Consider the following 71,694-nt stretch of genomic DNA (forward strand, 5'->3'; position numbering starts at 1 on the left):
AGCATGAGCCCAGTTCAACAGATTAGTCTTGAAAGCCTAGGAAATACACTTGTGTTCTGAGCTGGGTCCTTGAAACAGGTGTAAAGTTTTCCTTCTCCCAGGGAGCTTTTTCTTGGGTCCACTGAACATGTGACCTGCCCACATGTCCACTTGAGAACTCCACTAAGATGGGTGTGCATCACCTACAGACAACTTTGCTGCCTGATTTGTGGAGTGTTCCATTTACAGATACTCTGGTCTTCCCTTATTCCTTCTGAGTTCTGACAATAAACCTGAAAGGTTGATATCCTCACTCTGTGTTTTACTGAAGTTCAAAATGGTGAGGGACTCTCTGAAGGTCATGTAGCTAGCTGCTACTGGTGTGGCTTGACCTGCAAAAAATGTTTCTTTCACCTTTCAGCAAGGCCTTTTTCATTTGAAAATTCTAGCATGCCCAGCCCTGGAGTAGCAGAAACTCACTAGGTGGGCCTCCGTGTTTTGAGAGGTCACCAGACTAGAGAGCAACAAGGAGGCTGCTGGGTGGTGATTTTTAAGGGAACAGCCATCTTCTTTGGAGAGAAAAGCCCAGGTGAGGATATGGAAGTTCTGATATCCATTTCTTAAAGGATGGTGCTCCCAACTTGGTGTTTTGCAGGCAGAGAGCCAATACAAGAGGAGGTCTGAAATGTGGTAGGCCTTTAGCTTTTGAAAGTTCCATTTGGTTTAGTTGGTTTATATTAGGGAAATTACACTATAACTTCAGCACTCCCTTTGTCTCTTCCTCTATATCACACCCTCTCCCTTCATCTCCTCTTCTTATTTCCTTTCCTTGCTAAATCCTTTTCTTCCTAGAATTCCTCTCCTCTCTGTTCCTTGCCTTTCCTTTCTCTCTCTACCTCTGCCTCTGTCTCTCTCTGTCTCAGTTGCATGGTGATTGAGTTAGGAAGACATGGAATCCATTCTCCTGCCCCAGAATTGTGGTTTCAGACCGACAGAGAAACTTTGGGGGAAAGAGACCCAGAAGAGTTTAGCACTTATCAAAAGCACATCAGAGTCTGCAAAATAGACTTCCTGTTTATACAGTCCTTCTCCTCCCTGGAAGCTCAGCTGAGCCTGACCAGCTGTGGCCTGGGCAAGCCGCCTCACTCCAACAGCCCAGGATCTCACTGAATCTGTGTCAGGCCCCTGTCTTTTACCCTTGGCCACAGGCTGTCTAGGAACCCCGAGTGGTGCATCCCCAGGGTTCCCCACACCTGCATGCCGGCTTCTTCTGTGCACTTACTCCTTGTACCTCTCCAGTCTTTCTCCATTAGAGGAGTCCTGTGGGCATGTTTTTCTGGACAAAGGTGCTGGGACATCTCATAGTACCCCCTGTTGTGCAGCTAGTAACAGAGAGGCCGAGCTGACTGGGAGTCCCGATCCCCTGTCCTTGAGGCAGGTGTCTTTGTCTCTGACCTGGGACAGCACTTGAATTCACGCACCCACTAGCTCCCATGCATTTATTAAATACCTACTATGTTCTCCATGCCATTCCAGGGATCTAGTGACACAAATGGAAAACAACAAGGATTCCTTCCTTTACAACCTTATGAAACTCATAAGCTAAATGTGACTGTGGGCATGAAAACAAACTGTGAAGAAACTGTCACTTCGTGGTCAATTATGAAGGGGTGAGAGATCTGGGGCAGAGGCAGGCTGAGTACCAGTTGCTATCTGCCCAGGGCGACCAGGGCCTCTTGGAGGGGGTGTCATTGAGTGGAGACCTCACAGAGTGAGGAGGAGACAGTAATGGCAGATGTAGGGAGCTCTGGGAGGGAATTTGGAACTTATTCTAATGGTGTGAAAAGCCATTAGAGATTTTCTCTCAGGGGAAAGGAGAGGAACAAATTTATTTTTTAAAGACAAAATAAACTGTCAGAAGCTGTGAGATTCCTGGTAGAGTCCAGCACCACAAAAGACCCTGTTGCATGGCATGTACCATGCGGCTGGGAGCCCAGCTGTGTCACTGATGACCTTGGACCAAGCCCCAAGCTACTGGGAGTCACTCAAGTGAGCTCTTTGGTCCCCCCCCGGGATGGGGCCATTGCTGAGCTGAGAAGAGAGACTGTAGCACAGCTGTCTGAACAAGGAAGCAGCTTCGGTCTCTCAGCCTGGAGGCACAACTTGCTTCAGACGGACGCTCTGTACCCTGCCTGATGACTCCCTTATCAGGGCATCAAATGTGCTGTGTTGACCCACAAAGGAGTAAAGCCCTCGACAGTGGTCACAGAAGAGTTAGAGGAAAATAGGGTGGGCAGCAAGGAAAGGGCACAATCATAGGGGAATTGTCACCGTGTCCAACTCAGGGACTTCTGGGGGACTCAGGCTGACTTTCATTTAGGAAAAGACCCTTCTTGGGCAACAACAAATGTTCGAAACAGCTCCATGTTTAATGAGCCCAATCATGGGGCCCTCAGGTGATCCACAGGAGATGCTCATCTCACACCAACCACCTGGGATGGCAGTCAGCATTCTGGGGACCTTACTAGAGGAAACTTTCCTCCTTGGATATCAGGCAAGAAAGCCTCAGTGCACGAAGCGAACTGTGAATGATTGCAAATGCCAGACGGTGGACATTCTGTCACCCGTGATATAGATGTCGATAAGTGGACTTTTCTACCCTAACAGGAACCAACGTGAACCTTGGAGTCTTATAGCAGAGGACAAACAGAATACCATCTGAAAACAATGAAAGAAGTCCAGGCTAGGCTGAACTGAAAAGCAAACACCTTTTGCTGTCCTTGCTCCATTAAAAAGAAATTACAAGTTAATAGAAATAGAGTAGTCCCTCCTTATCCCAGGTTTCTCTTCCCATGGTTTCAGTTACCCACAGTCAACCATGGTTTGAAAACATTGAATGGAAAATTCCAGAAACAATTTACAAAATTTAGATTGTATTGGTAGCAATGTGATGAATTCTTGCACTGTCCTATTCCATCACTCCTGGAATGCGAATCATTCCTTTGTCCATTGTATTCTCACTGTATATGCTACACACCTATTAGTACCACATCTTGGTTATCAGTTTGATTGGTCACTGTACTGTAGTCCTTGTGTTCAAGTAACCCTTACATAATATCCTAATGCTACATCAAAATGCCTATGTCAGTCACCTCACTTCCTCTTATCACACAGGCATTACATCATTCTTACAGCATTCTAAAAAGGATGGTAAATACCATCCTGGGTTTGAAGCTCCCACTGTAGACTGTGAATTGAGTTGGTCTCAGCAAATTCTTTAGGTATCCTTACAACTCACAGAATTAAATTGTCCCCCTAGGAATTTTTTATACACAGATGCTAGAGCTGGGAGAGCTTATGTCCCTGTCAGGGTTGAAACCTGAACTCAGAGTGAACCAAGTGAACTCTGAAGGGGAGCGCTGAATTCTGCTATTCTATATCTCTGCTATTTATTTACTACAAGGATAGCACATACTTGTTACAAGAAATGCTAACATTGTGGAAAAAAATGTAATTTGAAAGTGGGACAGTCGATATCAATCAGGATCCCAACAGAAAACAGATGGAACACTCAAAAGTATCTTCTCAGAAAAGACTAGTAAAGGTACTCGGTGCAAGCAGATGCCAGGAGGGTAAGGGTAGCCCAGTGCAAAGTCAGTGTGTGCTGTGCCCAGGGCACCCCTAGACAGAGCTCCAACCTTCAACCATCAGAGACCTGAGTGACGTGGCCAGGAGGTTCCAGGAATAGATCTCCTAACCTCATCTCTTCCCACGGTGCCCATCATCTGCTGATAATACAGAGAACAGTGCCCGAGGGGTGGGGTTCCAGACAGAGGCCAGGACCAAGAGAGTGGGCGTTAGGTCCAAAGGGGACATCAGGTTTCCACACAGCCTCCTAGAATTCCATTCCATAAAGCAACCTCTGTTCACTGCAATGTCTCTAACACATGTGACCTGAGCAGGTCACTCAGGCCTCTGATGATTGAAGGTTGGAGCTTGGTCTAGGGGTGCCCTGGGCCCAGCACTCACTGACTTTGTACTGGGCTACCCTTACCCTCCTGGCATCTGCTTGCACCGAGTACCTTTATTAGTCTTTTCTGAGAAGATACTTTTGAGTGTGCCATCTGTTTTCTGTTGGGACCCTGATTGATATCGACTGTCCCACTTTCAAATTAAATTTTTTTCCACAATGTTAGCATTTCTTATAACAAGTATGTGCTACTCTTATAGTAAATAGCAGAGATATAGAATAGCAGAGAGACAGATTCTTGGATCACTCACCAAAGCTAGATTTTCCTCTCACCAAAGTTCCTGTGGCCAGCCTGCTGCCCATGACTTGTGCAGAGAATTGCTTGAGTAGAATGAAGTCTGCTGCATACACAGACTAATTGAGAGCCATGCAGACATAAAAGTGGGACTGAAAGGAGGCAGCAGCACAGAGGCTGGGCCTGAAGTAACAGCTGAGAGGTAGAAGGGAGGATGGGGCAGGCATGTTCACCCAGCTGCCAGGTGTGGCCCCCACACACGGCCCCTGGAAACTCTCCCCTCCACTTGCTCCCTCTCCCAGCTGAGCCTCCTCCTGCCATGCCCTGCAACCTCCTCTCCCCAGTACATGCACACACACACACACACTCAAACACATTGAAAGTTCCTTGCTCAGGAGAGAGCTCCTTTGTCCAGTGCAAAGACAGGTCAGAGAGAAGAAAAAATGGGAAGAGGAAAAAGGCTGGCATGATCAAGTGTGGAGGCCCTGAGGGCTCTGAGCAGCTATGAGTTTCACTTCATTTTTAAAAGGCCATATGGCTTTGCTGCTGCTGCTGCTGCTACTGGTGTGTGTGTGCGCGTGCACCCTCGTATGCATGTGTTAGTTGGAATAGTTGAGAATTGTGAGTGACTCTCGGTTTGGGGCTTGAACTGAATGATACGTGAGACTCAGAGGCTGGGACATGAACATGCGTACATGGAGTAAGGCCCATGCCAGTCATGATTTCCGTTTGTCTGTGTGAAGTTTGAGATGCCCTGACCTACAATCAGGTGATTGGATCTTTGCATTTGCAGCTTAGGTGAAAAGTCAGGAAGAAAGATACAAATGTGGGACTCTCCAGCAGCTGAACTCCAGAAGGTGCTGACCCTGAGGTGTTTAATGGGTTTGAGTAGGAACCTTAAGCACTGGGTGGGATCTCTCCCTCTCTCATTCCTTTTTTTCTTTTTTGTCTCTCTTCCTTTCTATTTCTATCTCTATCTCTTGCACCCCTCCTCTCTGTATCTCTGTTCCCCCCACACACACATACTTTCAATCTGTCTTTCTGACTTTCTCTGTCATCCTCTCTCTCACTAGCCCTGGACAAGTGGGATGGGAAGTCAGAAGAGAAGGACACACAGAATGACCCAGGGGGCCTTGTCTCTAGGACTGAGGGAGAATGAAGAAAATGGAAGAATCAGAGAAACAAGACCAGCAGCAGCTTCAGGGCTGAGGGCTGAGGCTGGTTCAGCACTCCCCACCCAACTCTAGGTCAGAGGAGACTGACTGGGGCCACTCTCCAGGACCTCTACGGCTTCCAAGAAATAGGGGCTTAGCTCCACCTGTCCCCAGGCCTTTTCATGAGAAAATGCTTCAAGGAGCCAACTAGTTTGCGATCGTGGGAACAGCAGCAGGAAGTTTCCATGCATGATGAAGGTGCTTGCCTAGAAACCAGCCAGTGAGAAAGGCTGTTGGAGGTCACTGGGCTCAGAGACAGAGTCCTTTGGGATTTCTAGAGACAGAAACAGGACCAAATCTTGAATGTCCTCGACTTCATATGGCCTCCCCCTACCATGCTGGCCACATCTTGTTTGTTTATGTGGAGGGCTAGTTGGGAATGGGCACAGGACAGGGTCTTCCCCCTTACAGGGTGAAAGCAGAGTTTGAGGAGACACCTGAACACAGGCAGCTGAGGACCGCCTGGCTTGTCTGTGTGGCAGGAACCAGGGAACAGCTTTGGGGGGCTTTCCCAGAGGCACTTGGGAAGACAATAACTCCCCTAGACCCTGTCACCTGTATAATACAAACATTACTGCCAGGGCACTGAGGCCAAGGAAGAGACAATAGGGCAGGGCAAACTCAACTCCATATAAGGGTGAATTTCAGAGTAGAGTGGTCACCCTTTATCCTTAGGGGCTACCTTCTAAGACCCCAGTAGATTCCTGAAACTGTGGGTAGTACCAAACCCTATGTATGCCAGTTTTTTTTTTTTCTGTACATGTATAACTTATGTTGCAGTCAAGAATTTTTACCTTGTCACTCAAAGGAAGCCATTAATTTCTCTTGGGCAAATTTGAATTGTCAGCATCACTTTTCTTGTGCCTTGGGGACATTATTAAGTAAAATAAGGGTCATTGGAACACAAGCTCTGCAACTGTCACAGCTGATTTGATAACTGAGATGGCTGCTAAGTAACTTCTGTGTGGGCAGCTCATACGGTGTGGATATGCTAACAAAGGGATGATTCCTTTAAGCAGCATGGAGAGGAGAAGTGAGAGATATCACAGTGGCACACAGTTTAAAACTTAGGAATTGTTCTGGAATTTTCCATCTGATATCTTCAGACCTTGGTTGAAAAGAAATGACTGAGACAAGATGACATAAAGCAAAACTGTTAATAAGAGAGGACTTATGTTATTAAACCTGGAAGAAGGGTTCCCTACTCCTCTAGAAGGAAGGGCTGCATATGGAAGGGGTGACCAAGAGACAGATTAATACCCCAGAGGTCCAGCAGTCTCATGGTTCTCTGGCTATATGGCCCCAGAATCCTACACACCAACACAGTCCCATACCTCAGAACAAGGCAGATGCCCAGGGTCCAGAGCACATGCTGTCTCCCTGTGGTATGAATCTGCAGCATCATGTCACCTGTGACCTGATAGAAACATGCATGCTGAGGTCCCACCCAGACCCCGTGGAATCAGAAAATGTGGGGTACAAACAACAAACTATGCTTTAAAAAGCCTCTGGATAAATTCTGATGTTCCCTCAGGTTTATGAACCATTGACCCAGAGCAGTGACTTCCCACCTGGCTGAGCATTGACATTGCTATAGAGTTTTAAAAAGTCCTCCTTTTCCATGTCTGACTCGTTTCCATTGGTTTTATGGTATTCCAGTCTGAATCTTACATATCCCCCAGAGGAGACTGTGGCGCATCTCTCTCTCTCTCTCTCTCTCTCTCTCTCTCTTTCTCTCTCCTCTCCCCCCTCTTTTTGCCTCCTGGCCATGAGTTGAGCAACTTTGTTCCACCATGATGGCTGCCCTGCCCCTGGCCCAAAGCAATGGTGCCAATGGAGCATGGACTGAAATCTACAAAACTGTGAGTCAAATGATCCTTTCTCTTTGTAAATTAGTTGCCTCAGATATTTTGCTATTTTTATATCTGTTAAGTTTTGTTATGGGGAATAACACACAGGTCCTGGAATTCTGGATCCTGATGCCAGCCCAGGCTGAAAGCGCTGGTTGTGACCTATCTCGCCATCCCACCAGGAGGGCCCTGTGATTTCCAGACACATCTCGTTGCTTTTCTGTATTTCTCTACTAAGCCTTCCTCTTGGAATTTCCTTTTTCTCTTTTCATACACTGAAAGTAGGTTAAGGGAGTAATTCTCCTTTTTAAAGATCTGTGGGGTGAAAGTGAGCAAAGTAAGAAACTTTTGAGTACGTCTTTTGTCTGGAAATTCTGCACATGTACAGTGAAAATAGGGTATTCTATTTTTACCAGTGTCACCGTCTATCATGCTGGGAATTATAGTGTTCTATATTAAACTGGCTAAACTATATTATTTTTAGATAAACATTTACTTTATGTATGTATGTATAACTATAGTTTGTGTCAATGAAATATTTTCCTTGCAAATGTACCACATGAAAGTCTTCAGAGAAATATTAGCTTGCTATGTTTATCACATCATTTAATTTTACCAATGAAAAGTCTTCAGGGCCTAGGGATGATTTCACCAGCAAAAGCAGGACACCATTTGTAAAGATCCAACATACTAGGATTTTGCTGCCTGCCTTCTTAGCGATTCAGGCTTTGGCCAATGAGAAGGCCAACAAATTGAGAGTTGCCTGAGATGTGGAAGACTTCCAGGAAGTGAGGCTGTGTAAGTGACAGCTGGCCTCAGGTGGCCTCCTGGCAGGATTGTCTGCGGGTGTAACATGTAGGAAGGTGTTTACCTGATATAGCTCACATCCAGGAGGGGGACAAACCATAGATACACAACCAAATAGAAATGAAGCAGAGACCTGGGGTGGTGAAGGGAGTGGAATGCAGGAGAAAACATAGCCTCTTATTACAGGGGAGGGTCCAGCTGCAGGACAAGCCAGGCTGAAAAGAGGTCTTGGGCAGAGGAAGAATGCATGAGAGGACCCTGGGGGAGGCAGGAATGAGAGGTGTGATTGAGGACGAGGAGCTGTGGACAGGCTGGAGATGAGTACTGTGGGATGTTCAAATAAAGTTCTCATGTTCTGTGGCAGAGCAAAGCGGGTATAGTTAATAATGATAATGCTCAAAATAGTTACAAGAAAGGATTTTGAATATATGCATCATAAAGAAATTATACAAGTTTAAGAATATGTTAATGACCCAGAATAGATCATTACCCTATGCACGCAGAATCAGAACATCATCTTATACTTGATAAATACGTGCAAACATTCTGTGTCAACCAAAAATTTGAATAAATAAACAATGTAGAACATTTTCTTAATTTAATGCCTATAATGAGTATCTACTGCATTGGGCACCAGTGGAAAAGCCAAAAGCAGAATAGATATATCTTTTTGCTCCAGAATCTAACATGTGACCACCTTTGAGGGGATTTTCAATCTTCCCGAAGAAAGAAATAGTGCAAGACGGTTATTAAGACCTACCTCATATTGTTTAAAATTAAATGTTTAATATCATTTAATAAGTTCTATTTTCCATCCTTTTGGAACATTTCCATGTTTGGCTTTTCTCCCTCCAGACTCTTCTCAAATCTCTGCATATTTTTCACACTATAGCTGACCTCTAAAAGATATGTCAAGGGAATCGGACAGCTTGTGCTTCTGTTTCTGGTTGCTGCAAAATGCAAAGTCCCTGAACCTGCTTTCATTACACTGAGCATCAGGAACAAACCCAGAGAATTGTCATTCAAAGTCAGAGCTCTCCCTCAGGCTCTTCTGAGGGTTTGGATCTAGCTGTGCCCTTGAGATGGAGTCTCTCATAGCGTCTTTAGATTTTTGCCTCGATTCCTAGCCTAAACCTAACAAAGATGCTGTTTCCTGTTGCCATGGTTTGAATGTAGTTTGTCCTCTCCAAAACTTAGGTGAAAATTTGATTGTCATGTGGCAGTTTTCAGAGGTGGGGGCCTTTAAGAGGTGACTGTGTCATTAGAAGAGAGAATGCCTTTCTCACAGGACTGGCTTAGTCACCTTGAGGGTAGGTCATTACAACAGGAGCCAAACCCTTCTTGCTTTCTCTCTTCTGTATATACCCACCTGCCTTTCCACTTTTCTTCCATGTTATGACAAAGCACAAAGTCCTCCCCGGACGTCACTGCTAATCATGGACTTTTAGCCTCCAGAACTGTGAGGTTGATCAATTTGTTTTTCCTTTACAAATTATCCAGTCTCAGGTATTCTATTACAGCAGCGGAAAACAGATGAAAACATCTGTCCCATTTTTGCTTATATTTGATGCTAAATGGTGGGAGTACATGAACAGAAATAATAGGGTAGAAATATTTTAGTGCTGGGAACTTCTAAACTTTGCTCCACTTGGATCTGATTCCTATAAAACAGCTCATGGTGTGTGTTGGGGGAAAAGGCAATTAATTTCAAACTGCACAAAATATTTTCCTTATCATTCTAAGCAAATTCTGAGTGGCAGCCAGGTTGAGAGGTGAATGGGGAGGGACTCTGGTGGAGAGGTCTGTCTGTCATTTTACTTAGGATCTTTTTGTTTTCATGGTTGGGAGACCATCTGGCTCTGCTGTCATTGTACACTGGCATGAGGTGGTATGGGGCCGCCTGGCAGGACAGCTGTGGAATGAACTTGCTGAGTCTGGAACAACTGGGAGTGAAGAATGGAATATGGAAATCTAAACTCCCAAGAACACATGTGTTCAAAACAGTGGAGATTTGTGGTTTGTGATTTTGTCAGCAAAATTAAGAAAGGGTAAAATGCACAGGAAAGATTTTCTGTTCACAGGTGAAAGAACTAAAATGATTTCCAACCACATCTTTGACAACAGACTTATAATTAGGCATGTTTTCCCCTTTAGATTGCTATAGAGACATATGGCTGTAAGGATCCCTGGGATCTGAGTCCAGAAGTGTGACCACCCCAGCCTTTCTTAAGCTATAGCTCAGAGGGCTGCAGTGGGTGGCGATTTACATAACCTCAGGCTGGTTGTTTAGACATTTTGTTCAACAAGTAATTAAAATGTCTTGTAATGCATTTATGGTGGTTTAGGACTGAGTCTTAGGGTCTGGAAATTTCCATGAAATTTGAAAGAATTGATGGGTTAAAAGGAATGGGGCCCAAAGACCAGCTCAAGTAGGGCATCTTGGGGGAGGCAGAGAAAGGAGTTAGCTGGACCCCTCTATACCCTAAATCCAAGACACCTGAGCATAAGAAATTGAGATGATCCCGGAAACTTACTTCCTAATAATATCGTACCCTTGATTACTTCAATAATCTCTGGCCATTCTGAAGCCCTTATTTCCTGAAGCCCTTTTCCCAGAGTACACTGGGAAAAGGGCTTCAGGAAATAGACCAAGTGAGGGATCTTTAGTTCCCCTGCCCAGATTCCAATGAAGGATAATCCTCAATACAGACAGCTGAAGGGACATCACTGAGAATCCCTGTCACTTCACCAAGATATGGATCCGTTTACAGGTAGAGGCAGAAGGAGAGCCTGAGAAATGAGGGGAGGATATACCCACTTGCAGGCTTTCAGGGAAGAGCCAGGAGAGGGATCCCAAGCTTGCTCTCAAGGCAGCACCATTCAGAGACAAAGGGGAGCCACGTAGTGTGACTGACGATCGATCTAGATCTGCTCTTGGTCCTGCATGGCTCTGTCTGTGAGAAGTATGATAAGTTAAATGATGTCCTGTGTCTATAGCGGCTAGCCCTAACTTTGGTACATAATTAGCACATGGCAAACATTAGCTGGTATTTCTCTTATTTTTTTATCATCCTCTGCCCTGACTCCTTTATTTGTGCCAAAAAGATCTAACTCTTCGTTTTCCAATTCTGGGATGCACTTCTGCCACCCACCCCTGTGAACCCAAGGCTTCTCATGATTTATGGCTAGGGCAGTGTGTCAATCAACATCGACACATTGAGCACATGCCTGTGTGTGCCAGGTCCTAAAGTTTGACTCATGGCACCCTGTGCCCCAGGAGAGCCTATAACCATGCATAAAGCAAAGATATGTCAGATGCCCTTTGGGCTGAAGGTGAACCCACTTCCCCTTTTGCACCCTGATATCTTTACCAGGTCTCAGACACAGAGGAAGGAGGAACTAACTGGTTTCAGATGGTTTAGTAAAAATACTGTATGTATATATGTGAATACATGACCAAAATGATTCTGCAACATGTACTCTTAGAAAAATGAAATTATATCCCGTGTATGATATATCAAAGTGCATAAATGCATCTTACTGTCATGTATAATTAATTAAAACAGATAAAAAAATTTTAAAAAAGAAAAATAAAACATGAACCCTAGCTGGATGTGGTTACATTTGGAATCTCAGTGACTAAGGAGGCTGAGGGAGGAGGATCATAAATTTGAGGTCAGCCTCAGAAACTTAGTGACACCTGCCCTCAAATATAAAATGGGCTGAGTATGTAGCTTAATGACAGAGTGCCCCTGGGTTCAATCCCCAGTACAGCAACAAATCAGATCAGCTTAACTTGCCTGTTTTCTCATCTGCAAAACAGGAATGCCATCTCCTTTGCAGGGACCAGGGAACATTAATCAGTATGTGTTAAGCTGCTGGCACATAAAAGGGTCAATGAATGCTGGCTTTGGTGACCTTACCTGTGCTCAGGCTCCTTCCTTGCCCATCTCTGGGGCAGTCAAGGAAACTGAGACCCCTTGCAGCATGCTATGGATGAAGAGCCAAAGAAAAGGAGACCAGAGTTCAGAACTCGGAATCTCAGAGACTCTGCAGAGCTCCAGCATGGACTGTGATGAATAGGTATTGATCACGTGCCCGAGGATTCCGATCTCTCTTCTTCCCAGCTCTTTGCCTTATGCCTGGCTCCCAGGGAGAATGAGAAGCCCAGGGCCAGCCTGAGGATCCAGATGCCCCTGGAAAGCAGCAGGTTTGAGGGGAGAGAGGAGCTGGGGCTCAGGGGAGGAAGGGAAGCAAGGACCTATGACTTTTTCTGGAAAAAGAGGAGAGCAGGGAGATGGGAAAGAACTGGGAAGAGGTGGACCCTCTGCCTTTCTATCCATAAGCTTAGTAAGTCTCCCAAACTCATCCCTCCTTTGTGCTGCCACATGTTTTATCATTAAATTAGGAATTTGGAAGTGGAAAGAGGACAACATCAGTTATTTTGCTGGGACAGGAGGCAGAATGGGGCCATCCCAGGCATCTCAGGCTACTTGATCACTCCATGCTTTGAGAACTTTGAAAAGACATCTGAACAGCACCAGGGATCCCTTGATTCTTGATTCCCTCCTTTGGGAATCTTGGAGTTCTGGTCTTCCCCTTTCTAGAACTCCCTGTTCCAGGAGCTATTCCTTGCAGCTCTCTGAGTGCAGCACAGTGAGCAGGCTTAAGAAGTCAGCAGGGTCTCAGTGGACCCACTCCATTGGCATAAGCTCCCCTGCAGGTTCCTTGGTGGGGTAAGGCCCCAGTCTTCCTCCTCTCTGAGAACAAGGACTGTGGTAGCTGCCTGGAGACGAGGTTTCTTTATTCTAGAAAAGTACAGAGTGAGGACTGCACTCTTCCTATAATGGTTCAGACTTTTCCAGCAAAGGTACAGATAAGCTTGGGAGTCAGAGATAAATGGATTTGGGATCAAGAGCTGCAGCTTCTTGTGCTCAACTGGACCCATCTGAGCCTGAGCATCTTTGTCTCTGTATGTGGTCAGTAGCCTCTTGATAACATGCATTAGACACATGATTTATTATGGAAGACTGAATGAGATACTGATACCAGAGCACAGAGGCTTAATCATTTGCAATTACTACCATATGTTTTGATTCTGAGATATCACCATTTAATCATAAAGCCTACAGCTCTTTAAGACAGAGAAAAAAGTCGACATCAGATGTATACCTTAACAGTAAAGGGCATTCTGATTTTAGAAAGATTTTTTTGAAGTGCTTCTCAAATTAAGTAAATTTTCTTTGCTTTTTTATTTTTTCTTTTCCATTTAAGATGAATGCACTGGGCTCATCGTTGGGTCTTTGTACATTAGCATTTTTTGACAACCTACAATAAAATTTGTGTTTTACATTATGATGTGCGCGCGCGTGCACACACACACACACACACACACAGACTGACCTTCCACTTAGTGGGTATGATGTATGCCAACATGTTCCATTTTATTTTCTTCTTTCTTTTCTATTTTATATTTTAGAATTGCTGCTTCTGACAAGCTACTTGGATGCTACAGCCTGCGTTTGCCTTGTATTTCCTCATTCAAACCTTGGATATATCCTTGGGCCCTGGAGCCTACAAACTCAGTCCCCTTCCCAACACCTCTACCTGGGATGATGCTGCCAGGCAAAGTGCAAGGAAAGCTTTTTGGTGCCTTGCTGTCAGACAGACCTCAGGTGAACCCCTGCCTCCCCACCGCTGAGCTCTGAGATGTGGAGCGCTTTCACGGCTGCTCTGAAGCTCAGGCATGGGGTCCATCTCATGGGACAGTGCTGGTATCTGTGGGATTGTCTGGATGACTGAAGCCTGAGCTACAGGTACCCTGGACACAAGCTTTCCCTGGAAATGTCAGCCAGACAGAAAGCACCTGACCAGTCTGTACCCTTTTCCTTATGGGAACTTACTCCTGCTGACTTAGGGGACACACATGGAATGCATTAGCCTCCAGTTTCCCCTTGGCCCCCTGAGCAGGGGCAGCCCACACAGCCTGCTCTGCTTGTGCTCCCTCCGTGGAAGAACTGGAAAGAGCTGGTCCATGGTGGACCTCATTCCCCTGTGCCCAGGCTCCTTCACACTAGCTGGTAGGAGAGCCTCAGCCCTGAGGCTCAGGAATGTCCAGAATGGTTGTTCACTCACGGTCTACAAGCCCATGTGACCAGGCCAATGGTCCCATGTTCAGGGAAATGCCTGGGAAGAGGGAAGAACAAGGTCATCCTGTTGCTGCTTCTAGGGCCTTCCAGACTGACCGGGTCTAGCCATTCCTCCTGCTGAGTCACTTCTCTGACTGTGGCTCAGAGATTGGGTGCTACAGGGGAACCCTGGGCACAGCGAACACTGCCAGCCACCTTTTCTGAACTATGAGCCCTCTCCCTCTTCTCCTTCCCAGGGGTTGGCCTTCCCTCCCAGATTGGCTGTGAGCAGCTCTTTTTAGGCCACAGCAGCAGCAGCCTGGTGGACTGAGGCCTGCACCATGCAGAGCAATTTTAAAAAAGCACAGAGAATGATAGAAGAGCAGAAAAACAGCATGGCTATGGGCTCATATTTCAAGCCAAGCAGGCCTTGATCTGAATCCTCTCTCTGTCACCCCCTGGCTGTGTTCATTGGTAGAAGGACAATGCCTTGGCTTCTAGTAGCTGATTATATATAATACTCCCTATTGATTGCTTTATTCCACTTGATAGTGTCTCTGAATTACACTTCTTCAGAGCCCTGGCTATGTCCAGCCTTGCATTGCCCCATGTCAGACCTGTGCCAAAACAGACATCTGGCCCAGAGACCTGCACTGGCTCTGGCTATCCACCCTTCCCATTCAGTTACCAGCTACCATGTTCAGAGGGTTGAGTCCCAGCCCAGTACCAATCACCCTCGCAGTCTACTCAGTTCATGTGCACAGGGCCCCTGGACAAGGAAGAGCCCTGGGTAGGAGATCTTTTGGGGAAAGGAATGATTTTTAAAAAAACTATACTTACAGGAATTGAACCAGTGTAGTGTATGGTGGTCTGGACTCCAGAGGAAGGGTCAGACACAAGGGATTGCAGAGAAAGGGCAATAGGTGACTGCTGATGAATGAAAAGGAGTGAGCTGAATTTGAGTCTAGAGACTGACTAACATTGTGGCCCTGAGTGTGCAAAGGAATGCACAACCCTGGGAGGCAGGTATTGCTGCCTGTATTATAGACAGAAGCAAAGAAAGCGTCCAACATGTGAGCATCCTGTTGATTTATCATGCATTCATTCAAAAGTTATTTCTTTAGTGCATTCCAAGTGCCAACCAGAAAAATAATTAGTGAAAAACATTGGCCACATCCTTCCCTGGTGGCATAGCCTGGGGAAGCAGATAATAAGTAAGTGGACATGGTCAGGGGTGCTATGGAGATGAACAGCAGAAAGCAGGCCATGCCAACAGGGAGAAGCAAGGCCATGATGGGCGAGGACTGTGGGAAGAGAATGGGTGAGCCATGTGGAATATGGGCAAAGGGACCACCTTGTGCAAAACCGTCTGCCAAGGCTGAGGTCCTACCACATTTAAGGAGAGAAGGAGCTCAGTGTGACTGAAGCAAAGAGAGGTCAGAAGAGTGACAGGGGCAGTGTTTTATAGGCTATTATTCTTCATGAAGTGTTTGAGTTCAGGTGCCATCTCCTGCCATTGTCATAAGACACTCTGGTGGCAGTTGAAAGAGTCATGCTGTGAGGACATGAAAATAGACCAGTTGGGAGGCTACTGATACGTGTCTTGAACCAGGATGATAGCAATGAGAAGTGAATGGATTCTGGAAAGTAACTCATTGAGTTTGTTAATGAGTTAGCTCAGGGTTGGAGGAGATAATACAATAAATCTAAGATTCATGTAAGGTCTTTGGCCTGATCTCCCAAAGTATGAAGTTCCTATTTGTAAAAATGAAAATGAGAAGATTGAGGGAGAGAAGGATTTTTGTTTCATTTTGCATATGATACATTTCAGAAGAAGAGCTGGGTGTGCATGTCTAGAGGGGTCTGGGCTGGAGACAGCACTATGGGTTGGATATCTTCACAAAAGCATGGTATTCAAGGGCAAGAAAGCAAGTTAAGTTCACCTGATGCTAAACAAGAGTGGCCAAGGACTGAACCCTAGGTATTCTTGTGCTTAGATGTCTGGAGGAGGAAAAGGAAAGAGCACAGGGCATTGAGAAAGAGTGAAGCTGAAGACACAGTCAAAGGGGGAACTCCTAAAAGCCACTCACAAATGTGTTTCCAGGAAGGTGATCAACAGGGTCAAATGATGCTGATGGATTGAATAGACTAAGAAGTGATGAATGACTTTTGGATTTGACAAGATGGGGCTTCTTGATGATCTTGACAAGGAGCAGTTCTAGTGTAAGCACAGGGTTAAAACTCTAACTGGGATAGAGTCAAGAATAACAAAAATAGGGAGGAGAGAGAGTGGAAATAGGAAATATAGACGACTCTGTTGAGGACTTTTGTGAGTTGAGAAGCAAAGAACTATTGCAGAAGCTGTAGAGAAACGTCAGTGTAGAGGGACATAGAGACTGTTTTCACATTTTGTTTTTTTATCAGACATTATAGCATGTGGTATGTTGAATAGATGGAAAATTTTACGGTGCGGAGATGAGGAAGGAGTCAGGAGAGATGTTTTCTGCTGTTGAACAGTGCTATACTCCGTATCCCAGGTGCAGGGTGGCAAATCAACATAGGTCTCCACACAGGTGACAACAATGACAACAAATTGGACAGAAGGTGAACAAAAGATGAAGCCTGAGCAAGTCTCCTTATTCTTCCCTTTTATTCCATGACATGGGAAGCCAGAATGTTAGCCTAGAGTGAGGAGGAAGAGGATGAAAATTTAAAGAGACAGAAAAATGTGTGGAACAAGCACCTAGGAGAAGGGAGAGAGAATGGGACAGGGAAGTGTGGTAGGGTCACCTGCAGCAGTGAGGATCCTCTGGAAGTGGCTGTCGTCATGAATTGAAAGAGACTAGGCAACAGGAATGTGTTTTTTTTCTTTAGCTCCAATCAACTTGGAAGTGCAGTGCAACATGGATTGAGTTTAACTGAAGATAGTTTGTCAAGAAATCAATAGCTACCAATATTTGTTAAAAGTCCAAGGCTCCTCGCACACTCACTCATTCATTCCCTTTTTAAGAATCTCTTACAATCCCTCCAACACCCTTCCATTTGCAGCAATTGTAGAAGGGCTGGGCTTCTTGTTGCTTTGCTTCTGTTTGGCCTCATGGGTCAATAAGTAGAAGCAATGCTATTTGCTCCAAAAATTAGCAGAACCTGGTCCCTGAAAATTAAGAGCAGCTCTTGAACCAGGTAAGAGCACCAAAGCTTGGATGGGGCTTGTCCACAGACTGCCACCCACAGGCTTGTCCTTGGCTGACATCAGCTCTCAGCTGGTGTTTGTTAAACATCACTGTGACCAGGCATTAGGAATAAAGCCTCATGCAGGGCATCTGGAGCTTACAGGATAATAGGATGACTTAGGAATGGACTCCACCTGAGAACACATTGCCTCCAGAGTATGTCTTCCTTACTGGACACACTGGCAGTGGGGTGGACCCTAGATCCCTGCCTCATGTTGACTGGACTCAACAAACACAGGTCTGCACAGGTTGATGTGCTCAGTCAATATTTGTTTTGTGCTCAGTCAACATGTGTGCTAGGTCAAGTGGTGGTAGGTGCCTTCAGCAAGGGAGGCGTGTCCTAATCCTAAAGGGATTCTGCACCTTTCATGTAGGGAGGGATATAGGGGATGCCCTAGGTCTTTCTTTGATCCATCCTGATATTGTAGCAGGCAGCAGGCACAGGCTAGTTCATCCCTGAGGATGACCTTTCCTTGGAGTTCAAGTTGAATCCAGGTAGAGGGCTCAGGGCTGGCCCAGGGGACACTTGACAAAAGGGCTAGGAGGTTGACAACACTCCATGCAAGTGGCAGCTCATGACCCAAAGCCTCCTTGCTCACCATGTGCCTTGCCCACTTTGCCTAATAGGCCTTGTGATGGTTATTTGGATGTAATAGCCCAAATCCTCATTTCTAGCTTGAGGAGCATTTATTTGCAATGCATAAACCCAGAGCAGGGCATATGGAGGACCTCACAAGGGACCCATGCCTTCCCAGCCTCTTCATGTGCAGCACTTTTGACCTCTCTCTTGGACTCCCTGTTCTAATGTCCCTGCCTCTCTCTGTACATCTGTTTCATCAAGCTGTGTGTGGTTCCCTCCGCTTCTCTGTCTCCCTGCTGTCCACAATCCTGAACGCCAAGTCCTTAGTTATGGGCACAAAGAAACAGAAGCAGAACTTAAGGCTCACGGAATCATGGCTCTGTATTCCTAGGACAGAAAATCCAATTGGCCCACAAGGTGCACCAGTCAGCCATGCTGTCCAGTCATCTGTGACAGGGAGACTCTCTTGAAGGCCAGGTACTTCCTGGCCTCAAGACCTCATCACTGTGGGAGGTCTAGCTCATCTTAGTTGCTTTTGTTCAGTTTGTGCCTCACATGTGCATGTAGTGTGGGGAGCAGGGAGAAACCCAGGTCTCTGCCCCCCATGCCCTGCTCCTCAGGTGAGCTGTGTCCCTGGCAGAACAGGCCCCCATTTCTAACTCACGGGAGGATACCACATGGGCTCTCAGTGGCAGTCTTCATGGGCTCATTAAAGCACCCCTGAAAACACTGTATTTCTCTTAAGTCTTAGCTTCAATTATACTTTGGGAGCCTTCTCTGAATGCTTAAATTAGGGGCATTTCTGCTCTTAAGATTTCTTGATACCTGGATGCTCCATACTTTATGAAAATGTCCACTTCCTTGCACTAGAGGAGCAGAGGGGGAAAAAAAGGTGTCCTGGTCACTGAAGTGTCCCCAACACCCAGTGCAGGACTGGCATCAGAACTGTTGCTGGTTGAGTAAATGAGTGTCATGGGCATAGGCACTTTTGATTGACTGACTGATTGATACTACATCATTCTGAAGGGTCAGCTGGTTGTCAATTCGTGTGCAACAGTAGTGGTATGGTGTGCAAGAAACATGACCTCACAGCACTAAGGACCCTACAGGGCACCCTAACCAAGAAGCTTCTCCCCATCCATCAGCTCAGAAAGTAGGCTCAACTTCTATGTCACTTTTAGCTCTACTTGGTGTCTGAGCTTTATTGAGGGGCTAAGAGCTGAGAGGTAGATGTGACTCCCATTCCAGCTGTGTGGCCTCCACCCTGTATATATGTAACGGGTAGGTTCTGAGCATAGGAATGGCATGGTCATTTCTGGGTCAGAAATAATCTGGACTTGGTAGACATTTGGGGCTTTTGTGCCAGTCTCTCTTTTGCAATGTGTTTATGGATGAGAGAAAATCCTAGAGGATTTGCTGATTTTAGAATTTGAGACAGGCTGGGAAGAACCCTTCCTTTCTCCAGTGCATGTGCAACTGAAAGAGGACACGGTTTTTGTCCGAACTCCATTTTGCTCCGCTTGCCAGCAAATGAGTTCTTCCCAGCCTGTCTCAAATTCTAAAATCAGCAAATCCTCTAGGACTCTACCTTATGATGGGAACCAGGTTGCTCCCATAGGCAGGAGCAGGCATCTCATGATGGGAACTGAATGGGCCCCACAAGCAATATTGATTCTCCAGATGCCAGCAGGACCTTTCATAACCAGACCTGAGAGAATGATCAACCAGACTACTGTTTGGCCAGGATGGCTTGACTATGCATACTTCTTATCCCTGCCACCACCCCGCTTTTCTCTTCCCCTATATAATCCTGAAGCTGTTGCCAGTGCTTTGAAGACAGGGTTTAGGAAGTTGGTCACCCTGTTTCTTCCCAGAGTGATCTCATTGAATAAATTCCTTTCTTACTTCACCACCACTTATCTCTGACTGGATTGTTGAGGTAGTGGGGCACAGAAGACCTGAAGGTATAATTCAGAAGCCCTGGTTTGTGGGGACCCCTCAAGTGTCAGGTCTCTGGTAACACAACTTAGCACCCAGTGGCATCCACCTTATAAGTAATGGAGAGTTTCTGAGCACAAGAGGGACATGGTTATTTTTAGGCCAAAACCAATCTGGACTAAAACATCTGGGGCTTTTGTGGTGGCCTTTCCTTTGCAATTGTAGCCGATGGCAGACTACAGAGTATGTGATAAAAAGGGTTAAGAGCTAAACATTAGGAGAACAAGGGTGAGGTCTACTGGATTCACACCACTGTTCCCAGGGACCAGGACAGGGCTGGCCAGCAGCAGACAAATTAATCTGGCTTCCAGCAGGGCTCCTGTGCAGGACAGGAAATATGCCGAGTTCCAGCACCAATTGTTACCTTCTGTCAAGACTGATAAAGGCAGAGTAGAGGTTTTCTTCCCCAGAGCTGTTGGGAAAATACTTGGGACCCTGGATCAGAACCCCACCTTGTGAAGTAGAGTACTAACTTGCCTTTAAGGAGAGATCCCAGCAAAACCCAGAGAAAAGGGAGTAGCTTTACTTTGCTAAGGGTCAGGAGTGGCAACTGGGACCCCAGAATTCTTGCCTGTGATTACCTGAATGGCCCTTTCCCACTCACCACTGCAGCTGGTGGTTGAGTTTAAGGAAGAAAAACCAAGTTTGAAAAATTTTATGTGGTTAACGCTCATTTCAAATTCTTGGTGGCTACATTTGAATACAGATCTTTATTAGGAAAATTATAAGTGCAGATACATTTTTTTCATGGATATGACTTCAAAGTAGTAATTGTTGTTTCTCAGAGTTGTTACTTTAAGGGAAAAAAAAAAAAAAAGCACACACTGCATACAGGAAGCTGCCTTCTCCAGGACCATTTTCACATTATCTGGGAGATGCAATTTAAACAATATAAAATACAGTATTCATCACATTTAACACTGAACCCATCACTGCTCAAAGACTGAGAGCCTGGCGAGGTTGGTTTTGTCAGTGGTCTGCTTGAGGGACTTGGAGATTTCTAGGCAGCATTTCCAGGAATGGGGGTCCTTCAGAGTGGATTAGGAGAGCTGTGCAGAGGGAATAGGACCCCCAGATTTTCATCCAGCTGGAAAAGGGTGCACTACATGAGAAAGGTGATCAACTCCCAACTGGGGAGCCCTGGGTAATAATTTCAGGGAGAAAAATCACATCCTGGAAGGATCAGTGGGATGCAATGAAAAGATTTAGTTCTCTGGATATCCCCCAGGGGAGACTGCCACCTTTTGCAATGCAGACCTTCTGCTCAAAGCTGAACCAACTTTCTTAGGAGGTGATCTCTGATCTCTGGTGAACAGGTAGAGAGCAGAGGGCCCTCCTGCACTTCCTCGCTAGTGTCTCAGTGCCTTGGCCAGAGGGCGACAAACAACAGTGCAAACAACACATGGCATAGATTTGGATTCCAACATACAGCGTGTCTGTGAGCCCCCAGCCCCCCTTCCCAGTCCTGATGCAAAGGCTAGTGTCAGGGGTGAAGGATAACCCAGGAGATTGCATGGAGCCCAAGGGAATGTCAGGGTACGGGCAGCACCAGGGCTAGGAGGAACAGCTGGGTGTCCCTAGTCATCAGCTCCATGATGCATTTGACTGGTATTTTGAAAGCAAACTGGGATTAGGATGGGGAGAGACTTTTCCTTTGCTAATGGGCCATTTAAATGCATATTTTCTTCAGCCAGGCAGTCTCCACTTAGGAGAGACAATTGTTAGTAGAGAACTGTTATTTCCCTGGAGTTTCTACTCTCATCTATTCCTCCCCCTATGCAGGAGAAACAAATGATTCCTTACTTAACTCTAGTTGAGATTTATGGTCAAGTTTGTTTCTTTGGAAGCAAGAGATTTAATGGTCCTGGTTTCTAGATTCCAGAGGGGAGGTGCTCCTAAGTTTTCCATGAAGGATAACTTGGATTACCTGGAAAATTATTGTCTCACTGAACATTCCATTATTTCATGTATAAATCAGAAGACTTGTAGGGATGGGTTAATTGCAAAAGAGAATTTTTAAACTAGCTCAGTGTTCTTATAATTAATAAAGATCTCCTAACCCCATTTTCCCCCCAGTATAACATAACTGGTTTGAAAATCTTATGTTTGAATTGGGGGAAATTTTTTGGTAGATGGATTTACTTCTTCTATAAAAAACCAATTTAAGCTAATATTTATGGAAATGCCTGACACACATTTCTAATTACAGATTATGAAATATCAGAACACCTGCAAGTAAAATCTCTTTTTAACTTCCTTTCTCCACGCTACGTACAATGTCATGTCAACTGATAACTTTCCTTGCTTTGCTCCTCATTTTTCCCATCTTCCTCATTAAAGTGTCTCACTAGAGTCTTTAACCAAAAAGAGAAAGGTATTAGTGAGACTGAATGAAAAACAAAACATACAAAGACATCCAAATACCTACATGTTAAAGCAGTTTAATGTAACTCTATAGACTGCTCTTAAAGGGAAAATTTCAAATGTCAGGAATTTTATCCCACTTTCTTAGAGGAATGCCTGGCTGTACATCCTGGAAGTGCATATTGACATGTGCCGGGAGAGAAGTCCAGGGTTAAGGTAAGACATGATGGCATTGCCCAATGGTGAAGAAGATGGTTAGACTTTAATTGGGAAGGGATTTTCATACCTAGGATTGATTATTTTATGATTTTTATTTTGAAAATAATAATAAAAATTGATATTTTCCCCCTTGTTATTTCCAGAACAATACTGAGCTTGGCACCAGGAGGAAAAAACTCTGAAGTTTTAAGATATCAACAACTCTAGAGACATTGAGTGTTAGCAGTCCTCAGAGATCAGCGCTGCTGCAAACAGCATTCCCTTGGGCTCTATCTGCTGATCCACCTAGTTTTGTGACCCGTGGGGGAACCAGATTCAGCTTGATCACAGCCCTAATCAGGAACTATTCAAAGTGCCCAAGGGGGCGGCTCCTGACACTCAGCCTTTGCACAGGAGGAAGGGGCAGTGCATGCACCAAGATGTTGGTCATGGATGAGGACATCAGCTTTGAACAAAACATAGGATTGGACAACAGACAATATTCCAAACAAGACATAGATGTGCACAGTGTTTTCAGGGAACACCAGGTATTTGGCTTTCCTTCTTGGTGCCCAGTTTCAGTGAAAGCTTTCATCTTGAGAGAGTACTTTTTCAGGATCATGGAGACAGTCTTGGAGACACATGATGATGGATGAGAGAGAGAATGATGAGAAGGACGTGATGGGATGTGGAGGAGAGCACGGGATGAGGGGTGGGTCTCACTCTGCCCTGGCCTCACATTCCTGCCTCAGCCCAAGGAAGCCCTGCAATCCTCAGGGAGGAGGCGGACCCCGGCTTCCATTTGGAAAGGGGGTGAGCCTCCTGTCTCAGCTTAGAGAGATATAAAATGTAGGAACCCCTAATCAGAGGACCAGGGGGGCTCCATGGGAAAGATACTATAATAAGGCAAATAACATAATGGCCTTAGCCTAAGTTCCTATTAGTCACCAATGACACTGGATAATCAAACTAAATGAAAAATAAACACCATTTACTTTTGCTACATAATCAAATGGTGAAATTAAAGCAAACTGTGCAAAAACAAGGCCCTTGGAAATGCATTCAGCCGTGCCCAGGAGCAGAGGAAATGGCTGTTGGCCCTTCCCTAACACTGACTTCAGACCTGGGCTCCTTCTGTAAGGTTTCCTCAGGCGTCTGACCCACCTCTCACATCTTGAACCTCCTGTTAACAAGAACAGAGGAGACACCATTAAGGAGGTTTCCCCCAGCAAGCCTGGGACTCTGAGCCCTACTCCAGCAGGTGGCTGCCTGGCAGGAGCCATGGGGCCCTTACTCCTTACTTCCAAGTCATGGCCAAGTGTCTTCCATCAGAGACCTGAGAGAGCAGGGGCACTGGGAAAGACACGGCCAGGGCTGAAGCAGAGAAATCCGAGGTAAGGCAGGAAGCAGAGGAGACAGATGGTGGCAGCAAGCACAGGGTGTGGCAGATGCACAATGGCACGGGGAGGCATGGCACAACAGTACATAGTACATGACAGACAGGTTATACTGCCTGAACCTTGCAGACATCAGTGCTGTGGCCTCCCTGCCTGAGCGGGGCCAAAAGAACTTACGCTGAAGTCACACATCCATTGGAGCACAGGCAGGTGCTCTGCGCTACTGGGCATCTCCAGGTCTCAGAGTTTCCTGAGAAGAGGCATTTCCCATGGCTTTCACCAACCACCCACATTTGTTCTTGAGAGCTCTCTGCCCATGCCCCACCCATCCCACTGGCCTCAGATAGCCAGGGGTGGGTGCAGGGGCAGTAAAACCTTCCAGGAGAAACCTGTGCTGGGCAGTGAACAGCGACCCACACCTCTCACCTGGCTGCCAATTCGCGCTGAAAATTCCTAGTTTCAACCCGTCACGAAATCCAGGACAGGCTTTCAGGCTCTTCCATCATGACTCTGTCTTCAGCAGACCAGGGCCTGCCCCTTGTAAGAGCTTCAGAAGCCTCTTGTAAAATACAGAGAGGCCCCCTGGAGTCACATAAAGACCAACAGTGCTTGCTTGTGTTTGTTAATGTGGTGCCCATTTTTAGTCCCCACAGCCATGGCTCTCCCGTGATTGGGGTGGATCGGAGGTGGCATTCCTCAGGCACTGCAGAAAGCCGTCTGCCACCTCATGGCAGCCTTAGCTTGGCCCTCAGCTGCCCTAGGATGAACTAGCCAACCCTTTCCAGACACAGAGCTGCTGTCTGGGACACAGGACAGTAGGAATTCCCCATCAAGGTTCCACAGACCAGAACTACAGCTGGCTTCCACAGGAAGGATGGCAGTCCTGCGCAGCCCAGCCAACAGACAGATGCCTGAAAAGATGGGGAGGGCAGGAGGAGGAGGACATCCCTGAAGACCCAAAGGCTAAGACCTAGGTCCTCAGAACTGATGAGAGGGACATGGGCTGGGAGAGCTATCCAGATCAAAGATACGGCAGTGGGAAACACGATAAGACATTCATGTCCTGTGGACGGTTCTACTGGCTTAATGCTGAAACCATAAGGCAGCACACGAAGACACAGTGTGCACAGCACCCAGGGACCCAGGAGTGACTGGTCATAGGGACATTGCTGGGTTGTCCTGAAGTCTGCCGGCTCCATGTTCCAACCACTTCTTTCTGCATCAATTTATTGAAATGATGACCGTGTGTGTGTGTGTGTGTGTGTGTGTGTGTGTGTGTGTGTGTTTCTGTGACGAGAAGGGTTGAGAAATTCAAGGTGCCCTTTTTCAAAGTACTGCTGAAATTGGGGCCTTGCCCTCTCATGTGGTCCATATATTTCCAGTTCAAATTAGAGACTTGGAAAAAAATCTAAGATATAAATTGATAGGGGAGGGAGAGTAGGGTGGAGGAAAGTTCTAGAACTTAAACCATATTGGCTATAGGCAGATTTGTCCTGGGAGTAAAGATTGAGGCAGCTGTGTCTTGGAGCCAGGATGGCACACCATCCTAGAGATCTTCCTGGAAAAGGTGGGAAGGGGACAAGTTAACGGTCCCCAAACCTGCAGGCCCTTCACAGAGTTCCAGAACCTATCTTTCCTCCACGTGGGAAACCCGTTTAAAGACTTTAAAGTGAACTGCCCGAAGAGGAGGCTCCCTGAGAAGCATTTCACATCTGTTGTTCCAGGAATGCAGCATTCCCTCCTGCTCACCTCACACAGTCTGCAGAAACCCACTTGTGTGAGGTAAGGCTGCTCATACAGCTCAGGGGAGGAAGGGGGACTGAAGAAGTCCCTTCCCTGGACACAGAGTGTGGAGCACCAGGCGACAAGTACTGGGGAAAAGCTCAGGCTGGGGTTGAGAGCAAGCCAGTCATCAACTGTCCTGGGAAGGTGGAAAGGGACAGCTTGGCTGTGGGGAAGGCTAGGCGTAAGACACAGGCTCCTACTGGTGAGGGCACCTCTGCTGGACTACCAGGCTGCTATGGGCACTGGCCAGGTGGCCACACACTGGTCTCAACAGGGCTGCAGACTGCAAGTGTGTGGAGCTGCGGGATTTCCAGCTTGGAGGGCTCGGCAGCCAGGGTGATGCTGGAGACCTGGGCCAGGCTAGGAAGGTCCTGAGCACACAGGCTCCATGTCGCAGGTCCCCACCCCAGTCTCTCAACAACTAATTTCTTCATAACTTAGCAGACCAAGAAGGGCCTTAAAAAGCACATAAATACAGGAGCTGGTGTGGCCACCAGGGTGGCAAAGCGCTGCTCCCCGACAAAGTCTGAGCACCTGCCCAGCGTGCCTCGGGTCTGCCCTGGAGCAGGGTTAGAGCGAATTTACAAAGCGCGGAGAGCAGAGTGTACTGCGGTCCATCTGGAGGTGGCAGATAAAACTAGTTTTTCCTTTTCTGAGCAGCCTTTCTCTTCTTCTGTCTCTTCTTTTTTCCTATCTTTTCTTTTTTCCCCACTTTTTCTTCTCTGCGCCCCCTTAGATAAAATTAGTAGAACCATTAATCATGTTGAAATACACAGGAGTTTGTCTCAGTCTGCACAAGATTTAACACAGGCTCACGGGTCTGTTTAATTCTGTCTTCAGTCTTAGGCCTGGAGGCCCCTGAGCAAAGTGCTATTCATAGGTCATTCATTAAAATAAATTAGACATTTTCCCCTATTCAGACAAATGTTAAATGGGCTTCCGCATAATACTTTTGAAATAGTTATAGCCATAGCCAATCGGAGGAGCTGAGCCTGGTTCTTACAACCCCCTGAGGCTCTCGTTGGTAACCAGGAATCCACACCACAGAGGGTGTGGAAGGATGCCCAGGATCAGGCAGTTGGTCTTCTCTCTCACCCCTCCCTCTCACCAGGCTTCCTTCTTTCTCAATGCAGAGTTGAAGTCTGTTTGCTTCCTCGTAAAATAGAATAAAATTAAAAAATAAAAAATTTCTGCATTTCAAATCAAATAATGCTTTGGCCTCCCAAAAGAGAAAGAAGGCAGCCGGATCCCAACTTCTCCTTTCTGGAGGTTGGGGAACACCCTCTGGGAATGACTGGGATTGTTCTGGAGAGCAAGGGAGAGAGCTGGTTAGCAGAATTTTATTAGAGCAACTGGCTCATGACTGTCACATTAAAATGATTCAAGCTGAATGGTATTTAATGATTTATGGGGTGAGGCCACCTGTTCTTATGAAAGCCTGATATTAACCGTGGCCTGGAGTCATGGGATTTTTTACATGGGAAAATGGGGTAGCTTGATATTACTAGGGTTGAGTCTCTGGGGATTACATGAGGATGTTAGGAGAACTGAGGAAGAGGAGGAGGGAGGGGAAGAGAATTAGTGAGTCAAATATTATTTGTCAGAAAACTAGCTAGTACTCTACTTCATTAGGTTAAAAAAAAAAAAAGACACAAAAACTTGAGCTGCAGCTTTAATCTGTTCTTGAGACAAAGTCCCATGCAGTGTCACTCACACACGGACTCTGCAGAAGGGATCTACAGCACCTGACCAGCAGGCCAGCTTTTTAAAATATTCTTCAGAAATGCTATGAGCTCATCTCTAATAACTAATCAATTTTATTTCAGGTAAATAAATTCCCACATACAGTAGGAGGTTTATACCCATGAAAACAATGAGCATTTTATTGCTAGTGCATATAATGTCACATTTGATACAATTTTAGTACAAGTGAAAAAATACACTGTGGCTAACATTGAAATGCTACAATAACATTTATATATCATATATATTTCTTTACAAATTGCCAGTAGTTTATCATAGATAAAGGTCACCTACTGACATTCATATGGCTCCACTTCAAATATATGAATCGTTCAACTACAAATATATTCTGAAATACACTTGTTTTCTAAAGAAACATAAAAAAATGTGCACAAAAATATATATAAAAAATGCCTTGCAAAAAGTTACAAATACCACTAGGGCCATCTGTGGATCACATTTATGCACAAAAATTTCATCTTGCCCACATTTCTGATTGGAACAGGAGGACTGTTTTGTGGCAAGGTTATTCATTTATTTTTTTTTTCACTTCTGATTTCATAAACCTCAAAGTTTGTAGAGCCGCCATAGTATATACAGGCTTCAGAGGCAATCAGAGAAACCAAATTCCTTAAATCAAGCTCTCAGATTTAAAATTGCATTTATTAAAATTCTGCAAAAACTTGTCTTTTTGTGGGAAAATGGGGGCATGATTTCACATCCTCCAGGAGGGGGTTGGCTCCATTCTGGAGGAGGCTAAAGTGGGATCTCACAGAGGGCCCAAGTTCCAGGGGAGGCAGAGAGAGGAGAGTGAGGCAGGGCGGGAGTCCACCGATCACCCTCCTTCCTGCCGGGGTGGCATTGATCAGGTTACAGAAATGAGAAGCAGAAGCAAGATGCAGCATGCTTTTGGAGGCAGGGAAAGGTCAGGAATGGCCAGGTGGGGGTCTCTATGCACAGTCCCCAGTGACAGTGGCTTCTAGGTGGAGCCCCCAAGTCCAATCACTAAACTTGAAAGAGAGGGTGAAGGCAGTGGATTCTGCCCAGCCCTGCTGTGAGAGAGCCACACAGAGGCATCTTTGGAGGGGCACCCCTGTAGGAGCGTCCTGCACTCTTCCTCAGCATCCTTGGCAGAAAGGATACTTTTTTGAATTCCCTGTGAAGCCATCATCCAACTGTGCCCAGAGGCCCCAGGAGAGGAAAGGAAAAGCTCCAAAACAAACCAAATACAGATTTTGAAGTAATTATCGATTTAAAAAAAATGATGATGAGAATGATGATGATGGTAATGATCATGAGGGAACTGACTGGTGGGGATAATACAATTTCTTAGGCAAACCCCAGTTATAAAAGCTCCATGGATGAATACAAGCTGCAATATCGTACCATACTCTTTAAATGCGGTGTCTATATGCTGGCAAAACTCAGGCCCCACCCCAGATCAATACTGCCTCACAGGCTCACCCCCTCTGGGGGTTCAGGCCCACCTCCCACCAACTCTGCCCTTTATCCCTCACAGGTTTTAGCCTTCCTTAAGTGGGTCTAGTGGAAAGTCCTTTTGGCTGTGGTGCTTACTTGTTTAAAGCTTTCTCCAGGTATTCCTGAATCCACTTTAATTTCGGGTCAATGCACACTTGTCTGTTGTTGCTCTTCAGTCTTGCACTGCCAAAACAAGAGGCCACAGGGTACAGTTGAATGAAAAAAGGCACTGCTGCACTTTGCACATGTGCTCAATCACCCAATTTAGGACTCCCTGAAGGGCCCGGGTGCTCTGCCCTGAAGCTGGAGTTGGAGAGCCTCTCAGATGTGCTGAGGAAAAACACAAGCGGCAGTCTGGAAGGTTCCATAGCAGAGACAGAGAAACAAAAAAAATCTCTTTTCAGGAGAGTCCGGGGAGAATTCACAGCAGGGGACATTTGAGTTGGCCTTTGAAGGATAAGTAGGAGCTTGGCAAGTGAATAAAGCAGAAGAGGAAAACAACAGTAAATACACCAAAGGGGTCAAAGTTATATAGATGTGGTGGAGAGTGGAGACAGGATGCTAAAGGACTTGAGACCAGATGTAAGGGGCAATGGAGTGGGGACTTCATGTGGAAGTTTACGGACACTTCTGAGGACACTAGAAGGTGAAAGAAGCAGATTTTAATTTTGCTGGAGTATCTTAATAGCACATGGAACAGACTTAAGAGTAGCCCTGTAGGAGGACTACAGTAATCTGGGGGGTGAGGGCAGTCCAGTGAGGGGAGGGAGATTGAGGAGAAATAGTGCAGGCTGAGAGGGAAGAGTGCAGGTGATTTGCTAGAAAATGGTTTCAGAACGATTTTTAAATTCACTGAATACTTCACGATCTTTTTCTTTCTCTCTTTCTTTCTTTTTTCAGTGCTGGGGATCACACCTAGGACCTTGCACTACCCTGAGCTACACCCCTAGCTTTCATTTATTTTTTTAGATGTTCACAGAACTTTCTGCTTCTCAGCTCCACTCAAAGCTTCCATATATGAAAACTCCTGGGAGGAGTTGGATTTCTCTCTGGACACCTCTTCATAAAGGCCTGGGTAAGAGCAATTTCCAACTTCCCTGTCCTCACTATGAGGACAACTAAGCTCCAGGACAGTGGCTCAGGGACAGCCACTGAGTCTTTAAATAGCCTACCCATGAAGTGAACACAGGTTTGCAAAGCAGGGATGTGGCTTGCTGCAAAGCACATCAGACTGCAAATCTCTGAACAGCCATTTATTAATTTAGTGTTTGCCCCAGACCTGAGAATTGTATTTGGCCTCTTCAACTTCAAAAGACATTCAGAAGAAAGTGAAACTGCATATGTATGCTTCAAAGTTAGGTAAATTAACTATCTTCAAAATATCCTTTACAAGATATATATATATATATATATATATATATATATATATATATATATATATATATATATTTTGTAAGTCAAGTAGGAAAAAAAAGCCATCTTTTGTGGCCCTAAAACATGTTGTAAATGATAAACACACTCAAAGCAGCAAAGGCTAGAAAAAGAAGAAAGATGAAGAAAACCAAACCTTAAATAGTTGATGTCTCATGGAAAAATCTGGGAAGTTGCAACTTTTGTTTCAACTGCTGTGTCCTTACCCCATTTTTAGCACTAGGACTTTTGAGAAAGCAAATCCTCCCTAAGGGACTCCTAGCTGTCATCTCCCTAGGTACAGACACAGAATTACATGAGGGCAGGAGAGCCAAGCAATAGATTTCTAAGCATGTGGCTTTCTTCTGCACCAAGAAAGATTTTTGTGCCTTGCAGGTGTGTGATTTTGAATTTTTCTTATTTCTCATATGAATGAAATAAAATGTTGGCAGCTGCCATCAACACCAAGGGCAGTGGAGACCAACAACAACAAAAAAATTAAACTCATAGGTTGGACTTGAAAAAAAAAATAATGCAGTTAAATGAGCTGAAAAATTTGAGACTTTACCAAATGATTAAAGATGACTTCAATTGAATTTGAGTCTTGTGATCTTTTCCTATGAGAAAAGATTAATTCAAGGTTCTGAAGCTGATGGAACAAATAGAACCATTACTAGCAACAGGATGGCTAATTTACTGGGCTTTGGCCAAACCCATGGTGAAGTCCATAGTTTCTCCAGTACAGAAGGAGCCAGCTGTGCTGTGCCAGAAAGGAGGAAGTTTGAAGGTGAAACAAGAACAACTAGGAGCCCAGTAGGGGGCCAAGGACAGAGTAGCTTTCAAAGCTCACATCTGATGGCATTTTCAAAGTCTTCATGGTAAAAGTAGTTGTCATTAATTACACCAAGTTAAGGCTGGATGCCCAGCATCTGTCATTTCTATACTATATCAATTAGATGCAAAATCACTGGAGGATGATACTGAAGACTTACACAATCTGGAGAGAGCAATTCGGAGTGTTGAGGATTTTGAGATGCCTGACATTGACTCTGGCAACATGGCTTTCGAAGAATCGGCATGGACATCTGTAGCTCAGGCTGACCGGTTTTCCTAGAAGAGGTAAGAAGAACAAGGCCCCTTATTACCTTGCCAGGCATTACTGGGGATCCAAGGGATGAAATGATAGTAGGTGAATAATCAAGGGCAATGTGATGAATTACACATTACAGGGCATTCTGGCAAAGAGCATCTCATGAGGCAGCATGGAGTTCTAGCTGGGCTCAGGATCTCCTTCTATAGGACAAGGGAGCAAAATCAACTGAGAGAGCTGGACCCTCGGGGAATAAGGAGATTAAAGGAGAAGCCACCTGCTCAAGGTGTCTGAAGATAAAGGTAGAAATTACAGAAGATAATGGTTTTAGTTAAAGGCACTGAGATTCCCAGTTTTTCTTGGCAAAGCAAACTTTTCCACTTCTCCTGGGCTACAAGTAGAGAAAGACTATTTTAGGGAAGGGGGAAGGGAAAGAATGTGGCTCAAGGCTCCCTCCCCTCCCCCTCTGGCACAAGCTTTGGGTCAAGAACTGCAAAGCTCAGGGGAATGCTGCCCTCCCCCATCTGCAGTTTTCTCCTGTCACATTCACCTTAAGCCCTGAAAACCACAAAAGAATCTCAGCCCAATTCCTACCTGGGAGTCCTCAGAGTGCAGGCTCAGGGCTTACCTTCTCCCTAGTACTTCCCCGAAGGCTGGAGTCAAATGTGGCTTTTATTGCCCTTACAGGGATGTGACAGTCTCCTGGATCCTATTACAGTCTTTGTTTGCCAATTCACCAATTTGCAAAATGCCATAATTGACACTCATTAGTGTAAATTAGCAAGGGGCTCCTGCGGAACCCTTTAAGACAGGCCCTTTAAGTCTAGAATTGCAAGCCCTGGGGGGGATGGGATTTATTTATTTATTTTTCTTCTTTCCTGAAGATTTTTCCAATCCCTGCTTAATATCCCACATTATTTGAATTTGTGGATATTTTCATCCAGGATTACATGTATGCCCGAGAATATTTAATTTGGAGTATTAGGGTTTCGTTTGCCTGTTTAGAGTTGCCTTTGGGATATGGCTGTGGAAGTGGGTCAAGTCTTATGCACGAGGGGCTTATTTTTTTTTTCCACAGGCTACATTCAGTGGAGGGATGCTGTGGCCTGGGAACAGCAGTGTATTTTGTCACCAAGTCAGAGGAAAAGCAGACACCCTCCACCTGCCAGGACCAACCTTGAAAACCATGAAGAGAAAACCTGGCATCAAGGTAAAGAAAACCACCAACACAGGGCTGATTCCAGCAACTACACGGGTCCCTGCAGGGGAACTCAGTGGTGCCCTGTAATCAGATCACCTGGGAAAGTGACCCAGAGAATGGCACCTGGCAGGCTGAGACTGAAGGTCCCTGAGTGCTGTCTCTGGCTTTCCCTCTTTCCCTGCATTTCTCTTGGGCCCTTCTGAGTTGCATGGGGGCTGGAGACCTGGAGCCTAGTTGTGAGGTAAAACTTGCTCCGACCCCACAGCAACAGTGAGCTTGAAGGGAGACAGCACATAGTGCACAAATGCAGCAGCAGCAGCAGCAGCAGCAGCAGCAGCAGCAGGAGCATTATGTTGACTGGGGGCTGCTTCTCTCCCAACTCCCCATAAGTTTTCTGGCACCTCTAACCAGTGGATATCAGGCCAGAAATCAGAGCTGATTCCGTGCTCAAAACACAGGCTTTTTCAGCTTCTCTCCCCTCCCCCTCTACCCCTTGGGATTATCCATTTCCTTCAAAGGCAATTCTTATTCCTACCCTCAGGACCCCTCTGTCTGTCTGTCAAGCAGGGAGTTTCAACAGTTTTTTTAAAGTGATAAAGCTCCCCGGTGTTCTTAATGGGAAAATTTGATGCTGGTTCAACCTTGTGTCTTTTCCTCCAGTGTTTTTTTTTTTTTTTTTTTAACTGTTACTAAATTTTCCAACTATTTTGGGTGTGAATCCATGTAAAAGCAAAAGTCCTGACCAGCTCCCATATCACCTGGATTTGGAAGCTAGTGAGATTAGCTCCCAGAGCAGTTTCCAGAGAGTATTCTACTGCAATGCAGAGACAAGAGCCCTGGTCAGCTCCTCCAAGCAGGACTGGGAATCTGACCCACCTCAGGAAGCCTAGGGCACCTGAGGACCCAATTGCTTGACCCAGTCAGCCAATAAAAGGAGGGTAGAAGTGATGCACACAATGAGAAACTGGACCTGCCTGGAACACAGGGCACTGACCAGGCCACTTATAAGTGTGAGGCACTTACTTCCTCTGTGTTTCTCTTAGGTCAGCTGCACCCAGAACTCAAGGACCTGGGTCCTTGAATTTCTGTATCCTCAAAGCACCCCACGACCACTACCACCAAGGGAGTGCGCAGCCACCATTTACCAGAGAGGTGCACTATGATAACTCCACCCTCACCAGATCCCTCAATCATTAACGCCCAAACAGAATGAATGTCCTGTGACCCAGGATGGGGGTCAGTAGGAAGACTTAGACTGCGGACACTTTTTTAGCAGAAAAAAAAAAATCGAAAATTGCCTGTAGTCTGGACCCTTTTCAGCTCTCACTAGCAACTCATGTTTTTCGAGAACACTTCCCACGCAGTCAGCATTCACGGGGTTAGCTCAGCCTCTCTTGCCAGTTTAAGAGGTGCTCACACCCTACTTACACCGCAGCGACTCATTGTCCACACTTGGGTGAGAAACCAGTCTAGTCCTGGGGTCACGCTTGGGTACCACACAGACCACAGCTGCACTAAGAGCACTCAGAGTGTCCTTCAGCCCTTTGCAAGTAACCTCCTTGCAGGAAGGACGCTTGGCCTGATTGACACGAGTTTTGTTTGTGCACTGAGACAACAGTTTATTTTGGTTAGCAGCAGCGGTGTCCTCTAACAGTGTACCCAGTTGAGTTGTCTCTTCAGAGTCAAAAGGTAAGGAGCTCTCCCAGTGAAACAGGACACCACCATTTCCAGGACCCAAGGCCTTGGCGATTGAACTATGGTGCAGCTCCTATTCCAAAGCAGCTGGCCGGTGACAAAGGCGCCAGTCTGCAGGTGTGTTTGGGGGGATGGGGTAAGGACGAGAGTGCATGGCCTGGACGGCCCCTAGGCCTCTCTTTGGTGACCCCAGGAAGAGTCATGGAGGCAGTAGGTGGACGCTACCCAGGTCCGCGTCGATGCAGACCGTCGAGCTGTGCAGAACGCTGCTGGCTGGTGGCGCGAGCCCGACAGCTGCTCTGGGCCGCCAGCCGGCGCTGGCAGAGAGCCCCGCGAATGTGCGGGAAAAGGACCCACTTCACTTGGAGTGGATGCAACACTGCTGCATCCCACCTCGCAGCCAAGATAAGCCCTTCGCGATACTTAACCTGGTGTGCAAAGAGCTCTCTCCTACAGTCATGTCTGATAGTATCTCTCACACCGTGCGCATAGGGACTCTGAGCCCCTTAGCCGCTGGAAACCGACCTTGGTGCCCAAAGGCACTAGTTGGGGGAAGACAGGCGCCTAGGACGCCTCGAGACACCTCTCTCCAAACCCGCGCACTACAGCACCAGTTCCGCACACGCCACCAGCTCGCTCTTGCCCAGTTATCCTGCCCGACCTAACTCTGCAGCCCGCTGGAGGTCCGCCGGCCGCTTTTTGCCAGGCGCAAAGCCTCGAAGCGATGCTTTGAGCTTAGGACGTGGCACTCGGAGGGAAGGAGCATGCAAAGTGAGCTGCCTCGGTTCCCCTGTGCCAAGCGGCGGGAACTAGGTTCTCTCAGGACAGCGCGGGCGCAAGCAAAGAAGCCACGGACCTTCGCGGAGCGGGAATCCCAGAGTCCAGAGCATTACCCCAGCCTTGGCCGCCGAGCGCACTCACCATCGCTGAGGCAGAGCGCAGCCAGCACTAGGGCCAGTACGGCGACGACCTTGGTGTCCATGGCGCGGGCGGGAGGGCGCTCGGGTGGCAGGGGAAACACAGGGACCAGACACCGAGCGAGTGTAGCGGCGGACGGAGAGTGAAAGTGCGGCGGCTGGAGGCGCTCGCCTGGCGCTTTAGAGGCGAAAGCCACCCGGGGCGGGGCATGGAGTTAGGCAAGGGGCGGGCCTGGAGCCGAATCCTGGCGGTGGCGGGGGTCTCTGACGCGCGTCCTTCTGCAGTGCGGCCGTTCCTCGGGTCCCCACCCTCCCGCCCCTCCTCCGCTCCCGCGGTGCTCCTGGGACCGCAGGGTGCCCCGGCCTTTGATCATCTCTGGCCCTGCTGGGTCCTGCCTGGCGCGCCACCCCAGCAAAGAGGCTCCCAGCCGCGCATTCCCATTATGCAGATAGAGAGACTGAGAGAAAGTGGGGAATCTGGGAAAAGCTGCGAGACTCTGCCTTCTGTGGCAGGGACTGAGTGAGAAGCGATAAAAAGCAAACCAGTTGGTTCTGGGAGCGAAAGCCCGCTGTGCCGCAGCAGCGTTCCAGGGCGGCCAAGAGCTACCTGTTCTCCTAGCGCAGGTCCTCAAGCTGACCCTTCACCCGACTTCACTGCGGTGCCACCCATCAGAGCCACAAGGATTTCAAGCCAACGCCATTGCTAACCTAGACTCCACGTCCCTCGTTGCGTTGTAAAGTTCTGGAAAGTTCTAACAGAGTGTTGGCCGCCTCGAAAGGAAACAAAACCGTTCGCCCCGGGGCCTCTCAGTAAACGTGAATTTATTTAGCCCTTTGTACCTCTGTTCTCTCAACTGTGGAAGGGGCTGATCACAGTTTCCACCCCACAACGTGGAACTAGGGAAACTGAATGAGAATCCCCCGCCCCACCGCCAAGTCCTCATCATCCTGTCTGACACATAGTCAATCCTCAATTAATGGAAGCTGGGAACAATTTTTAAAATTTCAGTATTTCCTGCCTCTCCCTAATGAAAGCCCAACGCGACCCAAAGGCCTGAGAGAACTCCCATCCTCCTCTACCTTTTAGGATGGTGCTGCTGGGGTTGCCGTTCAGGTCCAGAGAACTTCACCTTCGGAGCAGTCCCTTGGCAGTGTTTAGCCCTCCAAGTAGGTCGCCGCGCCTGGATGCCCCGTGACAGCTCCAGTCAAGTGGGGAAGGGTTGTCGGCAGGCGGCCCAGGAGGCTCTGGAGTGAGGAGAGCATCCTTTGGCACCTTCCTTTGAGCCAGGTAACACTGGCCACCTCTTTTGTCCCTTTCTTCCAGCCAGTGAAGTGGGTTCGATGTCTGCGTCCATTCATGGGTCGCTCAATGCCAACAGACCTCTGACCCTGGGGAGCACTAGGATCCTAGCCATCCCGCAGTGGGGGCCCCAGGTACCTGGGTCAGCGACTCCCTCTGAAGAACAAGGATGGGGTGTGTGTGTGTTGAGTGTGGGGAAGGAGTCAACAGGAGGCTGCCAGGGTTCTGGAAATTCAGCGGTAGAAACAAACGTCTGCTGCATAATGCCCTCACCCCCGCCCACCACCACCACCACCACCACCACCACACACACACACTTTGGCTCCCAGTTAAATGGGTCTGAATTCATTCATTCATTCACCTCAGCCTAGCCCACTTCAGGGCACCGAGTGGGAACCCCACTGACTTGGGTCCACGTCCTTAAAAGATTAACAATCTAGCGGAGGAGGAAGTCCTTGGGCACTCTCTAGGCCTTCACTTGGTCCAGAGACAGGCCAGTAATCTCCAAGTCCTGGAATTCAGCCTGCAATTGACCTATTGCAGCGGCTGGGCTCCGGCGCCCTCTGGTGGCGACATCTTATGCAGATAGACTGAGAGATAAATGAGCTTCCTCGCTCAGGGATTCTGGTAACCTGAGGCTAAGTTTAGGTAAGGCTATGATGCCTACACAGCCCGGTCAAAGACCAGGATCCACGGCAAATCTCACGACTGACCTTAGTGTCTTGTACTGGAGCCCCAAGTCTTGTGCACCGCCGGAGCCAAGCCCAGCTTCTCCCTTAAGTCTGGCCAAAACAAATGGCAAATCCTCTTGACACCAAATCTGGTGGGTACAACCTATTATTCTCAGCCTGAAGGTGCCCTGGGAGAGTCTGACTTGGGCTGAAGATGTGACCCAGGCGAACCAGGGCTTTAGGAAACCCCGGATCCTGAAGATGCATCCCCAGACTTCAGGATGGAGGTTAGCATGGGACCCATCCATGCCCACTGCTCCCTCATTCATAAAAATAATACTTATTGAATACCTTCTGTGTGCTTAACTTTGCTGTTTAAAGTACATCAGAAAAGGAAGCAGCTGGGCACAGTAATGACACATACCTGTAATACCAGTAACTTTGGAGGCTGAGGCAGGAGAATCGCCAGTTCAAAGCCAGCCTGAGCAAATTAGCATGGTCCTAAGCAACTTAGAGAGACCCTGTCTCAAAATAAAAATAAATAAATAATAAATAAATAAATAAATAAATAAGGATTTGGAACATGGCTCAGTGGTTGAGCACCCCTGGATTCAATCCCCGTACCTAATACATAAATATGAAGCAAAAATCCCCTCATCCTGGGACTAGGTGTGTATGTGTTGGGGGAGGGGAGGTCATGGAGAAGGGACAAATGACACCAAATATAGTAAAAAGCATATAATATGCAGAAGGTCATTAAGTGCCATGGGGAATAAAGCAGAGAAAGGGAGGAGTTATTTTTAAAATATGATTGCCAATGATCTACGTTTAAAACAAAATCCACACAATTTTATAGTTGGCAAATGATTTAAATTTAAACCCTGAACACTGAGGAGGACTCAACAAACTATGGATAGGGGTGCCATACCCAGTGACAGCCCCAGCCAAGTAGTTTTTTAACTAGCTCTATGCTCAGCCACAGGGGCAACCCCCAAATTCCAGATAGTAGAGCTCACCATCCTTTCCCCATTGTCACTTGCACTTGCTACTGTCTCTGCTCAAAAATGGTCTCACTTGATCTCTCTTCAGGAAGTCTCATCAAGGCTCAAGAAGTTGATCTTCTCTGTCAGATCTTCCAGCTCCTTTCCACACAACACAAGGAATGCTGGGAGCTGCTTTTCTTCAGGAGCCATCTGAGCTATGTAAAATTCAAGGGGGTGGGTGGGTGGAGGCAGAGATCTGGCTGCTGAATTACAAGGCAGGTGCAACTCTGTGGCCAGGATCAGGACTCCTGGCATAGGCACCTCTCCACTCTCCTCTTTGTACCTGGTATGGTTCATACCTTCAGGGTTCGATGACTGTGTTTGCTGGTGGAACCTCAGTACAAGACTGAAGATTTGCACTAAATAAATATATGTTGTACAGTGTATAAATGACAAAGTGACTTCGATTGGTACTCTTTTGAGAACTATATTTTTAAAGTAATAAGAAAAATATGACTAGTATATTAAAGCCATGCATTTCAGATATTGTACAGGGTCTGCTTTCTTTTTTTCAAAAAAAAAAATTCACGTTTCTAAGTGAGTCAGTTTGCACTAATATACCATGTAATAGTCTAGGTGGCTGGGGACATTGAAAAAATGTTGACAATGATACAAAAAACAAAACAAAACAAACAAACAAAAAAAAACCCAACCAAAACCCTGAAGTTTGAAAATGCTGTCTAAATGATTATTAAACATTGTCTCACCCCAACCCTCTTTTTTAAATAAATGATTAGACCTCAGAGTAGCAAAACATAAAATCCAAAAAGGGAGGTGGGCTCATTTACCTATGAGGTAAGGCTAGAGAATGCTCTTCCAGGAGTGCTCAGATCCTAGGAAAGGAATGGGAACATGTGGGATTCTGGGACACTCTTGTGTCCCCTCCTCCCCACAGCAGAGTGCTCCCTGAAGGCTCAGGGGAAGGCCTGAAGGGGTTCAATGAAGAAATGGCAACAGGTGCTCTGCCCCTTGTCCCATCCAGCTCTGCTCTTGCATTTTTGACACCTTGCCTCGGGGTTCAGGTGCCCTATTCAGAACAGGAAGACCTAGAAAGGAAGACAAATCCCAGAGCTTTGCTGAGGTCTTATGTGTAGTGGGTACACAAGCTGTTATGGTTGATGTTAGATGTACTGAGTGTGAAACCACTTGACAAAGAAAGTCCTTTGGAAGATATCTAACAATTCTATTTTCATAGAACTTCAGCTTGCTGTTCTGAATTTACCGCAGTAGGTTCTTAAAAAGACCAAGTTAGCACAATAAGTGCTCCTGCCCCAGTTTTGAAGTCAAGATATGCAAGGCTCAGCATGTTTTGAGGCTTTGGCCAACATGATAGACCCAGCCAGAGGCAAAAGCATGATTGTCTGGGACCAGCATCTCTGGGTCCTGGACCATCAGCAAGCCGCAAGAGTGTGTTTAGAGACATGAGTAACTTCTGTGGTAGTCATCAGGGGACATCTTAGAGTCTTTTACCCAAGAGCCAGGGCTCATCATCTTTTGGGCTGGTTATGATTTCCTTGATTGAATCCCAAACTGCCTTAGGAAACAGTTTCAAAGAATCCCGGGGCCATCCTTGCAGGAAAGGAACCTGGAGAGACTGAGCTAGACCCCACTGGTTTTATTTTTTCAGGCCAGATTCACTTTCAGGGACTATACAGCCAGCAAAAAATGGCTCTGCCCAGAGATTTCCCTTCAGTGGACACCGTAACAGTACAGCAGTATTTTCCAGGACATCCCCTAGGAGTATCAGACTACCAGGGTATTTTTAGGGAAAGATCAAACCTGAGGGTCAGGTGTGTGACCCTGCCCTGACACTAGGTCGCAAGCCCTGATTTGATTCAATGCTGCCTGGACCTCATCACCCAAATCAGAGGAGGCAGGTCTGAATTTGTTCTACCATTCCGTTCCTGGCTACAGTCTCTCTCCTTTTACCCCTACCTCTGGGTAGATTGGACTCAATTTCTAGGGCTCCACTAAAGTTTCAGAGTACAATAATTGCTCCTTATCTGAGGATTCACTTTCTATGGTTTTAGTTACCTGTAGCTAACTGAGATCTAAAACTGTTTGATGGAAAATTCCAGAAATAAAAAATAAGTGTAGTAAGTTGTGTGCCAATCTGGATGGCAGAATGACATCCCACATCATCAACTTCATTGGGCCCAAGACATCAATCATCCCTTTGCTCAACATATCCATACTAAATACATTATGTGCTAGTTTTTCACTTAGTAGATGTTAGTTATCAGATGGAAAAACTATAGTTGATGTAGTAGGATTTGGTATCATCTGTGGTTTCAGACATCCACTAGGGCTCTTGGAATGTATCCTCTGTAGAAAAGGTGGGATTACTATATGCACCTTGGTCTACCTACATATCTGAATAATAGATAGTGTGAACCTGAGAGTGCAACTAGCATGGCCATGGGTGTTACTCAGCATTGTGCACCTTTGCTTCCTTTATCCTCACATCTACCCTGTGAAGTGTACTTGATGTAAATTCCATTCCTGGAACTTGGGGCCTTAAGTCCCAAATCTATTACTTGACAAAACTGGGATTTAAATCCATTCTGAATAATTTATACTCCGTGTATGTATAACATGTCAAAATTCACTCTACTGTCACATATATCTAAAAAGAACAAATTAAAAAAATAGAAAAAGCACATCTGCAGAAAAAACTAAGAGGGCTTTTCCTGGTGAAGGATGAGAGTGAATTTGCCATATGAAGTTCAAGACATTGAATTTGAATTTCAGATAACAAACTGGTATTTATTTGTTGTTTTATTTTTTGCTTTAGAATAAGTATGTTCCAATTATCTCATGGGACATACTTATGCTAAAAAGAATTATAAGTAGTTCTGAAATTCAAGCATGCCTAGGCATCCTGTATTTTTCTTCAGCAAATCTGGCAATCCTAATCCAGAGTCTATCATTACATAAAAGAACTTCACCCTGTGGACTTTCTGACCTGGCCTTTGGGACTTTGGCAGAGACTAGAAAGGCAAGTTCTGGAATCATCCACTTTCTCATTGAGGGGATATAGGGATATCTTGTTGTTGTTGTTGTTGTACAGACATACTGGAAAGCGGTTCATTAAAGCAATAGGGGAATAATCTTTCTTTGCTATTTTTTTTTTCTGCTAGGAGCAGCTTAACCTAGCACCTGCTCCAATCCTACTCTTCCAGAAACAGTTCTGACCATGTCCAAAGGTAGGGCCATCAGTTCTCTTCTCTAAGCATCACCAGCCTTGATCTTCCTCTGGTCCTAGCAATGCTATTTGAAACCCAACTGCTGACAGTCTTTCCTTCTGCTTTAGGTGGCATAAGCTGCCTATGGGGAAAGGGGAAACTGAGGCCTCAGGAAGGAGCACCACACAGCAGTCTTCTGAACTAGAATTCTGCAGACAAGGAGACAGACAAAGAGCTGCTGTGGGTTGTGGAGTGCACCGAGGACCACTGCCTGCAAAGTGCCCCTGCTCAGCCACTCCAGGCAGAGAAGTTGGAATTCAGCCCCATTGGCCCTTCTTTTTTTCAAAGGAGGAGCTTGTACTTCTTTCTACATCCTACAACCCTGTGGTCAGTCTCTGGAGTCTTATTGCATAGGTGAACTATTCCACATTACACTCAGAGGCTTCCCAGAGAGGCTTTAGAGCTAAGTGCAAAGTTAGGCACCACTGACAACCTGGTCCAGAGAATGTCAGTAGAAGACGCACTCAGGTGGGAAGGACTTTCTAGCACCTCTGAAGTTTCAACCCAACCATCTACCCACCTGCTCATCCATCTATCATTTCATATGTTCATCCATCTATTTGCATAATCATCTATTTATCCCTTTCCCTCTGTTCATTCTATTGACCACCCCCTTCCCCATTTGTATTAGTTAGTTTTCAGTTACTATGAAAATGCACCTGAGAAAATCAGCTTCAAAGGATGAAGGTTTATTTTGGTTCATGGTTTTAAAATGTCTCAGTCCATGGTTGCTTGTCCCTGTTGTCTTTGGGCCTGTGGCAAGGCAGTTGTTAGGATTTGTTACTGGAATGTCCCTCAAAGGTTCATGTGTTGAAGGCTTGGTCTTTGGTGTAGCAATGTTCAGAGGTTGAGATTTAGGGAGTAATTGAATTGTGAGTTCCCTAAACTTATCAGTGGATTCGTCTATTGATAAATTCATAACTGAAAGGTTATTTGGCTGGGAATAGAAAATGTAGGATGTGGGCCCAGGTAAAAGGAAAGGATCCTTGGGGTATGCCTTTATGGATTCTTGTCCCTGAGCCTCTCTTTCTCTCATATTTCTGGCTGCCACAAAGTGAACAGTTTTCCTCCATCATGACCTTCTACCATAATGTTCTGCCTCACCACAAGCCCAGAATCAACAAAGCCAAGTAATTAGGGATTGAAACCTCTGAAACTGTGAGCCAAAGTAAATCTTTCCTCCTTTTTTTCCCCTCAGGCATTTTGTTACAGCAATGGAAAGCTGACTAATATTTCATGGCAGAAGAACATGGCAGAGAAAATTGCGCACTTCATGGCAGCCAGAAAGCAAAGAGAGAAAAAGAAGAGGGACAAGGGTCCCAATATTTCCTTCAAAAGTATGTCACCAGTGACCTCATTTCCTTCCCCTAGGCCCTACCTCCTAAAGGTTCTACCACCTCCCAACAGTGCCATCAGCTTAGAAATATAGCTTAACACACGAGCCTTTGGAGCACATTTAAAATACAAACTATAACACCTATGCATCCATCAATTCATCTATCCATCTATCCACCACCATCTACCTGCCCACCCATTCATTCTTCCATCCATTGTCCACCTAACATCCACCCATCCATCTGCCTATCATCATCCAACTATCCATTCATCCACCCACCCACGCATCATCTATCCATCATCATCCACTCATCTACCCAACCTCTCTTTGGCTCTCCCCCTTCAACCACACCACATGTACTTCCCATGTACTCGAGCCCTGAGAGGCCTTTTCCATAAGGAAGAGAAAGATGCTTTCCAGACTGCAAAGGAAAGAACCAAGTGTCAAGGGCCTCAGACCTGGAGATTATACAGGAAGCCTTATCCTCCAAGGAGATGAACACCTTCACCTTCCTATTTGCTGAAGGAATGGTCCTCTCTGGAAGGCAAGGAGCACTTCCTGGGAATGCCCACCCAGGTAGGAGGTGAGGAGAGGGCATCTGAGCCTACTTCATCCCCCATGCCCATCCATAAATCACACACACAGAAAGAAGAAAGAAAGAAAGAAAGAAAGAAAGAAAGAAAGAAAGAAAGAAAGAAGAAAAAAGAAAGCCTTTATTTCTCTGTTTACTCCTTTGCATTTAATGAGCAGTTGTTAACATTACTGAAACCATCTGATGATTTTCACCAAATGGAAAAATCTCCCTACAGGGGCAATAAAGCAAATATTCAGGACACAGAGAGGCAGTCATAAAAGGCATTACCCGGTTATAAACAGAGGCAGTTGTGGTGATATATTACCCCTGCCTTGGCAGCTTTCAGCAGTTCTGAGATTCCAGGAGGGGCTCTGACCCGAGGCAGTATTTACTTCTGTGGCTTCTTCGGCAGGTCATTGTGGGTATAATTCTGTCTACCAGTTGACTGCAATTGAGGTTTTGAGCAGGAAGCCCAAGCCCTGAGCACTCATAACTCAGGAGGAGAAAGGCACCCCTACCTGCAGTATGCCAAGAAATGCACATCACACTGTCCCAGATGGATGGGATGAGGGTCCCTGTGCACCAGGCCATTATCAACTGGGATGCAGGGCCTCAGTTTGTAATTGAGCCAACAGTGCCACTGGTGGGTGCATTTGTTCACTGAGGTTTACCCCAGAGCTCTTGGAAGGCCCATCCTTGTTCAGTCTACCACTACAAAATTGTTAGTCTTAGCTGAAGTCCATCTCATGCAATAGGCACACATCAGTCCCCACAAAGAACCCACTAGACACCATATCCCAGGGATAGGCATTCCTTCTCCTTCTCCAGGGACCAAGTGCTAGGCTTCCTCTTCAAGTAGCCACAGTTAGCCAGCAGGTCCCATGTGCCAGCCCCTGTAACCACCTCAGTAAGACTGAATGTGGAATAGATCTGAATGATCACATAGATGACCATACATCAGCTCTGCAAGCTTCCCAGTGGTATGGCAAGGTAAGTGTGCTGACGCCAGTTTCCAGAGGCAATATACAGGGTCGGAGAAGGAGGCCACTTCCCAACACAACATGAGCCGACTGTGCAGTAGGAGCTCTGATTAGGACTCCCAGGGTGGGCTTTGCAGTTCTCCCGGGATGTGTCCTCATCTGGCTGTGGAAGTGTTTGCTCTTTTGGTTACTGTGGACTAGAAGTGCAGACTCCCTCCTGACCCTGAGGCTGCCTCTGCTCGCATGGATGGGAGCCTCTGCATCATAGTCAGGCTCTGCCCAAGAGCTAAGAAGAAGGCAGCTGAAACCCACAGAAGAGCTGATTATGAAGACCAGCATGAAGCCCACGCCCCCTTGTTCAGTGTCCACAGTCTGCCCCGGGGTCTGGAGGGCCTGGAGGGCCTAGAGTTCCAGGCTGGCCAGAGCAGCAGCATGTACTGACGGGGCACCCGGATGGGTCACAGCTCCTCGTGTTCCATGTCAACCTTCCTGGAGGGCTCCAGGCCAGGGTCTCTGGGCTCCTGAAGACCAACTCCCTCAGCTCTGCCCTCACAGAGCTGAAGTGATTATGGCTAAGGTCATACACAGGCACCAGGGTCTAGAGAGGGAAAATGCAGAGGAACTTTGGACAGGGGGCTGCTCTTCTTATGGAGACATGAAAAGCTTTGAAAGTTACCATTTTCTGCCCTGAAAAAATGTAGCATTTATTATTACTGTTATTATTTCTTTCCTAATTTACAATTCCAGTTGCTTGATGTACATTCATCTCTGCCATGGGCCTGTGGTAAGGCATGGTGCTAGTTTTAGTCAGCCTCTTCACTGCTGTGACTAAAGGACCCGACCAGCACAATTATAGAGGAGGAAGAGTTTATTTGAGGGCTCATGATTTCAGAGGTCTTAAGTCCACAGAAGACCGCCTCCATTTCTCAGGGCTCTAGATCAGGCTGAACATCATGGTGGAGTGTGTGGAGGAGGGAAGCAACTCACATCATGGTGATCAAGAAACAGGGAGAGAGACTCCACTCTCTAGATAGAAATGTATACAAATATATAAACATTTCCCACCTCCTCCAGCCACATCCTACCGCTTTAGTTACCACTCAGTTAATCCTTATCAGGAGATTAAATCACTGATTGGGTTAAGACTTACGAACCCCATCATTTATCCTCTGAACCTTCTTGCATTGTCTCACACATGTGTGAGCTTTTGGGGGACACCTCACATCCAAACTATAACAGTACTCATCTTCATTATGCACATGAAAAATCTTGGACTCTAGATCTAAGAGAAGTTGTTCAGGTAGAGGCAGGAGTCAGGGTTCCTGAGAGTATCAACCTCTTGGCTGTGTGATCTCTGAAGGCTGGTGCAGAATTAGGGGTGCTGGGAGAATTTTAAGGTTTCAGCCACATACTCCAGGAATTTAACCTCAGTGAACATGTTAGTTTGCTTTCTATTATTATAAGAAAGAAGAAAGAAAGAAAGAAAGAAAGAAAGAAAGAAAGAAAGAAAGAAAGAAAGAAAGAAAGAAAGAAAGACTGAGATATACTCATCTTATAAAGAGAGAAGATTTTGGTTCATAGTTTTGGAAGTTTCAGTTCATGGAATATTGGCCCAGTTGCTTTTGACCCTACAGTGAGGCAGGGAATATGTGATGGAAAGCCAAAAATAAAGAAAGAAGAGACTGTGGTCCCACTATCTTCTTTGAGGTCATACTCCCAAGTGACTAGAAGAACTTTCTCTAGCCCCATCTCTCTCTCTCTCTCTCTCTCTCTCTCTCTCTCTCTCTCTCTCTAACAGGGATTGAACCTATGTGCACTTAACCACTAAGCTGCAACCCCAGATTTATTTTATTTTTCATTTTGAGATAGGGTCTCACTATGTTGCTGAGGCTGGCTTTGAACTTGCCATCCTCCTGCTTCAGCCTCCCAAGCTGCTGAGATTCTATGTCTCATGTCTTAAATTTCCTACCACCATCCAATAGCACCAAGCTGAGTGCAAAGCCTTAAACCCATGGGCCTTTGAGGGACATTTAAGAGTCAAACCATGGGAGCAACACATTGGAAAACTAATCACCTTCCTACAGTCACTGTTGGCCCCTGAAGATCAGAAGCTTCCTCAGCCTGAAGGGAAGGGCTTTACATGCAGGTATCTGCACACAGTCAGATCCTGGATCCACCCGAATGTCAAGGAGAGCAGTTTTGGAACTCACATCCCCTTGCTGCATTTAGATGAGCTCCCTTAACAGGTCCTCATAAGGGAGCTTGTGTTCTGTAAACTCAGCCCCTAGAATTTGAGCCTTCATAGTCTCGGTGAGAACCATCCTGTGTGGACCAGAAACTCATGAGACAAAAAAGCAAAGTCTGGGGCCAATTCTCTATTAGTATGGGGAAAGGGAGGTGGGAGGCAGAAGGAGAAAGGAGGAAAGAGAGGGTGGACAGCTGCACTGAGGTCAGGGAGGGAAAGTGTGTTCTGGAGTGGCTTCCTGGAGGGTGCACGTCATGATGCATCTGTCTGCATCCCTGGACAAATCCTCTAATTCTGCCGGCCCTGTGAAAGTAGCTGAGGGCAGGAAAGGCTGGGGGCTGGTTCCACCTGTTCCTCCCTCTCTCCTGGGCCATATAAACCAGGCCCTCCTCTTCCCTTCCCCCACCCAGCCAGTCCAGGTGTGTATCATCTCTGTTCCAGAGAACATCTGGGGACAGGAGGTAGCCCAGGTTGTGAACAGCTGGACAAGTTCAGGGAATTACCAGGGAACAAGAGGGAAACGGAACTTGTTTATTCAGGCAGAAATGTCTCATGTGTGCAAAATTTGACCTTCTTCTCTCTAGGTTGCCAGATGGTAGATGTGTTTAGTTTGCAGATAAGAAAAAAGGAAGAAACTGGTTGGAGAACCACTGTTCAGGCCTCCCAGTGGCACACTCCACACCTTAGGCTTGGAGGAGTACCACCTGTTTTAGTCAGCTTTTTTGCTACTATGACCAAAAGACCTGGCAGGAACAATTTTGGAGGAGGAAAAGTTTAGTTGGTGCTCAAGGTTTCAGAGCTCTCAGTACTTAGATGGGCAGCTCCATTACTCTGGGCCAGAGGTGAGGCAGAATATCATGGTAGAAGGACATCACAGAGAAAAGCATCTCAGTACATTGTACCAGGAAGCAGAGAAGGATATATTCCCCAAAGGCAATACCTGAGGATCCAAACTCTTGCAGTCACACCCTACCTGCCTGCAGTTACCACCCAGTTAATCCCTATCAGGGGATTAATGCACTGACTATGTCAAAACTATCATAACCCTATCATTTCATTTCTAAACTTTTTTACATTGTCTCAAACATGAGCTTTTGGGGGATACCTCATATCTAAATCACAACACCATCCATGCCAAATTGTGAAATATAGTGTGTTCTCAGGAAAATCTTTCCCTTCCTCAGCCTGGCCTGGGTAGTGGTGTCCACTGTAGGACTCAGAGAGCTGCTTGGCAGATGCCAAGTTCAACTCAGATGATGACCAAGGAGGGAAGAGGTGCACTGGCATTGTGGCCAGTCAGGCCTGGGGTCATGTTGGAGCAACAAAAAGCTCAGTTAGGAGTAGCAGATGCATAAGGGAAAATCATGAGGCCAAAGGGGGAGGCATGTAGTGACCGGGTCACAGAGCTAAGAGTCAGACCAGGGAGTAGGGAGGTACTCTCAGGCCTTGGTGTCCCTGTGAGCCCATGGGCTTTCATGTTGTACCACATCCCTCTGCCTGACAAAGAAACGGAGGCTCTCAGAGCTTGTCACCAGTGAACAATCCACCCTGCCTTTCCCATTGGTTCTTGCTGCCTTCCTGCTATCAGGCTGGATGGAAGAGGCATCTCAGTGTGATGGGCTGCTTCTCGCCTGGGTCTTGAATCTTGAGCTACAATCAGCATGTGCAGGTGTCCCAGAGAGGAGCCAGGGAGGAGGTGAGGAGGAGGAGGGTAGCCTCTAAAGGGTCATTCAAAAGTCTTGATAGAGGAGGCATGTCTTAGCTAAATGTGGAAGGATGAAAGAGTTTGAGAAAACAGAGATGAAGTGGGTGGCCAAAGAAGGTTGGAGGAGCGGAGGAATGAGGGTGGGGCCTGGGGTCATGTTGGAACCACAAGAAGCACAGTTAGGAGTGGCAGATGCATGAGGGGAAATCATGAGGCCAAAGGGGGAGGCACGTAGTGACCAGGTCACAGAGCTGAGAGTCAGGCCAGGGAGTAGGGGGTTCTCTTCAGGTTTGGTGTCCCTACGACCCCAGCCAGTGGGCACCAGTGGGTTTTCAGCTGAAGGAAATGGTAACTCTTTTCCCTGTGGCCCTGCTCCTGGGCCTTCAGGGAGTCTGGCTCCAGCCTGTGTTTTCACGTCTGGCTCAGGTTACTTGAGGGATGCTGACCCTGGTTTCAGTGCTGGGGCCAACTCCACAGCCACTGTCAGTGCCCTGGGCTGAGCCCTGTGCGACTCAAGCTACCCAGTTAGGAACTTTGCACTTCTTTGTGCTGTGTGTGTAGAGGACTCTTCTTTCTCATCTGTGCTTGCTCTCAGAATGACATGCCTGCAGAACTTCTTCTACCCATCTGCAGTCCCCACATTGGCCATACCAAACTCATGCAGAGGGACCAGATCAGGAATCAAAACACTTTGCACAGCCTTCCTACCCCCTCACCCACAGCTTAATGCTACCTGGCTCTTTTCTTCAGACAGCCTCTTGTTCATCAGGCTCCATCAGTTGAGCCTGTCAGGACATCCCCAGGATGAACCAAGGTTGGCCTAAATGGACCACAGCTGGGAAGGTTGCTGAGCTTTGCAGGCCAGGAGATCCCTGAAAGTTTTGAGAACACTATGACCAGATGTCTTCTCCGTTTGTGTGTGTGTGTGTGTGTGTGTGTATTAGTGTGCATCAAGTGGTTTATATATATATATATATACATATACATATATATATGTATATATATGTATATATATATGTATATGTATATATATATTTTTATAATTTTATTTTTTAAATTTTTATGTGGTGCTGAGGATCGAACCCAGTGACTCACCCATGCTAGGCAAGCACTATTCCACTGAGCTACAGCCCGAGCCCTGCATCAAGTTGTTTGACGGAGTGTTTCAAGGATCACCTGTGGAGAGGGAGGGAAGGAAGCAGGATTGTGCAGATGGGATGCTAGACTGTGATGTAGCCTTAGAAAGGCCTCAGTCAACCCAAGGGAACCCTGGCCTTTGAGGAAGTGGGGCTTTTGTGCTCCTACCCTGGGATGAGGACTTACCCTGTGCAAAGTTGCTCTTTCCTGTGGAGGGCAGCCTCTAGTGGGACAGCTGGCAAGGGTTGCCAGGTGGCCATCAGCAATGGACGCTACCAACACGTTGAAGAAACTAATTCCTCAGGCCTCAATGGGGCCTTGATGGGTATTCCACCAAGGATTTTCTATTTTCTACCTCTTGCCTCATCAAACCATGTCTCAGAATGTATTTTGTGTTAGAAGAGGTGTTTGGAGGAATCTTTCCACACCAGAGGCTCCAGTGTGTGGGTGGCCAGCTTGGACAAGCTGGGTGGACAGGACCTCTGTGACATCTCAGGGTATTTAGTGGAATTTCATGAGACACCTTTTAGGCTAATGACTAGTCTAGTGGCCAGTCTAGTTTAATTACTGAAACCCAGCCAAACTTAGGTTCAAGTAATTTTCAGAAACCTTTATCATGGAAATAGTAGGAATATAAAAATTCCACCAGCTTGTTGGAGCACAGTGTCTACAAACCTTTTGCAAGGGATTTCGTGTTAGTCAAACATTTTTATAGTCACAAGTAACTGAGACTCAACTGAATTAAAACAAGCCAGGGCGGAGGAATTTACTAGTTCTCATAAATAGACTAAGGCAGGAAAGGGAGGGGAAGGGAAGAGGAGGAGGGGAACAGAAGAGGAAGGAGGACTGGCTTTAGGGAAGACTAGATGTCCCACTCTTCAGCCTCCCTCTCCCCTGTCAATCTGAGGAGCATTCCCACAGGGTCCACCTGGAGTACAACCGATCTTGGCAGTGTGACCTGCCCTGGTCCTGTTGGAGGGTCTTTGCACTTAACTTTCCCCACCCCAGCCACTGGGATGTCAGTGAGCCCAGTCAGAAAGAAGACATGATTGTTCACTGAGAAACTTCAGACAATATAGCAAGAGTGTGGAAAATAAAACAACTGTGTGATTATGGTGCAGCTTTTCCTACCATCTCCTTTTCTGTTTTTTCCTGTATGTTGTCACTAGCCCAATTACAAAGGCTGATGTTTTCAATTGAGATTTGTATAGGAAGAAGAATAGGAGTTGCTCTATCAATTGGGCTCTCTTTCTCAAGATTAATCTTTTCTATTTAGAAGCTACAGAGTTTAAAAATAAAACGTTCAAGTGTTACCAAAAATTATTTAAAAGACAGGAAAATTCTTAGGTGGACATTCAAAATTCCACAAAATTCAAAACATACATTCATCACTATGAAATGCTTTTAAAATGTTTCAGAAACTCCCGATTGCAGTTAGAAGAAAACACACAGGAATTGGCAAACACAGAAGCCAGATTCTGGCCAGGTTTGGAATCCCACCCAGGCTCTCGCAGCTGGCCGGAGGCTAGTATGTGGCTCCAGGACAAGTAACATCTCCCTGTTCCTTACTGCTGGCTTTTCCCACAACCCAGCAGGGTACCTGGAACATCTGGAAAGAGGCAATGTGCTCTTCTTCAGGGAATACAGCCTGGGCAGGCCCAGTGTGACTGGAGGCTGGCTCACCTGATTGCTTTGTGGGTTCTGGAATTCCAGGTCCACACAGTCCCCTTCGCTAGGAGCTCATGGTAGACAGAGCCAGACAAGGATGGCCTGGATGAAATCAGCCACCACATGACCCAGCAGTCAGGTCTAGGTGTTGCCAGCCTTTATAGAGATGTGCCAAGTCCATGAAGACCACTCTCATCACTGTCTTCTGGTGTCTGTGATATCTTCAGTGTATGAAACACAGTGGTGGACGGAAGTAGGGGTAGATATTAGGTTTATTGAGCACTTACCAAGTGTCAGTACACTCTTAAGAAACAGACCTGCCTTATCTATTTTAATTGACACAAAAACTCTACGAAGCACGTAATTTTATCATCTTTATTAACCTAAGAAATGAGCTCAGGAGGCATTAATGACTCGCTAAAACCTAGAACTGTTGAGCAAGCAGATGAAAATCTGGGCTGTCTGATGGGAGCCTGTGGAGGCCACACTGTCTGTATCTGTCAGTCAGCAGCTCCTCCTGTGTTCCAGGGACAGTCCCTTAATGCTCTGCCTGTGAGCCAGCATCCTCATTTGGAAACAGAGCTGAGTAAAAGCTTCTACAGCAGGATTAAGTATGTGCAAAGGTACCTCGTAAACTGTGCGGTAGTGTCCCTTTGCACTTTGAGGTATTCTTAATATTTCAGCTGATGGCTCTCCAGGGCTGTACAGGTGACAAGGGAAAGCCTGTTTGCTTGCTTTACACTTATTTTAAAAGCTCCTCTAGCATACAAGAATCACGTGAGCCACTGCATCCTCATCCTTATCATCTGACACAGTTCCTATTTTTATCTATAGGCAGTTTTGCAGACACGTCTCTGACTTTGAAGCTCAGAGAGTCAACTAGCTCTTAGGCCACCCTCCACCAGGTCACTGCTCTCTCAATTTTGGTGTCCACACGTTCAGGTGTGCAAAGCACTTAGAACCCTCCAGGGCCACATCCGTTCTCCAGTGCTCACTAAATGGACTGAGGGGTAGATGTGAGGGGAGAGTTAGGAGACCTGTGCCAAGTCAATGGAGTCACAGATGGAACCTGACTCAAGAGGTCCAGGAGAGCTGTGAAAAGAGGGGGAGCTGAACCCCAAACCCCATGACCTTATTTTTAACCAATGCTGGTGGCCCCCATGGCAAAAGGAACTGAATTTCTTGTTATCAGGATCTCAGAAATCTTGCTTGCCTGCCAACCTATAAACTGCAAAAGTCCAGGGACAATACAGGTGCCAGATACTTCTCTGCCCCTAATGAGGCCAGCAAGGCCCAGTTCACTGACATTTCTCTCACAAATGACGAAGCTCAGATGCACTCTAAGGTAGATATTTCTGTTTGCTTCCTCCCCAAGCAAAGCAGGACTGAAGGGCCCCGTATTCCACACCCTCCTTTCAAGGCCCATTAATAAGGAGCCTGGGGCTAGATCATAAACATGGCCAACTCCACAACCCACCAAGGCCAGCAGAGCAGCAAGGGCTGCATTAAGGGAGAGTTTCAGTGAAATGCTGCATGGTTCCTAAATTCATACCAGATGAGTTCCAGAAGATTAAAGTTATTACAATAAAGCCCCAGGGAATCAATCAGGCTCTGCCTTATAACCTTCTTGGTTTACCATGTCATTCACACAAATCACTTTCTACAGGTCCTTGAGGAGGATATGGAGTCCTCGGAGTTAATACAGGTTCAGACAATGCTGGGGCATTCCGAAGCTGGACCTAGGGATCCCAAGAGAGCTCACTAGGTTGGAGAGCTCTGACAGCTTGGATGCACTTGTTTTTGGGGTGCTGAAGTCTGGCATGTGGCTTTTTCATGGTGGGTTACCATGTGGAAGGATAGGAACTCAGGAGGGGAGGGTGGGCTCCCTAACCTCCAGCCTGCCTGAAGCACAAAGCTCCTGGGGATGGTCGTTGTCCAAACCTTTATAAAAAAAAAAAAAAAAAAAAAAAAAAAAAAAAAAAAAAAAAAAAAAAAAAAAAAAAAAAACAGGCTAAAAGCTAAAAAGTGGCTTGGTAAATTGTAAAGCCTGACACAGTTCTTTGTCCTTTGATGCAACTTTGATGTTTTCACTTTTTACACATTTTTTTTCCCCTCTTCTCCAAGTGTTTCCCAGCCCTAAAGGATAAATCTTCCTGATTCTTGCCTCTGGTGTTTAGTTTGCTCAGGAACTGGTGAGCCCCCAGCTTTGTCCCAGGTGCCTGTCTTTTGGGGTCACTGGTCCACTGGCTGCCTCAAGGAGCTGGCAGTCACCAGCACTTTCCCTGGACTCCTGAACCCTGAGTGTGATCTAGCCCTCATTCCCCACCGCACCTCTGAGACCAGGTGGCTCTCACCTCCACTTTCTAAGGGTGTTTCAAATGAGGGAGATGCAGCATAATTCACAGAAGGTCCTGCACTCTCTCCTACCTAGGATTTCCATGGGGGTCTCTTCCTGTTCCATCTGTAGTCCCCCAGCCAGTCACAAGCTCTGCAGACATCCCAAACTGTCCTCACTCTGGTGTGCAAGAACCAAGTCTCCTGCCTCCTCCTCATTGTTCATTGAGTGGGACCATCTATTCCCTCATGATGAGTCCCATGCCCAGCCTCAGCAGCATAGCTTGGCCCAATGACCAAAAAACCGTGCTTACAGAGTTGACAAACATAGGAGCATTTCCTAATTCTCATTTCTTCTTTCTTTTTTATGCTAACATTTAACTTTGAATTGACACGCCCATATCTGTGCTTTTTTGTTTGCTTGCTTTTGTTTTGATGTTGGATTATATTAACTTTCCAAAGAAACAAAGACACCCCTGCAGCCCATATCCATAATCTGGGTCAGCTCAACTAGAGCTCAGCTTTTGAAACAGTGCACCCGGGAAAGGTTGGAGCAGGTGCTGTCCAGGACCTAGTTCTCTGACAACTGTTTTGAGTTGCACTTCAGGTATTTCTCTCTCTTCCTGAGCCTGCTTCAGTTATTTGACTGTTCCTAGGAGACAGGACATTTCATTCAGTTTTCATGCTTGATTTGTTTGTATAATTCTGTTTTCTTCTTTTTTATACCTAAGTTTGGATTCTGTGCTTTCTCATACTCTATTTTTCTCACTTCCTCTTATCTCTTTTTCCTTTTGTTTTCCTTTCTCCCTCTATCCTTTCTTTTCCTCCTTCCCTCCCTCCCTCCCTCCATTCCTTCTTTCCTTCCTTCTTTTTTTTTCTGTTTTTATAGCTATCTTTTTGTCTTTTTTCTTTGACTGGGCTAATTAATACTAATACTAATTATATTCCCTTCCTTCCCTTCTTTTCTGCTCCACTTCCCTCCCCTCTGCTCCTTCTCTCCTCCTTCCCTTCCTCATTCCCCTCTTTCCCTCTCTTCCTTCCCTCCTCTTTCCACTGCCCTCCCTTACTCTTTCCTTCTTTGTTCCTCCCCCACCCAAAGACCCATTCTTACTCCTCTCAGCTGTACACGGCTTTTCTGTTTTCACTTCCGACTCTTTTAAATATTCTTCTTGGTGACATTAATACTAAATATTTTAAAGTAGACTGACTCTTAACTAGTTTGTTTTATGTTTTCATATTTGTTACCAAAAATAGGAATGGTCATGGATTTTTCTGTGAATATGGTTTTAACAGTACCCCAAAGACATTGATCAGGAGTGTTATTTGTAAGGAAATATCCATGAGTGATTTTAAGTTTTTCTTTGACTAAAGTCTTGTTTAGGAAAGAGCTTTTAAAATTTCGAAATTGTTCTTTGTTACACTTCTGTTAAGTATTCCTAGTTTTACTCTGTGAATATTAAAGAAAGCAGTTTCTCTTATTTTTCTTTTTCCTTTTGAATTTGGAGTTTTCTACATGAAGTAATATAAATACAGCTAACAACAGAAAAGGTTGTGAACTTTCAGTTTGCAAGGCAAGGAGACACTTGTGTACAAATAAGCATATTTGTATACATGTACATTTTATATGATTAATCTAATTAATTACATTGTTTAGATTTTCTGTATTTCATTTTTTCTTAACTTCTTAAGGAAAAACATAAAAGATTAAGTGAAGAAGCCTCAGGAAACTCTTCTAATGACTTTGTGTGTTACCAAATATTTTATTTGATTTTCTCTATGCTTCATTTATCACTGCCAGGATGCTGTTTAGTAAATAAAGGTTCTTGATAGTGTATCTTTGAGTCAATTGAACAAAAAATATAAAATGTTGTATATTTTGCTTTGAATATTTATATGGATGACAATATTTTTATGTTTAATAGAGTTAAACATTATAATATAGTCCTCTTTTTGGTTCTTACTATGGCTGTGCATGATATCAACACCCAGATTTCTATTTATCTACACTGAACTAGGATATTTTTGCTCTTCATCTTCTTCTAACCTTCCTCAATTTGTTTGTTTTAATTGCATGCTTCTTAGAATGCGTGTGACTTGGTTTGGAATCATTTTATTTTGGTCTTGACTAATACCCTTTTGTTGTATGGGATAGTCTTATACACATTTATTTATTATGTATAATACATGCTGTTAGACTTTTTTGGTGTTTATTTTTGATGCTTCCATGGTCTTTTGAAGCACAGTCTGTTCTCCCACCTCAAAAAACATCAGCAATAATTTGGAGGCAATACTATTGGGTTTTAGATTTGTCACTGAAAATGATGAAAGTACATATATGACAATGCTATAACACTTGAAATAGTGAGAAGTCAGAGAAGAAAACTGCTCAGGGCTCAAGGATTTTGTGATTCTCAAGAATTTTGTGATTGATTTCAGTGGGTTTTTCTTTCAGTTTTCTTTTTGTGTCCAAGTAACCTGTGATCAATTGCTATAAGGACATGTCTCCTGACCTCAGCCTTTCCATTTATGAAACCTGCTCATAGAAAATAAAAATTCCACTCGTGATAAGCTGCTGCTTTGGTCCTTCTGCCCACACTGATCAGCATTGGGTGGGAGAAGGTGGAGTTGGGATTTGCTCTCCCTGCCCCACTCAGCTCCAGCTTCCCCTGCACTGGGACATCCAGAAAGCCTTTCCCTAACCAGACACTGTCCTGGGGTGACTGGTTTTGTGTTGATGCTGTGTCTCTGAGCTCAGTCCCAGCTTGAGCATATATGAGAAATTGTGGAATGAGGTCAGACATTCCTAGTTCCATGTAAATGATAAGTTTTCCTTTTGTCTGTCTTTGGTTCATTTGAGAAGATACTGGGCTGGAGGCTTATTAACATTTACTTGAAATGCCATCTTTTATTACCTTTAAATCTGTCTGTCTTCTCCAGGATGCAAACTCTTTGAAACAGGAGTGCAGTAGTCCCCTCTTATCTGTGGTTTAGCTTTCTGCCGGTTCAGTTACCCATGGTCAACCACAGTTCAAAAATATTAAATGGAAAATTACAAAAATAATTAATAAGTTTCAAATTGCATGCTGTTATGAGTAGCACCATGAAAGCTTACACTGTCCCACTCAGTCCTTCCTTGGACACGAAACATCCCTTTGTCCAGCATATCCACACTGTATATGCTACCTGCCAGGTATTCACTTAGTTATCACTGCCATAATATCACAGGGCTTGTGTCCAAGTAACCTTTATGTAGTAGTCTAACATATGTCACAATGCTTATGCCATTCATCTCACTTCATCTCATCACACAAACATCATATTTTCTCACATTACAAGGGGACGGGTGAATATATACAATTAGATATTCTGAGAGACCACATTTACATAATTTTTATTACAGTACATGGTTATAATTGTTCTATTTTATTATAACTTATGGATGTTAATCTTTTACTGTGATTAATTAAAATTTATCATGAATATATATGTATAGGAAAAAACTGGTATATATAGAGTTAAACACTATCCACTGTTTAGGCATTCACTGAACAGATCCCCCTGGAGATACATGGGGCTGTAGTATCTTACCTAGTGCCTGGCAGGCAGGGATAGGAGGCCATGTTTGTGGACACTCTACTCAACAGAATGTGGGGCTGAGTTATGAAAACAGAAGCTTCTGCTCTGCAGACAGTGATGGTCAGATTCTGAATTCCTGTCGCCATGGTTACCATCCAGGCCATATGCACTTCTGCAGTGGAATATCTTTGTTATAAATACCCAAATGTGGACGCCATGGCCCTTTGTCTCACTTTCATCTCATAGTACTCCTTTTGAGATTAAAAGAAGCTTTATTGAAAAAACAAAATGGAAATGGTACTTCTTTAAAGTAAGTATTTCAAAATATCTATGGTGTATTTTCTTGGGATCTTGATTTTATTATGAAAAAGTCCAGTAATTCCTTGGGAAAAATAATTAATGGCTAATGTTGAGAGTAAGAAATTTAACTTTCATTGAAGAAGAACCATTTCAAGTTCGTAGAGACAGCATATTAGCCTCTGGAGCCAAGACACCGTACTCAAGAGCCTCAGTCATCTAGAGAAGTGGTTTCCATGTGAAAATTTACAGTTGCATGATTGTATTTTAGTGCTTGCCGTTTGGTTTCTCATGAGAAACTTCCTTCTTTTGGTGAAGTTATTTAAATGTGAACTTGGCTTGCATGGTGTCCAGAATTCCAAATTCTCATTAGAAGGGAGTTAATGCCTTGGCCATATGTGGAGGGCCCTTCTTTTGATAGAATCGCCTGATACATGGATATACATTTTTGGCTGAAAGGAATTGCAGTTCCAAGCTTGATAAAAACTACTTCTAAATTCTTTGTCAACAACCTTGAAACCTCTGGTAGACAAATTACTTTCTTTCTTTTTCTTTTTTTATCAGAAGTGATAAATGAATTAATGAATTTAGAGGAATTATGTTGTATCAGTAAGAAGATAATTTTTTACTTGTATGTTCCTACGTGGTAATTTTTTATTGTCGAGAAGCAAAAGATGGATTACAAAGGTGAAAGCCATTAATTTAATATATAATGTGGGGTATAGTTTGTCATTAATAAACATTTCACCTCATGTCAGTTTTGTTTTGGCCTTCTGTGTTTTATCACACATTTGGTATTTTTGTTGAAACCATTTGGCCACTGTTGATTGGACAGATTATTTATAAAACAAAGATAAAGTAAATTAAGATTGTCTCTAGGATCTTAGAATATTTAATATTTGTCCTTGGAGGTACTGGATTTAAGGATTTAATTCTTTTTTTTTCTTTCTTCACATTTTCACTTCGCTGATTTCCACTGATGTATCTTCAAAATCATTGATTCTTTCCTCAGCTGTGTCATGCTATTGATGAGGATGGTGAAGGCATTTTCTAACTATATTGCTGTTTTCATTTTTCATACTTCTCTTTGATTCTTTCTTAAAATTCCTCTGTCTTTGCAGAAATCACCCATCTGTTTTTTCAAGTTATATTTTTTCCATTAGAACCTCTGACATTTTAATTATAGTAATTTTACATTCCCTATCTGATCGTTCCAACATCTGTGTCATATTTGCTTCTGGTTTGAATACTCCGTCTCCTGCAGTGAGCTCTTCTTGCCTTTTCATATGTCTCTCTCTCTCTCTCTCTCTCTCTCTCTCTCTCTCTCTCTCTCTTTTGCTGTTGTTGAAAGTTGGACATATTTTATAAATATTTTCTCTATGCTTGCTTGCTTGTTGCTCTGGTTACCCTCCATGCAACAAAGACTTCAGATTCTGCTGGTCATACCTATGTTTAGAATGCAGGCCCATTTTCCAGAGAGTGTTCCCTGCTGTCTGCCTTCTGGTTGGCTTGGGGTCTCCCTGGTTGGATTTGGGTGTTCTCTTTATGTTGCCTCCAGAGACAGTCTGTCTGCTGTACTCTCCCAGCTGTGTTCCACTGTTGCTTTTGCTCTGTTGGCATGGTGTTGGGGGAAGGGGAAGAAGGACCCTTTTGGATTCCTCAGTCTCAGGCAGACCCAGGGAGGCTGGGTGTTCAGTGCTGACTTTAATGAGTGCTCCCACAGCCCTGATGGCTATAATGCTGGTCCTCTCTAGGCAGAGAACTTTACTTTGCCCTTCTGTTCTCTAGCTGCCATGGCCTTCCACCAGTGCCTTATGATGGCTATGTTCATTGCTCCTCCTCCAGAGGTCAAGGTTGCTGTTCTTCCCTATCCAGCACCATGAAGGATGCTGTCTCAGGATTGTCCAAAGTTTTCCTGTGAGTGCTTTTTGGGGTTTGTGGAGTAAAATCATGCAAGAGGCTGCTCATGTTCCTATATTTCTATTCCCCAAGGAATTTAATTTCTCATGCTTGTCCACCTGTGCCATTGATCAATTTGTTAAAATTTTTAGCTGTATCTTTTAACCAGCTCGTGTAGTACCTGGTGGTATTGGCCCAGGTAAACAAACACTCAAATCCTTTTTCTCTCTTCATGAATTGATCTCCTCCAAGATTCTGGGTTAGTTGGTTGATCTGTGGCCTCAGTTCTCTGTTGGGTTCAAGAGAAGTCATTTGTTTGCAATTTGTCTCGCTTCATCTTTTTCTTTTTCTGATTGTAAGGGCAATACTTTCTTCACGTGCTTTCTCTCCCCTGAGCTGACATGGGAAGCCCTTTCCTGAGGCCTAAACACATAGAAAATGACACTTTCTCAGATAGATGAGCCAAAGCTACTGCTTTCCTCTTTTCCTGGAGGGAAGACCTATATAAACTAGGTTTCGAGGCCCTACTCTTGTTTTGAAAAGCACATCTGCACACGATTGCGCTTGCCAGAAACCTCAAGTTGTTCAGCCAGTCTCCTGAGCACTGCAGCTTTCACATTTTGGAAAAAGCTTTGGAAAATAGGAATGAAGATTGAGTTGTATGTTAACCAGGACTTATGTACTCCAACATGAGGGGTGCCGGCTGGAAGAATCATTATGGATGGGATGAGGCCACAGCTGAAACCAAGTTGCACCACAGGGATTGTGAGAGGGAACTCTGGTTGGTGTGTGAGTGCCCTGGTGTGGGGCTAAGGGTCCCAACTCACTGGAGAAGTTCTTGCAAAAGTGGTTTTGGAGAGGAAGCAAAACCTTCCTTTTAAAGCCAGGTCATAAACTCTCTCAGCAAAGTTGTTTGTAGGAAATGGTAGAACAAATATTATTTAAGGAAGAGTGTGGGGAGATTAGGATTGTGTCCAGCCATGGAATTTAATCTTACCTGAGGGAAGTGATTATGTTCATTTGCTGACGAATATTAAATAAGCCAGCTTGGGAAGGGAACTAAGACTGTCACACATTCTCCCAAAGAGAATGATAGGAAATTCTTTCCCCACAGGGCCTGAGGAGAGCAGAAAGTGGAGACGACTGGAAGATGGTCTTCTACTTCTATGCTGCTTGTATGAGTTTTCTGATTGATTGATTGATTAATTTTGGTACTGGAGATTGAACTCAGGGGTTCTCAACCACTGAGCCACATCCCCAGTCCTTTTTTTTTTTTTTTGTATTTTATTTAGAGAAACAGGGTCTTACTGAGCTGCTTAATGCTGTGCTTTTGCTGAGGCAGGCTTTGAACTTTTAGTGATCCTCCAGACTCAGCCTCCCCAGCCACTGGGATTACAGGCATGCACCACCCGTGCTTGCCTGGCTCTGTATGAGTTTTCTTAAGTAACAGACAATTTGGGTGGCTTCGGCAACAGAAATTTGTCACCTCACATTTTTAGAGGCTGAAAGTGCAAAAGTGAGATGCTGGCAAGGCTGGTTCCTTCTAAAGGCTGTGAGAGATCAGTCTATTCTAAGCTTCTCTCATCTCTCCTCCTTGTGTCTCTTCACATTGTCTTCTCTGTGTATCTATGTCCACATTTCTTCTTTTTTTTAAGGACCCCACCATAATCCAAATAAGACCATGTACTAAGGAGCTGGCTGTTAAGACTACTTAACACTCTTAGGGGAGGGACACAAGGCATCCCACACTATTCCTCATTTTAGATGTGGACTATGGAGGCCCAGAAGCAGGACAGAGATGGGCAGGGAGTGCTCAGCAATAGATATGCATTGAAGGTCAGCCTTGTGACGCTGTCTGGGGCTAGCACCCTGACTGAATCTACCCTGCTTCTGTTTGCCTAGAGTTCACATTTTAATGAGGAGTTGGAGACAACCCCAGAAAACAAGGGCAGTTCTAGGGAGGGATATCTATGTTGAAAAATATAAGAGAGAGTGATGCTTTCAATGTGGAGCTGGTCCTGAATCACAAGAGACAGCAAAAGGTGTTCCAGAGAGGGGGAACATCCCACACCAAGGCCCTGAGGTGGGAACACACTTAGCCAGGCAGAGGCCACCAAGGCATGTGGAGCCATTCCCTTTGCCTAGAGCGGGGTGGGGTGGGACATGTTAATTCCTTCCCTCATCGGAGGGCTTGGCACAGGACAGATGAGCAAGGCATGTTTGTTCTCTGTGTTGCCCACTTTCCTCTCTGGGAGATATTCTTCTGCCTCTACCTTGTCTTTGGCTGCTGGCACAGCTCTGCCTCCAGGACCAGGCCTATGAGCCCTGGTTGTGATACTGGATACCTGGACTGCTCCCAAAATGTAGCCCTCTGTGCCCCTGGAAACAGTTCTAGGCCTCTGTGACCTGTGCTTAGGCTGCTGGTCTCACTGAAGCCAGGGCCTCCTAGAGAAATGTGAAGGGGCATCTATTTATATCTCTGGTTAAGCCCCGGCTTCATGTTGCTGGACTGTTGTGGCAGGAATTTTCCATGAGCACAGAGAAGGCTATTTTTTTCCATGGCTGAAGAAAGTGCATCTGAGTGGGCTTGCCCCAGGGCATCAGGCACAGGAGGCTATCCAAGACTAAGCCAGGGAGAGGGAAATTGAGCAGGCTCAGATTGGGCCACTGCTAAGGGACATGCCCTCGAGAGGGCTGCCTGCACTCTCAGCCTCCCTGACTTGAGGTGAAGGGAGGCAAGAGTGGACTTGGTTGGAAATTTCCAGAAGGCTGGCAGACAGGACATCACAAGCCCACATGTCTGAAGAGCCAGAGGAATCAGGCCTCTCTAAGATAGCTGAGCAGGAACTCCTGCCTATGTGCAACTTTCTTGGGTGACAGATGGAGAAGAGTGGGGTGTATCGAGGTGGCAGAAATTGGCCATGGCATTATACAGAAGCCTCTGCCTGCCAGGATTTCCCATCCGGCTTAGGAAAAGTATAAATGATTTCAGGGACAGCGAATGAATTTTTCAGACTAAATTTGCTTTATACTTAATATTGGCTGTTTGTATTATGGAAGAGTTTCTACTTAGGAAATCCCTTGGCCTTTGCAGGCAATCTCTTGATCCTGCCTGTCAAATATTCTCAGAGCAACCTGAAAAAAACAAAATCATCAGAATGGTGATCACATTCCATCTTGCAGTATTGTATAAAGTAGTCACCGTAGGGAAAGTTAATAAAAATTGTATTCTCTGCTGTGTTACATACCGGTTGCCCTGAATCGGGAAGGCATATCTAAAGCACATAATGTTTCTTTTTGTTGTGATCAGTTCTCTTGCTCTTTATTCATTAAAACTGCCTTGTCAGATCTGTTAAACTGATTGCTTCCTATCAACATGTATACCATGAGGTGCTTTGGAACAAAACAATAAAACATATACAGTTGTCCCTTGGTATCCAATTTTAATTGGTTCCAGGATCTTCTACAGATACCAAAGTCTATGCTCAAATCCCTAGTATAAAATGGCACAGCATTTGCATATAAACCATGTACATCCTCGTATATGCATTGAATAATCTCTAGATTACTTATAACACTAGTACAATAAAAATGCTATATAAATATATAGCATTTGCACAAGTCATCATTGATTTGAGAATAATGGCAAAAAAAAAGGACTGTATATTTTTGTATAGACATTAGTTTTTTTTTTTTTCTGAACATTTTCTATTTATGATACATTGAATCCATGGTTGAGTTCATATCCATGGAGGGCTGAATGTAACTACCATTTACTGAGAACTGCCACATGGTAGATACTGTGTTGTGGGGTTTACATAAATCATCTCTCTCAATTCTCAGAGTAACTTTTTAATGCAGGCACTGTAAGTATCCCCATATTATAGATGTAGTAACCGAGACTCAGAAAAGCTATGTCCAAAATCATACAGTAACTAGCAAATGTCAGAATGTGAGTTTGTACTAATGCCTGGTCTCCATTGCCACCAGTCAGGAAAACCATGGGGCTGAAGCTCAGCACTGTGCAGGACTCACAGGACTGGTGTGAATGCACAGTGGCCAACCCCCTGGCTGTCTCCATTTTAAAGGAAGAGATTATGAATCATGGACTCCAGGAAAGGTGTGTGAGAGTGAAAACCACTACTGGGTTACAAAACCAGAGGAGAGCCCACCCATGCCCAGGCAGTCTGTAGGGGCAAGAGGAAGGGGCTCCAGGATCTGATTTCCTGAACACACAATGAGGTGTTCGGATTGTGCCTCTGCATGGAGTGTAGAGAGAGAACAACAGGCGTTGGGAAGTGACAGGGGTCTTTTGAAACTCAGTGTGTTTGACGTTGCATCTCTCTTCCTGCCATTCTCATAGTCAGGGACTTTACAGCCAGGCACATCTGCGGGCCACCTCCTTCCATTTATGGAACACAACAACACTTTCTTATTAGAGTCATAGTGCCGGTTGCCTGGGGCACTTGACCAGGCTCCGATTTTCTCCGCATGTTGACTGTGTTTAAGTTTCTAGGGGAAACACTAAGCAAGACATGATTGTTGTTTTTATATGGAAAGCTGGATTTAAAACAGTAACTGTACAGTGAGAACACTGGAAGAGAAATGTGGAAGAGTTGCCCTGGGCGACTTGGCCTGGGTGTCTGAGATATCAGGACAAGAGAGCTTCTTGGAATGCTGTCAGTCCATCCAGGAAGCCAAGTTTCAGGCCTGCAGAGCAGCAAGAAGCAGGAGAGGGCATATCCTCCACCACCTTCCAAAATGTCATCAAGGACTCCCAGCTTTCAGGAGATGCACATGTTTTGTGGGCACAGAAGTCTCCAGGTGGGAGTCACATAGACTCTACTTTGACTTTCCACTGAATAGTTTATCCAATGAGTGCTCCTATGCTGTGCGTAGTAAAGCTATCATTTTTATATTGTTGACATGTTTACACATTCTTTGGCAGCCAGTAGATTTGGTTTGGTATGAAAGATAAAGAAGAATAGATGCTTGATTGTTGACAGGGACTTGTCCATTGTTTTTATTTTTTTTTCCTAATGTGGTGCTGGGGATTGAACCCAGGCCCTTGTGCGTGTGAAGCAAACCCTCTACCCACTGAGCTATATCCCTAGCCCTGTCCATTGATTTTTGAAGGGAGGAGGGAACACTCTTTGAAATAGTTGATCTAGCAGGATTGTCAGGAAAAGGAAGAGCTCCATATGGCAAAGTCAGTACTAGTAAAACAGGGTCAGGTCTGTCCATACTGGCAGTGCCCTTGCATGAGTGGTCAGTGCCACCAGCCATTGCCCTACCCAGGGCAAACCGGAGAATTAGATGGCCTCAGGGTCCACAGCTCAAGGAGTCTTCTCAGAGCAAGGAATGAGGCTACCCCTCATTCCTGATGGGGTAACCTCTGAGCTTCATTTCCTCTCATTGCATTTATTTTGCTTGTCTGAGTCTCTTGCTGAACATTCTCCCTGGACAACTTATCACCCATCTTGTCCCCCCTGAAAACATGAGGTCCCACCATTGCCCAGCTTTGACAGAGGTTGATGGCATCCTGTGTTTTCCACTCCATCAGGGCCAGATCACAGCCCTCATGTTCAGATGAGCCCAGTCCCAGTTGCTGCAGATGCCCTTCTTCTTACTTCTAAGGAGTCCCTGAGTGGCCCATCCTTCCTTCTTGAGCTGTCTCATAGACCTTCTGAGCATGGTTCTGCCTCTCTCTTGGCTCCTTGCTTAAACACAAGCAACTGCATTTGCACAAGTCATCACTGACTCAACACCTTTTGGAGGAAGAGAAAACACAATGGAGAAAGTTGCAAGCCTGTGAATAAAATCAACCTTGGAAACCCACATGGGGGAGAGGACAGAGGCAGGGAGGGATGTTTACAGTTTGGAGACAACTATTGAATGCTTCCCTGGCATTTGAGGAGAAAGACACACAGAGCTTACAAAGAGTCCTGATGTTTCTGGGTCTTCCCACCCTCCCTGATTCTGCAAAAACTTATTAGTGTTGGCTGGGCCGGGGGTGTTCACCAAGGCGGGGAAGACTTTTGGGCTCTGTCCAATGCTTGGGTCAAATCCATCTGCAGTGTTCATCCCCACAGTAAATCCCATCAACGTGTCTCCAAGCAGTCACTGAAATTTCATGTTCTCAAGTTAAGTAGTTCTCATCCCAGTTTCGAAAGCTGAGTTATTATCAAGTTTAAATAAAGGGATGTTTTCCCTTCTTAATGAACGATCCTCCAAATAGTCTCGCGTCCTTATGTCTGTCTATTAAACTCAGGGAAAGTTACCGTAGAAGATTTATGTTAGAAAACAGTGCAGACAGGAGAGGGGAAACCAGGGGAATCTCTCTTGGGGACATGATCAGCGTGTAAATCAGATTCCAGGGTGTGCTGGATACTTCCTGTGTCACGGCCCCCTCCTGAGTTCTGTACACATTCTGTGGGAGACAGGGAACCTACTTTCACATCCAAGGCTCCAAACACTGTTGTATCCAATTATAGAACCAGTCAAGGAAGGAGTTTACACCCCAGTGTGGAAGTCTTTATTTTCTTTTCTACTCTCAAGTTTACAATCGGACTGTGGCAAAGGTGTCAGAAGAGAATTCCACATAAATCACAGCCTCTTGTTTTCTCGCTGAGATGCTAGGGCCATCTCTGCAGTCACTGCTCCTTTCTCATTCATTCATTCATTCATTCATTCCGGAAGCATGACTAAGCACTTACTTACCCGTGGCCCAATGTATCGCATGAGCTGATGCCTCCCATGAGTGGTGTGGAATAGACTCGAGCCCAGGAAACAGACCACCAAGGTGTAGCAGCTCAGTGCACAGAGCAGGTGCTAAGGGTGTCCTGAGGAAGGTGCAGGGCCCAGGGTGGAATGGGGAGGGGCCACAAACTTGCTTGAGGGGCTCCCAGTGAGTGAGAAACCTAGGTTTTGTCTAACAAAGAAGCTGAGTGGCTAATATGGGGTTCTGGGAGGCCACAAGGAAAGGGCTGCCCCACTTGCTTTCACTTAGGGTGTCCTCGTGGGATTGAGATGCCCCATCAACCTCATCCCACTCCACACAGCTGCCCCTCACACTGACAGTGGGACTTCATAGAGGGAGGATAAGGCAGGTGGGGTCTGCTCCCACAGGCTGCCAGGAAGCCCATTTGGATGCCCCAAGGCCCTGTACCTTCTTGATTCTCTGCTCTCCTTGCTGCCAGCTCCTGGATTTTTATTATCTTCTTAGGTGTTCTTTACCTCCAGTCTTTGAACCACATCTTTAGTTTGTGCCTCTTGGACAGGGGTTGCAGTGAGAGATGAATTACCTCATATTTCCATATGTCCCATTCCTTCCTCCCACCCCTAAGGAGCCCAGCTGCCCCCGGCACATGCCCCATAATGATCATGACACCTGTGACCCTCAACATGCATGTGACGAATAAGAGAGAGGAAGAATCTTTGCTTTGGGGACTCAGTCTTCAAAGCCTTGGCTCTGGGAAGCAACGGCATGATCCCACAGAGCCTAGCTTCTGTAGGGCTAAAGAAGAGTCTTTGGTGGGTTGCTCCCCAGACAGTTTTCATATTTGGACAATAAAATCCCCTAAGATGTCTGACCCTGATGTTTACCAGAGACCCATTACTGCCACCTCATTGCTTATTAAGAAAACAAGCCGAGGCATCGACTTGGGGGTCCTTGTGCGTCCCTGTCGGGGATGGAGCATTCGTCAGGCCTCGGTGCTGACAGATGGGCCCTAGAAGGAATTCCTCAGTTCACCCCCCACTGCCTTGGTGGCCCGTGGCTGCTCCCCTCCATCAGGGTCAATCTTAAAAAATTATTATTACTTTGGCCATAAGCCCAGGGACAAATGTGGCTTTTGTCCAACAACAGCCCACAGGCAGAAATCTGTTGTTTCTTCTTCACCTCTGATGCTATAACTTGATCAGGGACACGGTGGAGGAAGAGGAACCTGATTTCAGTTCCAAACTCTCCTCTGTAGGCTTGAAAGTGAGCCCCCAGGAGATGCTGCTGAGGTCTTCCCACAGTTGTCTGTGGGTTCCAGAAACAGGTTCTATGGGTCGGACTCTGACAGAGCCGAAGGGAATGGGAATCACGGTCACACTGGGCTTCTTAGGGAAGTTGTAAGGGGGCAACTCTACCTGGTAAGATCTGAGGTCCACCTCCCAGCCCCTCGCTTGGAGAGCCAGCAGGGGGTTGGGAGGACAAGGCTTTATGGCCGAGGGTCTGTGAGGATGATCCACGGCTCAGCCCCTTCTGAGGTGAGCTATCCTGGATGGATGATCAGGCACCGTGTGCCAGTTTTCTCCTCTGTAAACTGTGGGAGTGATGCTCACCTTCCAGTCATCATGGGTGGTGAGGCCCCATGGCCTCTTGTACCCAAGAAATTCAGATAGATGCAAGCTTCCCTGTGTCAGTATTCATCCCTACCCAGCTCATCCGTGTCCTCACAACATCCATCTTCTTCTGGGTCCCATTTGTCTGTCTGATTAGAAAGTGCAGATTTGCACCTGTTTCCTCCTCAGACAGCCCTCACTCCAGGTGGCCGTGCCCATCTCACAGAGAGACCCAGCTGCTCCCTGGGCTGCAGCTGGGTGGAAAGCAGCACTTCAGAGAAATGAGAGTGCTCCAGGGACGGGGAGGCTGGCCTGGTGGAACCATAGCTGGAACCTATAGGGGAAGCTAGCCCACCTGGCCTGGGTGGGTACAGAGAATTGGGGCAGGTTTAATGTCCAGGACATAAAAGGAGACAAAAGCCCTGTGTCTCCTTTTATGTCCATCTTCCTTGACCAAGGGTGAGGGCATTCCAGGGACAGCCAGCAGCTGCCCTGTTTCTGCTTATGTAGGTTGTCACAGTAGAGAAGTCTGAGATCATCACGTCCCTCTAGGAGGTATGTCTGCCTGTCTTCAGGACAAGGACACTGAGCCAGGCACGGAGAACGTTTACATCCACAGGAGGGCTGGGGGAATCAAGGGAAGGGAAGCTCATCTGCACTTGGGAGAGTTGAAGATGGGGCTCTGCTAACATCTGCTCTGCCAGGTGGGAAAATGCCACAATCAGTTCTGGACTTGCAGAGGGGAGTTACTTCTCCATGTCCCACAAGTGCCTTGTGCTCAATTGGTGTCATGCCCACATGGATATGCTTCTTAATTGTAGGTGGAGGCCCACCTGGCCTATGGCGGTGGCCTGGGAATTTGGGGAGGGTTCCTAGGAATGAGCATTGGTCAATGCCCTGGGCTCTGTCCTGCTTGATTGTCCTGGCTCTGATTGGGGGCAGACAGGAGTAGTGGAAATATGCAAGTAAAGAAATAATTCTATAAAATAGGCCCACTGACCCTCACATGCTTTCTTTTTTAAAAAGCAATTTACCCACAGTCCTGCCTGGCTGAAGTCCACAGGGTATATTGCATTCTTCAGCAGACTACCTATTATCTTGCAGGAAAAATGCAGGCCTCCAAATGCTGATAAGAACACAAGTTATTAATGCTTTTAAAAATATGTCAAAATGAATCCTAATATTATGCATAACTAAAAAGAGTCAATAAAAAGACTAAAAATAATTTAAAAAGAACATACGTTATTCCATGGTGAAGCCACTTTGTGACCTTGACATAGACCAAATTCCAGAACTGAGGGAGATAAGGTCATTTCTCCCAACCACAAAATCTCTGAGAACAGGTTCCAAATGGAACCCACTAGCATGGGCAAAGTGACCTATAGTTGTCCTGACAGCAGGGACTTGAATGTCTGATTTCACCCTGTTGTCAGTCAAAAGTCAAGAGGAGGAACTGGTGGGACTCTCTGGAAACTTTCCTGGAACCTCTAATAAAGCTGGAGACCAAGAAAGGAATGTCAGCCCTCTCTTTTCTGAGAGGACCCACTTTTTCCCAAGACTGTCTCCTTTTCCCTTTTCTTATCCCTTCTAAAAAACTCATGCCTATAACTTTGTGTGACATGTCTGACTTGATACAAAAATTGGGGTGAGGTGGAGCAGGAGGGACTTCGCGTGCTTCAGTTTCCCAGAAGGCCCCAGCACTGTAACAGTACCTACCAACGGTGTCTGGCTGAATGCTACATATCCCTCTGTGTCCCACCTTAAAGTCCAGGTCCTGGACCATCTGCTGCTCCCTGTGAGATGGAGTCAGGAGAGGAGGGCCTAGTGTACTAGAAGCTGTTGCCACGGTGCCTGGGTAACCTCACAGGCTTGCTCTAGGGCAGCGTTTATGACATCACAGGGAAGCTTGCTGTGGCAAGTGACACAACAGTTGAAGGAGAGGTGGGCACAGGGCTGCAGGCCCCATCCCCACTCCCAGGGGAGCTGAGGCCACTCCTGAGTCCTTCATCCCTCTCCAGTTAGCCCTTCTGGTCATTTCCTGAACCTCTTCTCTCGACCTTTCTGGGGGCCACAGGATCTTGAGCTGAACCCTTTACCTCTGTGATAGCAGCTTGAAGTCCTTCATCTCTCTGGGGATGGCCTGCTGCCCTTTAACCTGGACAGCCTTCTCATCTCCTTTCCTTCACCACTGGCTCTGAGATAGCTAGTGAAGCATTCAGTGGATACCACAGGGCTGGTGTGTCCATTACCACGGAGGATCCAGGGAATCTTCCCATCTTCTTTTGGACAAGAAGAGAGTCTCATGTCACTGGGGCCCATGGCCCTCTGTGCAGATCTCCTGGATAACAATCAGCAGACCACAAAACCAAAAAGTAATACTGTGATAATACTAACCACTCTTATTATTCTTGCTCCATAAAATTCCTATCCCAATCCCTGAATGTGTATAGCCTGGTGATCAGTTGCTTCTCATCCCCTCCTTAACATATGGGGAAACTGAGGTTCAAGGCAGGAAAATTGCCAAGGTAAGGTCACCTACTAGGAGGTAAGTGGACAGAATGGTGACCACATCCACCCAACTCCAGCCCCAATGGTTGCCCATGCCCCACACGATGGAAGAGAGTCTCCTGCATAGGGCTGGACTTCCTTCTGAAAAAAAAAAAAAAAATGCCACTGGTCCTGCAACTGTAGTGAAGAGAGAAACCTGGCCCCCAGAAGGAATGGAAAAAGGGTGGCTAGTAGGTTAGATAATCGGTGAAGAAGGGAGTCACCAGACATCAAGAGGAAAGAGGGGTTGGGGATGAGCTAACAGAGCCTGTGCCAATGAGCTTCCTGGGGCACCCATAACTACTTTCAAACTTTTTCAATATTCCTCACTAGCCTAAACTGGATGTGCCTAACTTCTTTGGGTTGTTTTGTGATTTTTGATTTGTAATCCCCAAATTTCACCAAATGTGCACAAAAGCCATGCCAAATCTTTCTTCTTCATGATCCCATGCCAAGAAGCACTGACTACAGGCTAGAGTTGCATTCAGACAGGGGTGGATGCCAAGCACAACTCTGCCACTTTCTAATTTTGCAACTTTGGCAAATCACATAACTTCCTAAAGCTAACTTCCTGTCAATGGAGGCTGGTCATGATAACCACAGGTGTGCTTATAAGTTTTGAGATAACAGAAGGCCTTTATAAAGTATAAATCAAACTGTAGATTCAAATGGAAACTCATTCACATACATTTTCTGGGTGCCTTGTTCTGGACCCTAGTGCCACAGTGACGAACTCCCAGCACCTGCCTTTGTAGAAATCCAGCCTAGAGAGGATACTGTGAGAGCAGAGGAAGAAGCAATCTTGGACACATAGTCTGAGGGTTTCCAAAGGCCTTGGAAGGAGATTGCATGCCTTGGGCCAAAAGAGGTGCCCTGACTGAGTGAATATTGAGCACTTTCTAATGATGCTCATGCCACCGTGCATTTGTGACAATAGAATAACCCCTGAAGTCTGAAAATATCAGGTGGATAATTCCAGAAATAAACAATTCATAATTTTTAAACAACTTTTTATTATAGTACATTGTTCTAATCATTCTATTTTATTATTAGTTATTGTTGTTAATCTCTTTGTGCTTATTTATCAATTAAGTTTTATCATAGTATGTATAGGTAAAACCTAGGATATATGGGGTTTGGAACTACTTACAGTTTCAGGCTTCCTTGGCACATCTTGGAATGTATCCTTCTTGGATAAGGAGGGGACTGTTGTCCAAATGAGGCCACAGAGTCCTGTGGGCCAAATCAGGGAGGAGCTGGGGAAGCAAAGTGGAGCCACCCCGACACAACTCAGGGTCAGGCATGGTATCCCTTGGTGTTTCTGGAAATATCTAGAAATATCCTGCACCTCTCTCCCCAGGAAGTTGAGAGACAGTGCATCTTGCTGTTAGGTTGTGCCTTGGATCAGCACCTTGCCTGGTCCATTCAGCATGTTCTTGTAGAGTGCAGGGGCAATGCCCCTGTGTGCTGTCT

General features: G+C 45.8%; 1 protein-coding gene across 2 annotated transcripts; it reads right to left on the bottom strand.

Annotated features, from left to right (window-relative positions):
- Window positions 1-20,777: 20,777 nt before the first annotated feature.
- Cxcl12 (C-X-C motif chemokine ligand 12) lies at window positions 20,778-35,533 on the bottom strand. Of its 2 annotated transcripts, none has more exons than XM_026399531.2 (4): window positions 35,338-35,526; window positions 31,423-31,540; window positions 29,117-29,203; window positions 20,778-23,799 (listed from the first exon to the last, which is right to left on the bottom strand). In XM_026399531.2, exons 1-4 carry the CDS (start codon window positions 35,396-35,398, stop codon window positions 23,784-23,786), a joined length of 282 nt encoding a protein of 93 aa, XP_026255316.1. In that variant the 5' UTR covers window positions 35,399-35,526; the 3' UTR covers window positions 20,778-23,783. The 2 variants fall into 2 exon arrangements, with proteins under 2 accessions (XP_026255316.1, XP_026255315.1); XM_026399530.2 differs by lacking the exon at window positions 20,778-23,799 and adding an exon at window positions 23,813-26,529 and having other exon boundaries at window positions 35,338-35,533.
- Between the last annotated feature and the right edge of the window lie 36,161 nt (window positions 35,534-71,694).

This window comes from Urocitellus parryii, chromosome 5, assembly GCF_045843805.1.
Source record: "Urocitellus parryii isolate mUroPar1 chromosome 5, mUroPar1.hap1, whole genome shotgun sequence".
Taxonomy (NCBI): Eukaryota; Metazoa; Chordata; class Mammalia; order Rodentia; family Sciuridae; genus Urocitellus; species Urocitellus parryii.

Coding starts and splice junctions, on each gene's coding strand:
- Cxcl12 (XM_026399530.2), bottom strand. CDS start 35,398: ATGGACACCAAGGTCGTCGCCGTACTGGCCCTAGTGCTGGCTGCGCTC. Junction 31,541..35,337: donor TGCGCTCTGCCTCAGCGATG/GTGAGTGCGCTC, acceptor TACCTCTTCTAG/GAAAACCGGTCAGCCTGAGC. Junction 26,530..29,116: donor CTGGAGAAAGCTTTAAACAA/GTAAGCACCACA, acceptor ATTTTATCTAAG/GGGGCGCAGAGAAGAAAAAG.